The 57,500-nt window shown below is 39.1% G+C and overlaps 4 protein-coding genes and 1 pseudogene across 6 annotated transcripts; 4 read left to right on the forward strand and 1 right to left on the reverse strand.

The window, feature by feature from the left end:
* Nucleotides 1-6,713: 6,713 nt before the first annotated feature.
* LOC144519703 (metalloreductase STEAP4-like) lies at nucleotides 6,714-16,513 on the forward strand. Its single transcript, XM_078253045.1, has 10 exons — nucleotides 6,714-7,282; nucleotides 7,664-7,771; nucleotides 7,865-7,935; nucleotides 8,059-8,146; nucleotides 9,031-9,309; nucleotides 9,434-9,528; nucleotides 9,632-9,742; nucleotides 13,540-13,582; nucleotides 13,744-13,908; nucleotides 15,444-16,513. The coding sequence occupies exons 1-10, from the start codon at nucleotides 7,058-7,060 to the stop codon at nucleotides 15,693-15,695; spliced, it is 1,437 nt and encodes a 478-aa protein (XP_078109171.1). The 5' UTR covers nucleotides 6,714-7,057; the 3' UTR covers nucleotides 15,696-16,513.
* A 1,137-nt stretch (nucleotides 16,514-17,650) lies between these two features.
* LOC144518984 (C-reactive protein-like) lies at nucleotides 17,651-22,178 on the forward strand. Of its 2 annotated transcripts, XM_078251867.1 has the most exons (6): nucleotides 17,651-17,711; nucleotides 17,842-17,896; nucleotides 18,827-18,932; nucleotides 19,025-19,319; nucleotides 19,445-19,551; nucleotides 21,950-22,178. In XM_078251867.1, the coding sequence occupies exons 2-6, from the start codon at nucleotides 17,842-17,844 to the stop codon at nucleotides 21,981-21,983; spliced, it is 597 nt and encodes a 198-aa protein (XP_078107993.1). In that variant the 5' UTR covers nucleotides 17,651-17,711; the 3' UTR covers nucleotides 21,984-22,178. The 2 variants fall into 2 exon arrangements, with proteins under 2 accessions (XP_078107993.1, XP_078107992.1); XM_078251866.1 differs by lacking the exon at nucleotides 21,950-22,178 and having other exon boundaries at nucleotides 19,445-19,811.
* A 1,087-nt stretch (nucleotides 22,179-23,265) lies between these two features.
* On the forward strand, nucleotides 23,266-25,574 carry LOC144519704 (C-reactive protein-like). Of its 2 annotated transcripts, none has more exons than XM_078253049.1 (5): nucleotides 23,266-23,356; nucleotides 23,591-23,645; nucleotides 24,573-24,678; nucleotides 24,771-25,065; nucleotides 25,190-25,574. In XM_078253049.1, the coding sequence occupies exons 2-5, from the start codon at nucleotides 23,591-23,593 to the stop codon at nucleotides 25,406-25,408; spliced, it is 675 nt and encodes a 224-aa protein (XP_078109175.1). In that variant the 5' UTR covers nucleotides 23,266-23,356; the 3' UTR covers nucleotides 25,409-25,574. The 2 variants fall into 2 exon arrangements, with proteins under 2 accessions (XP_078109175.1, XP_078109176.1); XM_078253050.1 differs by lacking the exon at nucleotides 23,266-23,356 and adding an exon at nucleotides 23,368-23,460.
* A 1,835-nt stretch (nucleotides 25,575-27,409) lies between these two features.
* On the forward strand, nucleotides 27,410-30,365 carry LOC144518972 (C-reactive protein-like; annotated as a pseudogene).
* An 11,049-nt stretch (nucleotides 30,366-41,414) lies between these two features.
* LOC144518974 (metalloreductase STEAP4-like) lies at nucleotides 41,415-48,768 on the reverse strand. The gene is made up of 7 exons (XM_078251856.1): nucleotides 48,550-48,768; nucleotides 48,321-48,428; nucleotides 44,712-44,782; nucleotides 44,178-44,262; nucleotides 41,885-42,127; nucleotides 41,687-41,781; nucleotides 41,415-41,586 (listed from the first exon to the last, which is right to left on the reverse strand). The coding sequence occupies exons 1-7, from the start codon at nucleotides 48,766-48,768 to the stop codon at nucleotides 41,415-41,417; spliced, it is 993 nt and encodes a 330-aa protein (XP_078107982.1).
* Between the last annotated feature and the right edge of the window lie 8,732 nt (nucleotides 48,769-57,500).

Below are 57,500 nucleotides of genomic sequence, written 5' to 3' on the forward strand. Positions count from 1 at the left end.
GGGCACTGGACTGACAGCCTGACACAGAGTCAACTATAATTATACATGACTGTCAGAGTGAAATATTCAGCAATGTGTGGTCATGGGGATGAATTATATATTCACTACTGTCTATCGTCACTTCTGTTCCAGAGTGGGATTAGATGTTGTAAGGGCCAAGAGGGAGTGGGATCTGGAGTAAAATGGAGAGAAAAAAACACAGAAAAAAGGAGTGAAAGGAGTGATTAAAGACGAGAAGGGAGGGCAGATTAGGTTAGACATGGATGAAGTGAAGTTTTACTTCTACAGCTCACTGAAGTCTGTGATATCCCCAGGTGCATAGAAGATTATGCCAGACAGGCACTGCTGACTTACATTTAAATACATTTTATTTTTCAGTATGCATTCAATATCCATCCATCCATCCATCTTCATCCGCTTATCCGGGGTCGGGTCGCGTGGGTAGCAGCTCCAGCAGGGGACCCCAAACTTCCCTTTTCCGGGCCATACACCTCAGTCCATTTCAGGATCCCGAGGCGTTCCCAGGCCAGGTTAAAGATATAATCCCTCCACCTAGTCCTGGGTCTCCCCCGAGGCCTCCTCCCAGCTGGACGTGCCTGGAACACCTCCCTAGGGAGGCGCCCAGGGGGCATCCTTACCAGATGCCCGAACCACCTCAACTGGCTCCTTTCAACGCAAAGGAGTAGCGGCTCTACTCTCGAGCTCCTCACGGATAACTGAGCTTCTCACCCTATCTCTAAGGGAGACTAGCCACCTCCTGAGGAAACCCATTTCGGCCGCTTGTACCCTGATCTTGTTCTTCGGTCATGACTCCAGCCTTTCATGACCATAGGTGAGGGTGAGGAACAAAAACTGACCGTAGATTGAGAGCTTTGCCTCTGGCTCAGCTCTTTTCACAACGGTGCGATAAATTGAATGTAATACCGCGACTCCGCTGTGCCGATTCCGACGAATCTCCCGCTCCATTGTCCCCTCACTGCAACAAGACCCCAAGGTACTTGAACTCCTTCACTTGGGGTAAGGACTCATTCCCTACCTGGAGAAGGCACTCCATCGGTTTCCTGCTGAGAACCATGGCCTCCGATTTAGAGGTGCTGATCCTCATCCCAGCCACTTCACACTCAGCTGCGAACCGATCCAGTGAGTGCTGAAGGTCACAGGCCGATGATGCCATCAGGACCACATCATCTGCAAAAAGCAGCGATGAGATCCCCTGCCCAATCGAACTGCAACCTCTCTCCACTCCGACTACTCGACATCCTGTCCATAAATACTACAAACAGGATTGGTGACAAAGCGCAGCCCCTGGCAGAGGCCAACTCTCACCTGAAACGAGTCCGGACTTACTGCCGAACCCGACACAGCTTCGCTTGGTCGTACAGACTGGATGGCCCTGAAAAGGGACCCTCACCCGCACTCCGCAAAGCACCTCCCACAGTATCTCCCGGGGCACCCGGTCATACGCCTTCTCCAGATCCACAAAACACATGTAGACTGGTTGGGCATACTCCCAGGCTCGCTCCAGGATCCTTGCGAGAGTAAAGATCTGGTCCGTTGTTCCACGACCAGGACGGAATCCGCATTGTTCCTCTTCAACCTGAGATGCATTCAATAGTTTTAGTTAATATTTTCTTTCTGGTCATTTCTGGTCACATACAGATGACTCACTAAAATGTGATGATTCGTGCACATCCTCCATGCAAATATGCTGATCTAAGCATGCTGCTTCCAGTTATTTTAGTTCTTGTTTTGGTGTGTTTGGCAAGAGATGTTTTTTATGAAATATAAAAATAATAATTTTGCAATGCAATTTCAGAACAGGTCTGTTGTAATTGTTTCCAGCAGGTATAGTGTAATACAAAGAGTAAATGCTAAATGGCATAATGGAGCAAAGCCTGCAAAGATTATTCAGGCAGACAATTCAAGATGCTGCCACACTCACGTGTTACATACTCTACTAGTGCTGCATGCTTTATGGATCAGTTTGCAACTAGTGCTGTCAGTTACTGCTGCTGCACTCCTGCATTTCCTCAACAACCAGTGCCTGACCCACACAGAAGGTTTTACAAGATAGATATTCCTCTCAGGGGCTTTGAGGTGTCTAGCAGTATAACGGTCATATGGTGACTGACACATAGAAGATCCCAAATAATATACTGTAGCTGATGTGCAGCTCTGTGTGGCTAATATGGCTTTTGGATTTGAAAGCCACATTATTTAAACTGTAATCTTTAAAACCATTTAAACCAACTTAAAATCATAGTACTATAGTCATAACGTTCAATATTTATGACTAAATAAGCAACAATCAAAGTAAAAATATTATTTAATATATTATTTATTAGGAGTTAAAGGGACAGTTCACCCCAAAATCAAAACACATATTTTCCCTTTTACCTGTAGTACTATTTCTAAATCTAGATTGTTTTGGTGTGAGTTGTCCAGTGTTGGAGATATCGGCTGTAGAGATGTCTGCCTTCTCTGGAATATAATGAAACTAAATGGAACATGGCATGTGGTGCTTAAAGCTCCAAAATAATACATTTGAAAAATCATGACACGGTTACTTAAGATAATCCACAGACCTGGTTGTGAGCTGCTTCATGTAGGAATTATTTTCTTTCTACGAAATTACACACACAGCACTGCTAGTCGATTTTGGAGTGAACTGTCTCTTTAAACACTCAGATGCTCTAATCTGGTTCATCAGGACTATGTGTGTGTGTGTGTGTGTGTGTGTGTGTGTGTGTGTGTGTGTGTGTGGTTTGGTAAAATTTGATTGACAGTGACTAAAAAACCGAACAACTTCAGACATCAGATCATGTTGCATAATAGTGACCTTTTCCAAACTGAGCCCTGCTTACTTCAATCCATTGGAGGAAAAAAATTCAGAAATCTATCATGGGAAATAACCGGATTCCATCACTCATACTGAGAAGCTGATTGCAAAAAAACATTTTAGGGCCTTCCAAATCTTTGCAGAGAGTGATGAGGTCAGAGCCATGGCTCAAAATATCAACTCTGCAATATTCTATTTGAGAAGACTATTATATTCAGCAAGAACAGCTAAAACCTCATTCATTTTTACCCATTATATGTTTTAATTTTGAGTTAAGGCTATAGTTAGTGTATGCCTGTGTATAGTAGTGCATTTGTTTGTATTTCAAGTTATTGTTTAAAGGTCTTTTACACCGACACAGGTGTTTTCAATTACTCTTTTGCTGACTGGGCCTCGAGCTGAGGTTGAGTGATGCAATAGAGTTGAAAAGTTAAAGGTGTTGCTTCCCAAGTGTGTTCCTGTTTCAAAATGTTCTTTACATTATGTCTTCAGTGTTAATTAAGAAACATGGGACTCTTTTGAACAATGTAACAATCAAATAGGTTTACGTTATGACCACCAGTTTGAATTATTTCAGTTCCAGTTTTTGAAGAATTATGTTATGTCCATCATTTTGGCTTGGCGGACAGGTCGAGATACTACAATACCTGGAGAGATTTTGGCTGATCCAAGCTGTACAAATTATCCAAATGTCAGTCACATAACAATGTATCTGGGGAAAATGAATGGGAATTTTACTTTTAGGTGCCCAAAATAGCTCCTTCCATTTCTTTGCAACTTTTTTAGAATTACGTGATGTCAAACTATGTGTATATAATAACATGACAATGGGGTAAATTGTCCTGCCTCAACAGTTGCAACAAAACTAACCTAAGGAGGGTAAGGAAGATGTGTGTCTGCACACACCCACACAGTCCTGAGAAGAGGTCTAATCAAGAAACATATGACAACACCTGTGTGGGTGGATTTTGTGTGTTTTTTAACACCACAGTATTTTTGTTTTTGGGGACAGAATTGTCAGTGTCAACTGTGTGCACTAAATGGTGTAAAATAAATACACACAATATCCTATCTCAATTCTTCTGGCTGGTAGTATTGCATATATTAGTGTTACCACATAACTACTGCTCGCTCATTCAGTCAGCTTTTATAACCACTGTCAATAGAGCCCCTATAAAGCTGAGACCATGTCCTGATGCTGCTCTGAATTGTAAGAGACAAAAAGAGCGACAGGAAGATGTGTGTGTATGTGTGTCTGAGGAAGAGAGAAAGTGAGATTGTGTGTTTGAGTGTGTGTGTGTGTGTGTGTGTGTGTGTGTGTTTGTATGTATGTGTGTAAAGTGTGTTACAAGGAAAGATTGGATCTGACCCATTAACTTTACAGGCCACTCATTGAGCACCAGTGCAGTAGGGGTCAGTGGGGAGATTTCACTGTAAATCTCTGCAAGGATCACAATGATAGTTTTGAGGGCGCGAGAGAGAGAGAGAGAGAGAGAGAGAGAGAGAGAGAGGAGGAGGAGGAAAAGGGTTGTTTTTCAGGTTTCTGCCTTAAGAAAAGTTGTTTTTAGATGTGGCCTTTTCTGGCTGTGTCAGGTCACGGCCCGCAAACCCAAAACATAGCCTCAAAAGGATAGCTCATATGAGGACACTTTGTGCCTCAAGGTAAACACAAACAGATGTGTGGTGTGGAGGAGGTGAAGTGAGAAGACGGAAAAGTCAATGTACCAAACATTCTGCCTCACCAGGACGTTTTTCCGTTCCTTTTCTGCCCTGTGGCACAGCAGATCCTTGGCTTGGTCACACCTCAGATCCAGCTACCTCTACCCCCCAAAATCCCTGCTGTACTGTGCAACCATTCTCTAGCAGGACTTCTAACAAACATCCCCCATCTCCCTGCCATCCCCCTCTTTCTTTTTGACATCAAATCACACTCTGCAACAAATCCTTCCACTGTAGGTAGTTAATAATTCATCCCCCCCTGACCATGCTATTCACTGAATAATCGCTTCAGTTATTCATGTATCTGATAATCCATTACCTGGGGAGCATCTGCTTTGATAACCCCACCATTTTAGAAAACCTACATCACTTCTTCTGTCTCTTCAGCTCTCTAGGGTCTAAATTCCACCATAGCCAAATAGCACATAACCCTACACTTTACCAAACACAACACTGCATTCAAAAAATCAATCATTTTGATTATAGTACAATGATCTAGAAAGGAGGATGTTACTGTATCAGTGAGCCTCATTTCATGCATCAGAATTCATTAGCATAGACTTGTGGCTCTAATGCACACTGCATTTTGCTTAGACAATCAGATATTGCGCAGTGTGAAGCCAATCATGGTAATTGCTCTGGCCTGGGAATACTAGACGGTCCAATCATCACCCTTGCCTGGGAGTGCCTTTATTCAGGCTTGCCATTTGATATGTGATTGCTGCTTCCATTCACTTTTGTTTTGATTATCAGAAAACCTCCCACACTGTTCGAGGCTATGATTGTTTGCCGTGTTGCTCACAAGTACTTGAATGCAGCGCTTGTGCTCTCTGAGGTCAAGCTCTGTTCTTGGGCTGTTACTAATTGATCTTTGTACTTGGCTTTAGAGGGCAAGGGACTCTGGGTCAGTTATTATAACTAAAACCCCACACCACAACGCATAAATAACACTGACCTGCCAGATTTACATTAAACTGCAACACTTTCAGATCACTTTCTATCAGACATTTTTTTGTTCTAATTTACAAAAACAAATTATTTTTCTTTGTTAATCAAGTGTGACCCCCCCCCCCACACACACACACACACACACACACACACACACACACACACACATTTCATGAGCATCACTTTAATTTAGGCTTCAGGATTGTGTAGGAGAAAGACGATGGGATTGTTTACCAAACAGCACGCACACACACACACGCACATGCACGCACGCACGCACGCACGCACGCACGCACGCACACACACACACACACACACACACGCACACTGGCCACATAGTGAAGCAGCAGAGCAGAGGGAGTAATTACAGTGGTAGGACAGGTCACTAGGCCCGCGGTTCACCTCAACCTTGAACAGTGAAGCTCTTCTGGACCTCTGGGAAAATAAGAAGGGCTGCACTCAGAGGCCAACTTCAGTTACCAGGCTAAAACTATTAATTACTCATAGGGCCAGCACAAGATTACACTGTAATTGGTGGGTTTGCCTGTTCCCATGAATCAGCAAGCGCCTCTACTGACCACCATATCAGTGACTGATTATAAGGATTGGGTTCTTTCACTTCAAGTGCACGGCAAATAACCTCCTGCTAATACAAAAAATGTGTGCTATTTGTTTTGCACACATGTCAAAGTAATTATGCACTTGGTAGGGCATGTGAATTTTATGGTCATATAATGGAGATCATGCAAGGGAAGAGAGGAGGAGGTTAGGAGCATTCCAGCACATTGTGTTTTCATGCCGTGACCTAGACTCGGCCCAGATAGTGTGTTTGTAGAAAGCCCAGTGTTACTGCTTCCCTGTTGTAATAGTTAAACAGTCAGATAATCATATTCTTGTCTGAACTGCAATTAGGACACTGGTTAAAGATTTGATTTTTTTTAAATTATATTTTAAAGATGTTATAATCGTCTTGGAGCAGCTGAAATTAGAATCTGTCTCACGCCGTGACAAATGAATTGGGACATTCACTTACTACCTTTCTCTGTTTGTGTTTTATAATGTTTGTAGTCAAGGCAGTGATTTGGTAAAACCGGAAAAACCTCTATAATGAATGATGAGAATGATGTTTGCGTTCCAGAAGAAGGCCATGCTTGAAACTTTCCACAAAACTTCCCAGCACAAACAACAGAGACATAGACTGACACCCATGCCAGCAGAGACACACATAACCTCCCACCTTTTGCAATGGAGTTTCCCAGTTTAGACAGACTTCACCCTGAGCCATGGGAGGGGATGGGCCAATACAAAAACTGACTCAAGCCAGAAAATCTATCAGTCTAAAGAGTAATGAGTTAGAAGAGCAGACACATGGACTTCATTGGCCGACACTTTTTTCCACAAGCATCCAGAAGAGCTGTTACTTTGAAGACTATTTTGTTACATTTGCCTTGAATCTGGACACATTACACGTTTTGACAGAAAAGCTGGTGCAGTGTTTTGTTCTGTCAAATCCACAGGAGATATCATTGCTGTTTGTGTCGGACTGTGGCCATGTCGGCTGACAGACTGAGCAGCGTGTCAAAGGAGGTGAAGCCAGAGAGCGTGTCGTTGTATCCTCTGGGCACAGCAGCTGCCCCTGAGCAGGAGCTGCTGTGTATCTTTGGGACGGGAGACTTCGGGCGCTCTCTGGGCCAGCGTCTGCTCCATTCTGGCTACAGGGTGGTGTACGGCAGCCGCAGACCTCACAGCTGTGGCCCCTTGCCTCAGGGAGCTCAGGTACAACACACTGCATGAGGTTGTTTTCTCAAACTCTGGAATTCAACTTTTTTTTGGTAATTGTGGCTGATTTCAGAATGTGTGTTGCATGATGGTCCCGCACCAAAACAAATAACTGTAGATAGAAGTGCATAGATAGTACTGGGGGGAAAATAAACAAAAGTTGTTATCAGGCTTGGAAAGTTGACTGAGCTAAACAAGGTCACTGATAATGTGTGTGTTCATGTGTGTCTACACATGTTGCTGGGTTTTGTTTTCATCTGTCATGCAATATGTACTTAGGACTAGTGAACTATCACTGAACACGTCAAGCCTATTATAAGTGAATGTGTTGCCACTTGTAATGGCCATGCATGACAATAGCGTTTGTGTGTTTTGCAGGCAATGAGCCACGAGGCAGCAGCCCAGTCAGCCAGTCTGGTCTTTCTTTGTATTCACAGAGAACACTATGACTTCCTGGAAACACTCGCACCTCAACTCCAGGGAAAGGTACCTTGTTGCCCAGTCAGAATCCATTCTGTAACATATCAGTTGGTTCATTTCTAACTTTTCATCCACTCTGCTGATTTCATTGATTGGAAGGTGCTGGTGGACGTCAGCAACAACCCCAAGAAGAATCTATACCCAGAGGCCAATGCTGAATGTCTGCAGAGGTAAGAGGAAATCAGGCAATAATGTAATTACCTAAAATATTGGGAGATTTCATGGATCATGTGGTTCAAATCACCAACAACTGGTGGAACATGAAGTGAAACCGTTTGTTGTTTGTTGTCCAGGCTGATCCCTGGAGCTCATGTGGTGAAGGCTTTCAACACCTTGTCTGCGTGGGCCCTGCAGAATGGACCCTCAGATGCCAATAGACAGGTAATAAATGTGTTAGTGATGTTCTGTTTTCAATCAAATATTTTAGTATTTAAGTGTATTTGACACTTGCTAAAATTTAAAAAGTACTACATTTTCTTCTTCTGCTATTTAGGAATGCACCTTTTTTTTTTTCTAATGGTGACAAGTCTCATTTTAGAATTAAACTATTCTGCACTGCTTGTTAAATTATTTGCCTGCTGCAGAACTACAAGCATTTTACAATTCCCTGATGTGTTCGCACAGTGGGGCGTTGACCAACAAGTTAAAAATAATAGTCTCTTTCAGAAAGGAAAGCATTTCAGTCCAAACTTAACTCATTTTGAAGCTTTGATCAAACCAAATCCAAGTAAAAGAAGCCAAATCTGAGGAGTCAGCCTCGTGTCTTTGCTGTGAATGCCATCTCTGATGTATCCTTGAATCAATTAACTCCACAGTGTCTTTTAGATCTAAGATCTCTATCACATGCTTTGCTCTCTCGCTCTGTACTGCAAAGCTGCAGCATATGTGGGGTTTTCTGTTTTATTTTGATCCAGTTGTGCAATCCCAGAAGATGGTAAAAAACACACAGGAGTGTGTGTTGTGAGGGGTGTGTGTTTATGTATGTTGGTGTATTTTGAGCACAATCAGCAACACCACTAGGAGTTGACTGAGAACTGTTTTACCTGCTTTCTTCAACTAAATTAAGTATTTCACACAGAACGACACAGGCATCTCCAGGTACTTTTATGTTCAATCCCTCTGGAGTCAACCATCCTTTTATCATTGTGTGTACAAATGCATAAACATAAATGCATAAATATGAAATAATGTAGACATATACTCCTCACATGGGGCATTTCGATTGCTTTAAAAACTATTGGTGTTGTTGTATTTCCATGCTCCAGGTGTACCTGTGTGGAAACGGTGCTGAGGCAAAGCAGGCAGTAGCAGAGGTGGCCACCAAACTTGGCTTTGGTGCTTTGGATAAAGGTTCTCTGTCAGCAGCCAAAGAGCTAGAGGACTTCCCACTGCAGCTGTTCCCAGAATGGAGGATGCCGCTATACGTGGCCGTCAGCCTCACTGCCTTAATCTTTGTCTATGTGGTCATTAGAGATGTTGTCTATGCGTTTGTTGAACAGGGGAAAGACAACTCCTTTAGAATCATGGTGTCCCTGGCCAACAAGGTGAAGACTGTTTAGTGTTTCTAAAAATGTAGCATTTTTTTTTCTTTTAAAGTAACTAACTTGGATCTGGGGCATGTGTTCCTCACAGTAACCACTTCTGTGTTCACTACCAACCTTCTTGCAGGTGTTTCCCATTGTGTCTCTCATCATGTTGTCTCTGTGTTACCTGCCCGGTGTCATAGCTGGCTTCATTCAGCTCTACAGAGGCACTAAGTACAGGTCCGGCATTAAAACAGGATAGATTGATATTTAGTGTCTGCAGAGACAATTTCCAATATATTTCAAATATTGTATCCTGCAAGTCAAAATATGTTTGTTTCAGGCGTTTTCCTGACTGGTTGGATCGCTGGATGCTGTGCAGGAAACAGCTGGGACTGGTAGCACTTGGCTTTGCTTTTCTACATATGCTCTACACTCTCATCATCCCCATAAGGTATGTAACATACTCCTTCAAAAATGTATTTTAGTAATTTTAACTACAGTCAATTCAGCCAGTTTAGTAGGAACACATATCTTAAACTAATCTAATGTAATAACAGCCCTGGAATAAATCATTCTTTCATGAAAATATAAATACATATAAATATACTTTATGTACATTTTAGACACAATGGTTTGTGCTGAGATCTAATATTTAGTCAACCCTCATTGATATAAATTGAGTTACAGGGCTGTTGCATTTTATTTTATGATAGGTTTCCCAAACCTGGCAACTGAGTGTGTACTGTAACAATACAGAAATAGTAGGGTAATTATATAGCATTATAATAGTTAGACCCAACTGAGATTAAAAGCATACTGTATGTAACCAGAAAATTCTGAGAATTTCCCTTCAGTTTCATAGAAATGCTTAAATAAACTTACAGGGACTCCTGTTATAGAAAAGTGCATTATTAGAAGAAAAAACTGGAAGTCACACCGAAAAGAGTTCTCAAACTCTTTGCAGAGTGTAGCTAGGTGGTTGCTAAGGTGTTTGTAACGGTTGAAAGGATTTTGATTGGCCGTTGTTAAAAATAAGCCTGAATTTATATGAACATTTATATTAGCATTTTCAGCCACATCTCACAGTCCTCCTCAGTGGATGGAGGCTGTTGTCACAGAGGTAACTCAGTTGTTCCGTGACCTGAAGAGTGGAACAACAGTCACATGATAAAAGGATGTTCAGAGTTGTTGCTACTGTTGCTGCACTGTCATACTTCCACCCGCAACCTCAGATCCACAGATGCCAACGTCTTTTCACCTCTCACCCACCCCAAGCACCGAACCTGGGGGGACAGGGCTTTTTCTGTTGCTGTCCCCTCCCTCTGCAACTCTCTCCCCCAACACCTCATACTTTCCACATCACTTACTAACTTCAAAACCACACTCAAAACCCATCTGTTTAAAGCTGACTTTAACCTGTAACCAACTTAGCTGTTTCTATTTGTGAGAGGGGGTTGTAGCCGATTCTGTGGTCTGTCCCGGGACCATGGTCTCTGGCATGGACCAGTGGTCACAACCACTGGGGGCCAAAGACACTGGTCGCGACCAGCTCCTCAGTGGTCTGCTGTGGTCCCTGTGGTCTGTGAAGCCGCTTTAGTATTTTCTCCCCTTTCCTGTCGTTTTGGCAGCACTGTTAGCTGGATAAATGTCAGAGATCATAATCTTTTGTCTATAAAATACACTATATCAGATATATTTTGATTATTATTGTTATTATTATTGATTATGAAGATCCGTGTGGTCAGGACCAGCTGGTCTCTGGCACGGACCAGCTGGTCTCTGGCACAGACCAGTGGTCACAACCACTAGGGGCGCTAAATACACTGGTCGCGACCAGTGGCACAGCGGTCATGACCATCTTCTTACTGGCACAAATAGTCCAGCCAAGTAGCGTTTTACGACAGACTAATTATAAAAGATTTTTTTGCAGCTTAGATCATTTCTATGAGGTGTCCAGAACAACATATTAAAAGTCCTAAAAAATCCTAGTTGAGGAAATATGTTAAATTCTCATCAATCCGAGATGTGTGCCAATAAGGCCAGGCAACAATACACCCCAATGGGGCTATTTTTTTCCTTTACTCAAAGTTTCTTTTGAAATGAATTTGAATATGCACATATAACCCCCGCCGGTATAGTCTTCAGGGTCACGGAGGCACACAAGCCTCCCCACCACAACAAGGTAGCAAAATGTAATCTCACCACGTTACTAATGACTAAGATGGCTATTCTGACTTTCTTCTGATGTTATCTGTGGGGGAATGTCATTAGGTAAGGGTTGTTCGCAAATAAAAATTAGAAGAATTTAGAAAGCAACTGCAGGCAAGATTGTGCAATCAATTCTTGATGTCAATATAAAGATTTTTCCAAGAAACTTGTAAAACAAAAATGTTACTTTTCATGGATACTTTCATTGTATGAAGTTTTATTTTGATTTTGGATTTGGATTTTGGAGGACTTCTTAGGACTTTTAGTATGTTGTTCTGGACACCTTATAGAAATGATCTATGCTGAAAAGAATTATTTTACAATTTCTATGTGTTGCATTTTAAAAGAACGATCATCGAGTGATCAGGTGCTGGATCAATCAAGATGATTCGACTGTTACTTTTGTTACTGTACGGTAGGCTACTTAAGTTGAATTTTTAATTAAACTTTTACAGTTTTGTATTTCATTTGATGTTGCTTTGTCACTCAACTCTACATTGTTTCCTCCACTACATTTATTTGACATTAGTTTCTAGATCAAGATTTGATACAAAGGGTAATGTGACAAGCTTTTAAAATGTAACACATTGGTAAAGTTTAAACCAGTCAGGAAGACATGGAGCTGCATAGTCGATAGTACTACTCATACAACTACGACTAATAATAATAATTTAATCATTGTTATTATGATTTCTATTAATAGGAATGATCAATAATATTTGACAGACAAAAGATAATGATTTTTATTTATTAATTTTTACATTTATTCAGCACAGTGTTGCCAACACAATGAGAAAGGGGAGAAGGTGTATTAAATGTACAATAACTACTCCAAAGACCACTCAGTAACTGGTCAAGACAACAGGCAGATGACAAGGACCACAAGACAGACCAGTGTCTTTAGCGCCCCTAGTGGTAGTGACCACTGGTCCGTGCCAGGTAGGAGCTGGTCGCGAGGAGCTGGTCAGGACTGTGCGGCAGGTCACAAACACACTGACCTGCATAATCGATAGTACTACTCATACAACTACGACTAATAATAATAATAATTTAATCATTGTTATTATGATTTCTATTAATAATAGTGATAAATAACATTGGATAGACAAATGATTATGGCTTCTCACATTAGGCGATTCTGCTAACACAAGTTGTATTAAAAATAAATACAAACAAACACACCACAGATCACTCAATTGGTGCAAACAACAGAACAGATCACAGAGGAGGTGGTCAGTACCAGTAATTTTAGTGCCCTTTGTGCCAGTAAGAAGCTGGTCATGACCGCTGTACCACTGGTCGCGACCAGTGTATTTAGCACCCCTAGTGGTTGTGACCACTAGTCTGTGCCAGAGACCAGCTGGTCCTGACCACACGGATCTTCATAATCAATAATAATAACAATAATAATAATCATAATATATCTGATAGAGTGTATTTTATAGACAAACGATTATGATCTCTGACATGTATCCAGCTAACAGCGCTGCCAAAACGATAGGAAAGGGGAGAAAATACTAAAGCGGCTTCACAGACCACAGGGACCACAGCAGACCACTGAGGAGCTGGTCGCGACCAGTGTCTTTAGCGCCCGTAGTGGTTGTGACCACTGGTCCGTGCCAGAGACCACTAGTCCGTGCCACAGAGCAAATGGTCGCAACCACTGATGAGCTGGTCACGACCAGTGTCTCTAGCACCCCTAGTGGCAGTAACCACTGGTCGCTGCCAGAGACCATGGTCCCGGGACAGACCACGGAATCGGCTACAACCCCTGCTGCTATTTGTTTGCATCCTGTTTCTATGCTGTCTTTTTCATATTTCATATTTCATATTTATTTTTCATATTTCATATTTATTGTTATTGATGTTTTTTTACTGATCTTGCTATTGTTTTTCTTTGTTTTTACCTTGTAACGTGCCTTTGAGTACCTTTTATTTAAAAAAATAAATGTATTATTATTATTATAACTACCTTAGATATGTAAACGAATGAGGCCTGATGTTTTTTTCTCTAAACAGTTTTATAATTTTCTTCCCTAGATATTATGTGAGATTCCGGCTTTCTGCGAATACCATCTCTCAGGTAAGACAAACATGCAGCTGGAAAATAAGCTAAATAATAAGCATTAAAAGTACTGCCTTCATATACAACTATAAATTGAGATGTCTTTGCATAATGCTGTACTGTTTCAGTACAGAAACTGATAATACACATCTCTCTGGCTTGTGTACTGTCACTTTAAGATCAGGGAGAACCGAACGTCAGTGTTTGACACCACCATGGCCTGGCGTGCAGACTCTTACTACTCTATGGGGATTCTGGGATTTGGCCTGTTTCTCCTGTTGGGAATAACCTCTCTCCCCTCTGTCAGCAACGCTCTCAGCTGGAGGGAGTTCAGTTTCATACAGGTACAGATGTTGTGCATCCTGTCAAAATGTATCTGAATCCCTGCATCTTGTTTACACAGTTAAACACTGGCAGTCACAACTGGAAGAATGTGGAGTTTCCAGTGGTGCTGGCTCTATAGTCTCCCAAGAAATCTGTCCAACAGCTTAAGCACATGTTTGTGCATGTGTGTCTTTTTACGGGAAATGTTGCGTAACAGATTGAAACCTTTCCAGGAAACCTAAAACACCAAAAGTTTGTTTGTATTCTGTTCATATCTTGATCAGCCCACAAATTAAGAAAGTACATGTGTGTATACTCTTTGCACTTAAATGCTATACCCTTAAAAAGAATGACAGCAAAGGCTTCACTCCTTTTGTAGCCAACAGATTTGGCACTTGTAGCACACAACAAGAAAACTGAATTGTTGGCAAACACATTGTCGGACATTTTAGAGACATGTTTTATAAAATAATTTGATTAGTAAGCTTCTGATAAAATGAATAGAAACAAGCTCATTGGGAAATATAATTTGGGACAACTGATTATCTCACCTCTACACTGTGGCCTTGAAAAGCTGCAAATGACAACCAGATTGATGATTTAGTTAACACAGAGATACATGCTCACAATATTAAATAGGCTCAGTTGGTATCCACTCACAAGGTGCCCACTGGAAGTATTTTAAAGTGCGTTATGAAATGTTCTGCCACATCTGCATCTGTTTATGCTCTAGGCTTCTGAGGTTCAGTTAGTGTGGACATTTACAGATAACCTACTGGACCTTTAAAGTGTTTGAATACTGGCAGAAAAACTATTTACAACTATTTAAGCTATGACTCATAAGAACGATTCTGTGCTTTAGCCCAGATGAAAAACAGTCATAAGAACGATTCTGTGCTTTAGCCCAGATGGAAAACAGTTACAGGGGCCAGATAGATGTTTCCAACTTCCCGTTGGAAGTAATCTGTTGAAAGTGTGTTGGTGGTATTTCCATCCTTCCCTTGATAAATCTTTCGCTGTGATTGTTTTTACTCGGCAGCCACAAGTATTTACCTTTTTTCCCCCACTTTGACCAATCGAAAATGAAATCGGTCTCACTACAGGGAACAAACTCATTCATAAATGTAATTGGGTCATGTCAAGCTCATTTTCTCATTCCACACCCTCCTCCCCTTTACTCCAGCCCAAATTAGAGCACTGCTTTAAATGTTAAGTTATTCATCACATGTAATTTGGGGGGCATACATTATCCTTCGCCACAGTCTTTAGGTTCAGTTCATGTCTACGGAATGGATCTACATGCCTGTAAATTTGCAAGTGTGTATGGGTGCACATTTCCTATCTACAGTAGTTGAATTATCACTATGTGCATACAGTACTGTATGTGTGTGTGTAAGTAGATGATTGTGTTCACATGTATAGGTTAAAGCTTGTCTCTGTAAAGGTCAGTCTATCACTTACTGAGTCTATTACACAGTAATTAGTTCTGTGTTTATTAGTGCAAATGTAACTATGTGAATCTGCGAATGTCTTACTGTTTTTTTCTCTCTTCCAGTCCAAGCTGGGATACCTGACAGTGTTCTTCTGTACCCTTCACACCTACCTGTACGGCTGGTCCGGGTTCCTTCGTCCCTACAAATGGTACATGCCTCCGGCCTACATGTTCTCTCTGGTGTTGCCTTCTGTGTTGATAGTGCTCAAGCTGCTGCTCCTCCTGCCCTGTGTGGATCGCAGCCTCACCCGCATTCGACAGGGCTGGGATAGGACTGATACGCAGGACGGCAGTGAGAAACCACTGCTAACATAGAGACTATTACAGACACAAAAACAATGGTATGCACTGAAAAAGGCCAACACAAAGACACCACAGTGACTTGCCTTCTAAGAGCTCTATTATTAGGTAACCCCAGCTCATTGTTTTGGATGTCATAGATCCAAGACTATGCAATTTACACTTATTGTTCTGCTCGCTACTTTCAACAAAGTCAACAAAGGCAATTGATTGAAACTCCTTTCAGTCTCTCTTTGTGTGATCATATTTGAATTGTTCCATTTTGTAAACATAGTATATGATACAATGGCACTGTGTAGGCTTTTATCAGTTATACAAATACCTTAGAGCAGTGATCTCAAAGTAGGGTCCGGGGACCCCCTGGGGTCTGTGACACTGCCAGGGGGTCCGTGAAAGGTTTTCAGATTAATTCATTTAAATCACCATGACGTTTTCTTTCGTTTTACAAAAGGCCTCATAGCTCAATGAATACAATTTGGTTCTAAAAAGATTGAGGACCTCTGCCTTAGAGAATCTTAGACACACGCATTAAAGCAGCCGTATAGGATTTTAACACTAGAGTTGAATCATTTCACAATAACCATGTACATCCAGTATTGTTAGAGAGTCTAACTCTGAGGCAGGCAACTCTGTTGTAATTCCCTTAACATCAACGGCAAGAGTTTGACTTTCATTTTTATACACAGTTTCCCATCAACCTGCATAATTTAGTTTAATCAATTCACTTTGTATCCTTTTCTGTAAATTAAGATTTTTGGATCTTTTGTTTGTCCTTATTAATGTTGCTAAATGTCAAGTGTAACCACTGTTAAATAAATGTAATTGTGACTGAACAGTGTTGCCTTTTCTCTCTTTCTCCTTACCATATATACTGTCTTTCATCTTGTCTGAAAGCTCAGTCAAACTGAGAGAGGTTTTCCCTGCTGAGTTGAGTGTGCTCTGTCTAGTCGTCCCGGTCTGATCCCTCTCCAGGGTTCATCCCTCTCCAGGGTTCATCCCTCCGGCTGATCTGATGCCGTTCTCCAGGAAACATTCGCTCTGACCTGCGGGCTTCACCCAGCTGCTACTGGATCTCATCACATCAATGGAGAGAGGAGCGTGCAGACTCCTCCATCACTGAAGTCCTCTGCAGGGAGGATATAATATTTGGATGTGACAGTACAGATAGGCCCTTGATGTTGTGCTGCAGCGAGTCATTTAAGTTGATCATCAAGGGAGTGAAGAAAGCATAGAACTGATAACTGGTAGTTGTTAGTGACACGTGACTTAAGCATTAAACTTGGATAAGTGGGCATGCACACTTGTACATGAGTGCATTCAGAACACAGGGCACAAACTATCACCTGTAGTGTAGGAAGACGAAGAAGGGAAAGAAAGGGAAACATGAGCCAAACAAAATTATTGATCACATGGTTTTAATCACCTTAAAACAAACAATCAAAATTTGAGAGGCTGGATTTTTTCTAGTAAAACAAAGTGGTCTGGGATTGCCTCCACATGGCTCTTAAAGATCGTTCCCCAACTCATCAAGTACCAACACTTTGTCACGGCCCTCGGCGTCTGATACCGATGCACAAGGCTCTCACATGCACTAACATGCACGCATGGACAGACCGCCTATGAAAACAAAGAACAGAGAAGGTTAGATTACAACACACACAGAGGGAGTGTGACTTCATTCCATGCTTAGGACGCCATTACTTCACTAAGCTATAGTGGCACATAGCAAATAGTTGTTTTCTGCTATATTATTGTTGTTTTGAATTCACAGCCCGTTTAAGTAAATGTTTTAGCAGAGAACCATTTGCTATAAACTAACTGTATATGCAACGTATTGTACAGTGTTAAGTCAAGACTTTTAGTTTGATGTGTTATTGCAAAATTGTGACAGGAATCTGAAGCCAAAGAAATATAGAAGTAGATAAAAGAAGGAAACAGAGTAACACAGCGAGAAATAGGGAAGTAGTGGGTGTATTATATGTACTTTTAAAATAACGTTTTCACCTGTATTGTTTATTGTATCAGTCCAAGGTAAATAAGAGTCAATATATTTTTTGTCTTTAGCACACAGAGTATCAGTAAGTGTTGGATTCATTGGATCCAAAACAAAGATCTAATCCCAAAGAGTGTTTTTCATGGTGTCTTTTTGTCTTTGTATTAGATGACATTTTTGCTGCTGTTGGTGACACTGACAGCATGTGCTGCAAGTCCTCAAGGTAAACAACATTTTTATTTTACAAATGGAATACCAAATGGAAATGTAGGAGTTTGTTGAAGTATGTTGCCATTTAGCTTTAAATTTACTTTTCTTAACAAACATGTCATGCAATACTCCTATAGGCACAATACTCTTCACAAGGAAAATCTTTTTGCCTAATATAACATTTTGCAATATATCAATAGCAAACTTATAAATAGGGAAATTATGTAAAATATCTTTACCTACTATACATTAACAATGTTGTCTATAGGCATATCTATTGTATTTGTCAAAAATAATGTTATTCTTTTCCATTTTCATACTCGTATAATTTTCAGCTAACATGTTTCTACAATTACAAAGATAACTAGTAACAAATCTAACATGTCAACAGAAAAGTAAACTACAGAGTATTTGGTTTTAACATCAAACGTGGATGTTTGTAAGATTTCATAACTGAATGTGAATTTGTTTAACATGGGACATTTTCTTGACTTGACAGCCAAAAAACTAGTGCTCATTCCCTTTTCAATCAGGAACTAATCACTCAATTAAAAAAAACCTACACATGAATTTGTGCAAAACAAATAGATACTGGACAAAACAATAAGCAAACCAAAATGCTAAGTGAAGAATCACAAAGGCTTTTATTAACCATAGTGTCTCTCTTTTTAAAAGATCCATAGTTGACATCCTAGCAAGTTCTTCCTTCCTCCAAAGGTTTATTATAATCTTGAATGATGGCGTGTGGAGCAATGCTTATATGTGTGACAATAGTCAATAGTCAGCGCTTCATATGGTGCTGTATGTTCCTAATTTAAAAAAAAATAACATTGATGTTTATAATGTAGTTAGTCAAATGTTAGCTTCAGCTAATGGTTATGTGATAATCTATGATAATAAAAAAAAAAATTGTTATAACAATCCCCCCCCCCTCCTCTTACAGATCTGTCAGGTAAAATGTTCACCTTTCCGCAAGAAACCAACACAGCTCGTGTGATTCTGACACCAACACCAAAACAGGAATTGAATGCTGTAACCGTCTGTCACAGGTAACACTAAATGTGCAAAATGCATAAAACAATTCATTGTATCTCTGACTGTGAAAAGTACATGCATAATAAAGTCTTTGTAATGCCTGCAGGTCCTTTACAGACCTCAAACGAGAACACGCCCTTTTCTCTTTGGCCACACAAACTTATACCAATGCCTTCCTGATTCAATGGGACGAAACAAACAAGGAGATGGAGCCCCATATCAGGGATAAAAAGACAGAATATAGAGGGCAGGACTACAAACCAAACACGTGGCACTCCGTTTGTACCACATGGGACTCTGTGTCTGGACTAGTGCAGCTGTGGTTTGATGGACAACCTTCAATGAGGAAATATGTCAGCTCTGGAGCAATCAGAGGATCCACCATGATTATCTTAGGACAGGTACAGTTGTATTAATAAGCATCATAGTTAATGGTCTCGACTGTGTGTCTAGTGTATATATTTCAATACAAATATTGTACTATTTAGCTTTTAGTTACTGTATCTCAAACCTCTGAAATCTACAGGAGCAGGATACCCATGGTGGGGGGTTTGACCTGAAGCAGTGTTTCGTTGGCATGATGTCTGATGTCCACATGTGGGACTACACCCTCTCCCCATGTGAGATACAGAAGTATGTGGATGATCTAAACTTCACTCCAGGGAATGTGCTCAACTGGCGTGCGATGGAGTTCCAGATTATAGACAGAGTGCTGATAGAAGATAAACTAATGACCTGTCACTAAAATTTAAAACAATACCATTTATATAGTAGAAAGGCAGAAATCCCATTTTCTGTGCTTTTATGTTCAATGTAAAGTATGATATGTTAAATCATTGTTTGTAAAAGGACCTTTTCTGATTTATCTTAATACAACAATTACATGAAAGAATTATTGTAGTCTGATCATTTTACCTGTCCATACCATTTAGAGATCTCTTCTTAACATGACTGGGCTGTAGAAGATGGGGAAAATATCTGCAGTTCTCATTCTGTGCAAAGATCCATTCCAAGGTTGAGCTCAAGCTACAATGAGACTTCTGGCATGCAAAATCCAAACCTTTAGCTTATTCTTTAAATGGTTGTATTAGATTACTTATGTCTTTGGCAATAATGTAGCTTTAAAATAAAAATGAGAAGTGCAAAAGTCAGTGGATTTCTTAGCAGTATTGTATATGTTATTATAGCAGCATGCAGAGATACATACACTGTTAAACTTAAATTAAATACTGTTACTTAAATACAACTTTAAAAAATCAAGTAAAGTCTACAAAAAAAACAAAAAAATTAACTTTACACATTGTCAAAATAGAGAGCATTTTAACCACAACACATAATTAAATTAAGTTACATTTAAATGAAAAATTAAAAATGTAATTTTAACCAAATCCTGCACTTATTTTTTTTAATGTTGACACATTCTTTATATCTGTTTTAAAAGTGCAATTTACTTCAAATAATTTAGCATTGGCATACATTTACCAAAGACAAGAGAGGTATTTGATTCCAGCATTTATTCAACATCTATTAAATCCAGTCATGGAAAAACTAAATGGAAAAAAATTACATGTTTGCTGACCAGCTTATAAAATAAGTGTAGTAGAGCACCTCCACAGTACAGCAACCTTTCTGTGTATAAACAGTAATCTTGAAGGGACATATTTGACCATTTTAAACATCACAGCTTAACAGTCAATGCATCATTTGACTTCATGGTTTTAAATTGGCAGATTTTCCTTTCAAACTTAATAGTGTAAGTTTTTTAACATACACAATAGAACATGTGACCTCAGCTTACCAACTGCAGCTTGGTACAATATCTTCAGTCTATTTCAGTGAGTACATTGGTTAAATCATTTTAAAATAACAGAACAATGTTCATGAACAGAAATGATCATGGAGGTTAGTTTTGGATCCAGTTCAGAGTCCCACAAAGTGCTTGAAAGGCCTTCAGGTACAACTCAAGAATACGCTAATCAGGCCCGGAAAAATGTAACGTCCTTGAACAGAAAAAACTAAACAGTCTTCAGTGCAAGGCCAAAAATCACGTTTCACTGCAAGAAGCATGTTTTTGAGGTTTATGAATTTGGAGGTTGGTTTTGGGCGCAGTGCATCAAGTCCCACAAAAAGTCTTTGAGTCAAAGCTGTTCCCCTCAGAGAACAATTCCAGAGGGACAAACAGGAACATCCTCACACAGAATCAGCCTCACAGCTTGTCTTCCATCTTCAGAATCATTTAAGCTCTATAACGAGATTTGTTGGATTTTTCACTTTGAGTAGCAGGACAACATTTAGTGCAACTCCTGTTTTTTTGGTCATTTCTCAATACATTGTAGCCCATGGATCGTTCCCCAATTTTTAGATATATTCTAAAAATGCAATTATAAATTAATTTATCTATATAATCTACTGTAGCTCTTATTTTGAGCTTTTTACTAGTAACCACACAGCACCACAAAGAAAAAAACAACACAACTTCATATTTCAACATGAGAACATTGAATCCACAGAAATGATGGGATAACCCTTTCACAAGATCCTTACTCAGAAACAGCACCAAAAAGGATACAGAAATACATTGTAAAGATATTTTAATGAGGAAGCACCAAGTTTAGCCTATAATTTATAATCTTATTCCTTGTTTCACACAGAATCCTGAACGACTTCAAGATAAGATCATGGCATGATTTGCACAGCAAAATAAAGACATTTAAATTGACTGTAATTGAATGCAAACTTTTCTTTCCTTTTCTGCCTGACAAATAACAGTACATTCATCTTTAGTCTATTACAAAGCCATCTATCAGCATTTCTATGTTGGCATAGAAACACAAAGTTTTGCAAAATATTAATTACTATTAATTACTAATTACTACTATAACTTATAAACAGGGCAATTATGTAAAATAGCTTTACCTAAATTACCAATATCTCTATAGTTTTACTGCTAAGCACTATTTAATCTACGGAATCTCTAGATTTAAAACATATATTCTACAATATTAATGTTTTTTATCTGCAATTTCTACAGGAGCAGGATTCCCATGGTGGAGGCTTTGACATGAATCAGTCTTTCGTTGACATGATGTCTGATGTCCACATGTGGGACTCCACCCTCTCCCCCTGTGAGAACCAGAGCTACGTGGATAGTGCTCAACTGGAGGGCGCTGGAGTTCCAGATTACAGACAAAGTGTTGAAAGAAAATAAACAAATGACTTGATACTAAACTTTTAAAACTAAGCCATCACTGTCTGCAAAATCAAAATCAATTTCTCTGCGATGTAAAGGATATTTGAGCATGGCAACATTTTGTCTTAATTATAAGGTATTTTATCTCCTTCTCTTCTCTTTTTCACCTATGAGTGTCTTTCCAGCTCTGTTCTAATAATAATGTTTTGTAATAGTCTAGAAATCTAGACGCACCCTAGCGGCAGCAAATGCAATTTGCAGCCAGGGTCAGTCTAGCAACTCTCCGTTGGCTTGCGAGCTGGAAAAACCAAATTCTGGTCAGGCCAATCACGTCGTGTATAGAGTCGGTGGGCGGGCTTAACATAAGGATGGCAGAGTTCCGCGTGAATTCCCTGCTACTTGAAAACAAAGAAGATGGCTGCTGCTGCTGGTGAACAGCAGTCTTTCGATTTGGCTTTGGCCGCGACTCTGGAAGACTTGGAGTTAAGCACTGAAGTCATTTTTAAAAAAGGTGTTCGGAGTTTTGCCGACCGGATACGGCAAAAGTTCAACTAGCGTTGCTCTGGTTGGCTATGAGTGCAGAGGGAATTTGAAGCACAACCGTTTATCCCGCCCCTCGGATTGAGCCCTGCCAATGGTGAGTACCCAGACCCAACATCTTGATGTGGGTCTGGCTTGTCAGGCTAGTTTTGTAACACTAAAAGGTCTGAAAATCCATCCACTGGTTCTCCATTGCCACTGCATACTGCACAAAAAAAGACCCACAATATGTTACAGCAAAGGGAGAGAACAGGTAGGTAATGGATGATGTTGTAGTGCAAGTTAATTAATATGAAGTGAACACAAAAAGCTTTTATGATGTGTTATGTGTGAGTGAGAGTGTTCAACCTTCAATCTCTGCGTTGCAGATTAATAAAGAGTTTCTGAACAAAATTGCAAAATTGTCAAATTTAGGATTCAATTGGGCTTCATAAAGCACTTCATAATAATGTGCATTTGCTATAAAGAACAATGGTGATTTCAACATAGAATGAACTTTCACCTCAAATTCTGTTGATTCAGTGGAAAGTATTGTGTAGGGGATAACGACTTCTTATGTGACAGGAATCTGAAGCCAAAGAAATGTAGAAGTAGATAAAGGAAGGAAACACAGTAACACAGAGAGAAATAGGGAAGCAGTGGGTGTACAAAACTCATTATCCTATTCACTGCTGAGTACAACATTCAGGGACAGACACAGATTTCAAAGTAAGACGTACACATGCAAAACTGCAAAATATAGGAATTTAAAGTGATTGTATGTACTTTTAAAATAACGTTTTCACCTGTATTGTTTATTGTATCAGTCCAAGGTAAATAAGAGTCAATATATTTTTAGTCTTTAGCACACAGAGTATCAGTAAGTGTTGGATTCATTGGATCCAAAACAAAGATCTAATCCCAAAGAGTGTTTTTCATGGTGTCTTTTTGTCTTTGTATTAGATGACATTTTTGCTGCTGTTGGTGACACTGACAGCATGTGCTGCAAGTCCTCAAGGTAAACAACATTTTTATTTTACAAATGGAATACCAAATGGAAATGTAGGAGTTTGTCGAAGTATGTTGCCATTTAGCTTTAAATTTACTTTTCTTAACAAACATGTCATGCAATACTCCTATAGGCACAATACTCTTCACAAGGAAAATCTTTTTGCCTAATATAACATTTTGCAATATATCAATAGCAAAGTTATAAATAGGGAAATTATGTAAAATGTCTTTACCTACTATACATTAACAATGTTGTCTATAGGCATATCTATTGTATTTGTCAAAAATAATGTTATTCTTTTCCATTTTCATACTCGTATAATTTTCAGCTAACATGTTTCTACAATTACAAAGATAACTAGTAACAAATCTAACATGTCAACAGAAAAGTAAACTACAGAGTATTTGGTTTTAACATCAAACGTGGATGTTTGTAGGATTTCATAACTGAATGTGAATTTGTTTAACATGGGACATTTTCTTGACTTGACAGCCAAAAAACTAGTGCTCATTCCCTTTTCAATCAGGAACTAATCACTCAATTAAAAAAAAACCTACACATGAATTTGTGCAAAACAAATAGATACTGGACAAAACAATAAGCAAACCAAAATGCTAAGTGAAGAATCACAAAGGCTTTTATTAACCATAGTGTCTCTCTTTTTAAAAGATCCATAGTTGACATCCTAGCAAGTTCTTCCTTCCTCCAAAGGTTTATTATAATCTTGAATGATGGCGTGTGGAGCAATGCTTATATGTGTGACAATAGTCAATAGTCAGCGCTTCATATGGTGCTGTATGTTCCTAATTTAAAAAAAAATAACATTGATGTTTATAATGTAGTTAGTCAAATGTTAGCTTCAGCTAATGGTTATGTGATAATCTATGATAAAAAAAAAATTGTTATAACAATCCCCCCCCCCTCCTCTTACAGATCTGTCAGGTAAAATGTTCACATTTCCACAAGAAACCAACACAGCTCATGTGATTCTGACACCAACACCAAAACAGGAATTGAATGCTGTAACCGTCTGTCACAGGTAACACTAAATGTGCAAAATGCATAAAACAATTCACTGTATCTCTGACTGTGAAAAGTACATGCATAATAAAGTCTTTGTAATGCCTGCAGGTCCTTTACAGACCTCAAACGAGACCACGTCCTTTTCTCTTTGGCCACACAATCTAATACCAATGCCTTCCTGATTTTCTGGGACGAAACAAACAAGGAGATGGAGCCCCATATCAGGGATAAAAAGACAGAATATAGAGGGCAGGACTACAAACCGAACATGTGGCACTCCGTTTGTACCACATGGGACTCTGTGTCTGGACTAGTGCAGCTGTGGTTTGATGGACAACCTTCAATGAGGAAATATGTCAGCTCTGGAGCAATCAGAGGATCCACCATGATTATCTTAGGACAGGTACAGTTGTATTAATAAGCATCATAGTTAATGGTCTCGACTGTGTGTCTAGTGTATATATTTTATACAAATATTGTACTATTTAGCTTTTAGTTACTGTATCTCAAACCTCTGAAATCTACAGGAGCAGGATACCCATGGTGGGGGGTTTGACCTGAAGCAGTGTTTCGTTGGCATGATGTCTGATGTCCACATGTGGGACTACACCCTCTCCCCATGTGAGATACAGAAGTATGTGGATGATCTAAACTTCACTTCAGGGAATGTGCTCAACTGGCATGCGATAGAATTCCAGATTATAGACAGAGTGCTGATAGAAGATAAACTAATGACCTGTCACTAAAATTTAAAACAATACCATTTATATAGTAGAAAGGCAGAAATCCCATTTTCTGTGCTTTTATGTTCAATGTAAAGTATAAGTTACCAATGTCAGTATGATATGTTAAATCATTGTTTGTAAAAGGACCTTTTCTGATTTATCTTAATACAACAGTTACATGAAAGAATTATTGTAGTCTGATCATTTTACCTGTCCATACAATTTAGAGATCTCTTCTTAACATGACTGGGCTGTAGAAGATGGGGAAAATATCTGCAGTTCTCATTCTGTGCAAAAATCAATTCCAAGGTTGAGCTCAAGCTACAATGAGACTTCTGGCATGCAAAATCCAAACCTTTAGCTTATTGTAAGGACATTTGTCTTCATTGGTTGTATTAGAGTACTTATATTATTAGCAATAATATAATATAATAATATAATAACATAAAACTGAGAAGTGCAAAAGTCAGTGGATTTCTTAGCAGTATTTTATGTTATTATAGCAGCATGCAGAGATACATAGTTCTTCAATACGTGCCAGCCTACAATCTGTGTGTGCATAGTTTTACTCACTTACATTATTCCCTGATGTTTTCATTTCACAGCTTTTTTTAAAATATAAAAATGATGATCAGAGAAGTAATTAAGAAAAACTGAATCAAATGACCATGTAATACTTGTTTTGTTTATCAGACAGAAAATGATCACTCTGCATCTTTACCCAGATATTTACCCCATCTATCACATTGTCTGGGGTTGGCCGACAACACATTTTCTGTGTGGCTCATTCTTACTGCCCAAATACTATTTTTAAACTAAAATTGAAAGGTGGTGATGTTGCTCCATGCCTGCTGATTGTGTAAGTAGCTTTTTAAAGTGTCTGCCCCCTACTGGCCAACATTTAATAAATGCAACTTTGACTGAGTTTTTATGTTTCTATGAATTGCAGTGATCTTGCCACTGCTCTTTTTTAAACACTGAAATAAACAATATCTTCATTCAATGGGACAGCACTACTCCCTATACTACTACCACTACTTATATATAGTATTGGCAGAGAGCTAAAGTTTCTTCATGTTTCATCACTTCTCCAAGTTCTTTGATAGTATATCACACACACACTCCCACATGGACTTTTGATTGTTCATGACAGTCATTCTGTGCAGACAGATGCTGGCAGTCTCTCAATCAGTAAAACTACTGGTAAAACTTTATAATAATGGTACATGAATTATCATGAATTCACTTCATGCATGAAAAAACATGAAATCATTCATGTAGTATTTCATGAACTATCAATAATGTACAATGATTAATAGTATCTCATGCATGACTTAATGCAGGAACAATACGTTAATGCATCAATTAAGCTATTTCAATCATCATGATTTCTGATTTATTGATGATTTTCATGTTTTCTTCATTGGTAAATCAGTAGTTAAAGTGACATGCTAAAAAAGTGTAGTGTTGTAATGATTAAGTAAACATTACTTCTTTATTACTTCACTTAGTGGGCCTTCAAATAAAGTGCTGACCTGGTCCATCTTTAACATTCATAAATAAGATATGATTTATGGTGGCATATGCAGCAATCATCTTTGTGATTGCTCCAAGGAAAAATGTTGTCGAGAAAGTTCATGTGTACAGACACTTAAAAGTTAGTAAAAAGTCAAATTCATAAATATCCTACTTGGGTGAGCATTGTTCTCAGGCCATACTGTTTAAGTGCCTTATGTTGTTGTCATAACCTGGCTCAAGGGCCATGACAAAAGAGGGAGCGAAGCATCGTAAATTATCAAAAGTGATTTATTTAACAAAAGAATAAACTAAACATATCTTTTGTAATGTGCAAAGTGTGTCTCTGTAACTTAAATAAACTCAAAACAAGATGTGGCAGGCAGGATGATCAGGCCATGGTTGATGTCTGGATTGCAGTGAAGAGAGCCTGTAGTCTGACCAGGTGGAGCTTTATCAGCTCACAGCTCCCAGGTGCACTAGATCTGCAATCAACTCAAAGCAAAGATGGGTAAGACCAGAGAGGTATCACTCCTACAGAGAGGCCCCACCAGATCACACAGGGGCTGTCATGTTGTTGTGAATAAAACAACTATAAAATGCCTCTGCAGTATACTGTATTTTGTGTAAATGTACTGTAGTGACCTTAGTATCACTTTGCCAATCCACTCCTTAAATTCTTAATACGTAAAATGTTATGCCACCACCAGTGCAAAATGAGTTCGCAATTAACTAGTAAATTCCTCTTCTTAGTGACTGTATCTCTACATGAATTGTCAGTGGCTATTAGCTATTAAACCAAACATGAGTCTGTGAACTGTAAAAGGGTAGTGATCATGGTAGTTGAAAGCAACCTGGCCCGGTGCTCTCATACTATAAAACCCCTTCAGATAAAGATTATTCTCCCATGTGCATTGTTTGTTTTCAGCCCATGCAACAACTCTTCATCACAACATCACACTACACACTCAAGCATACATGCACCCTGACCACTGACTTAGCACCCTCAACACTGACTTGACAACAAGCACACAGCATGCCTGGCTCAATTTGAATGTAACAAGACAAAGAGTATACAGCCATGCTAGCGGCTCTTTTAGGCTGTTCTTTGGCACAGTGGTGCTTAATGCTAAATGCTAATGTCACCATGCTAACTTGATCACAATGCTAACATGCTGATGCTACGCAGGCACAATGTTTACCATGTTCCCCTAAGAAATTTTGCACAAACATTTATGGTCTCTAGACGATGCATCCCATAACTTGATGACTACCTGACTTACTTGCCTACTGTAGTGCCACCAGCAGGTTCAAATTTGTGGTTTTGATTGAAATAATATGGATAGATTGCCATGAAATCTGGCACAGACAGTCCCAACGAGATGATTTGTAATCTTTAGGTTCCATTATCAGTGGTCTCCTCTGGCAGTAAAGCTTTATCTCACTTTATCTCACTTCATCGTACAAGAAGGACAGACGGCTCATGTGGACTTCTACATTAATTTATTTAGCCCATTTATTCATCATATTTCTTTTGCATTTCATATCCTCAATATAACCATCTGTATATACCATAGTGTAGATTATTCATATCTTTATACATGTATATTACTGATAGGCTATATTCAATTTTCATTTTAACGGCTTGGTCTTATCTTGTTTTTAATTTTGTATAGTGACTAAGCAGCTTAAAGTCTATTTTGATAAGTGTAATATGCCTTATAAGACAGTTTAGGAGCCCTCAGTTAATATTCTACATTTGCAAATTACTGGAATCTGAAGCCATAAATTGCGTACAAGGAAGAAGACCAGAAAGAAAGAAACAGCTAATAACTGCAATGAGGAAGCAGCCAAAGTATAAAACACACAATCCCATACACTGGTGCAAACAAGATTCTGACAGGATTCAAGGTAAGATCAAGGCATGATATACATAGCAAAATAAAGGAATTTAACATGGCCTAGGAAACAGTAAACTTATTTGCAGTCTATGACACACTGGTAGTGAATGTATTATTGTTATTATTGTTGTTCCATTTGTCTTTGTATTAGATGGTGTTGTTTATTTTAATGGTGATGCTGACAGCATGTGCTGCCTCTCCTCAAGGTAAAAAATACCTTAATAATTTAACAAAAGGGAATGTCACATCACAAGAAAGATACAGGTGTATCTGGCTTACAAAAGCTTGTTTTCTTTTGATTTTTGCCTTTATGCTCACTGTTTTTGGTTATGTACAAATTCCTTTTCTCCTCATCTAATAGGATGAAACAAATATAAGCTTTATAGTAACAGCAGCAATTGGGCAAAACAGGTCGAATGTATGAGTAAATTAAATGTGTGTGTGTGGCTCTACAGATGGCAAAGTATCCAGCAAATTCACCATGCTCCAAAGTGAATCACAATTGATCTAGTGATTGGATTTTTAGCTTCAGCTTATGTCCTATGTCAAAACATCTGAATCCAGTGAATACATATTTTGGCTATTGTGTAATTCACTTGTTTATTATATAATTTACTTTTCACATACAGGTTTTGAATTTCAATATTTTTTTTATTTTTTATTTTTTAAGATTTGTCAGGTAAAATGTTCACCTTTCCGCAACAAACTAACTCAGCTCATGTGAGGCTGACAACATCAAGACATCAAGGTTCTGAGTGCTGTAACCGTCTGTTTCAGGTAGTGTTGATGATGCAAAATGATTCACCCAACCCACTGTATCTCTGACAGTAAAAATAATCATGTATGATAATGTCTTTATAATTCCTACAGGTCCTTCACAGACCTCCTCCGAGATCATAGCCTTTTCTCTTTGGCCACACCTGCTTTTGACAATGAAATGCTGATTTTCAACAGTGCTTCAAACAATAAGTATGATTTTTCGATCAATAATAAAAATGTAGACCTTATAGGGCACGACTACAAAGTGAACACGTGGCAATCAATTTGTTCCACATGGGATTCTGTGTCTGGACTGGGCCAGCTGTGGTTAGATGGAAAGCCCTCAAGTAGGAAGTTCATCAGCTCTGGATCCAACATCAGCGGGCCCATTATAATTGTTTTAGGACAGGTACAGTTTTTAACCATTTTTCTCAGAGAGTTAGATGAGGAGCTCAATACCAGTCTTGAGTCTGTACGGTAAATATGTAGCAAGAGTCAGCAGCCCGTTAGCTAAGCACAAAGACTGAAAGCTCTCCAAAGGTAACATACTCAGCCTACCAGCATCTCTGAAGCTCAGTAATTATCACCTTGTATATTGTTTGTTTGGTCTATACAAAAATTGAAGCGTAAAAACATTTCCCTGTTTTAAGGCTGATTGTGTGCTCATCCCCTGTGAGATCCAGAACTACATGCATCATCTAAACTTCGCACCAGGGAATGTGCTCAACCGGAGGGCACTGGAGTTCCAGACCACAGGAAGAGTGCTGATAGAAGACAAACAAGAGATTAATACCTGTTATTAAACTTTTGAAAAGTGAAAAAACAGGTTAAAAAAATATGAATCAAAATAAAAAAAATATTGATACATAAATGAAAAAAATATATATATTTTTTGCATCTTTTAAAGATTGTTTTTCAGTTTTTTGTATTTTTTTTAATTAACTTTTGCTTTTTTTGTTTGTCGGATCAATGAAAAACTAAAATTATTTCTTTTACTTTTCTAATGAGTGTTTTTTTTTTAACCTTTTGTTGTTTTGTTGTTTGTTGCCAGAATTAATTGTTTAATGTGTTCAATTGCATACATTAGGTGAAACAATCAATAATCACGTCAGAGCTAACTATTTTAAGTTAATTCATGACTTGTCACTGAACCAAAGCTCGTGATATTAAATCGAGCTGAAGATGAAAACAAGATTGTATCGCATAATTTGCATAATTATTTTTTCCAAAGATATTACTTTTATAGATAGTGTGTGTTCTTCAGCATATGTTGTGAGTACTGTATGCATGGGTCCTCTTTTGATGCATGGCTACACCTTCTGTATCATTTCTAGTTTCTGTGATTTCAACAACTGTGACTAGTTGTATGTATTGTGTGTATTGTGTTTAATAACTCGTTAGCTCAATAATGCATTTTACATCATGAAAACACTTCACTTATTTTGTTTTTTAAACAATTAAATAACAACTTGCTACAAAAAGCAAAAGCTATTCTGTAAGTGGTTATCTTAAATGAAATACAACTTTGCTATTAAAGGTTTCTTGCCAAGAATTAGATGAGAAGATCGCTACCACTTTAATGTGTGTACGGTAAATATAAAGCTGCAGCCAGTTCAATCAGGAGAGACTTAATTTAAGAGTGAAATAAGTTTAGTGAACATGGTGCAAAATAGGTTGATATGTTAGAGTCTTTGGCCATTAGACTCTATCGCAATGTTAAATTATAAGGGGTATAGAGGCCGTGGATATATAGGAATATCCCCCTAATGGAGGGATAAAGGTAGCCTGAAGATCTGGATGGATGGTAATGTGAAGCGGGGCTTCTGATGCAGGAACCCTGAGTGCTGGGAATGATGAGAACTGGAGGTGAATGGGGTGGAAGAGGGTTGCATGGATTTTGCCTGAAATAGCTTAGCATGACTGGAAAAAGGGGGAAGCAGCTAGCCTCTAAAGATCATACTGTACATACAATACATTATATCTTGTTCGTTCTTCTCTTGGGCAGCCACTTTGATTCTTCTAACATTTTCATCTGTACATTGCTATATTTGACTTCTTTCCCAGGGCAATTGACACACACACACACACACACACACACACACACACACACACACACACACACACACACACACACACACACACACACACACACACACACACACCAGCAGCAGCAGGAAATAGGCTAAATCAACAGCAGTTATTTAGTAATAGGAGAATACTACAATGCGAGAGGGTGTAACAGATTGCAGATTGTGTGTGCAGATAATGCTGTTAGATGCTAGATAGCAGAATGCCTCTGACTAAATGTTCTGCTTTAGGCAAAAAAGGCGCTGCATATTTTTCTTATAGCACCAGACTCTGTCATGGCGACAGCTGCTGCATCCTCCTACTATGCATCTCGATCATCTGATTAATTTCTGTGTTGCACATGCTAACTTCTCCTGCAGCCTTTCCCAATTCCCAAATTAGTACCTCCTCGACTCCTCGATCCACAATTCTCTGGCTTGTGACCCATGAATCATTCTCATTGGCCATGTTGAAGGATGTCCCATTTCCTAAAATGCACATCAAGGAGTGAGGAGGCTCCTCCGAGGAGCTATAACCAAAGATACACCGATGTATCCTCTGCGGAAATCTTTTCACCCGTGGCATGTAAATAAAGAAGTGTGGCAGAGAGAGAGAGAGAGAGAGAGAGAGAGAGAGAGAGAGAGAGAGAGAGAAAGCGAGAGAGAGAGAGAGAGAGAGAGAGAGAGAGAGAGAGAGAGAAAGAGAGAGAGAGAGAGAGAGAGAGCGAGAGAGAGAGAGAGAGAGAGAGAGAGAGAGAGAGAGAGAGAGAGAGAGAGAGAGAGAGAGAGAGAGAGAGAGAGAGAGAGAGAGAGAGGAAATGAAGAAGAAAGTTAAAGTGACTGGCTAAAGAAACTGAATTGTAGTGTTGTAATCATAATTAACTAAACATTACTTCTTCATTACTTCACCATGTTTGTGGGCCTTTAAATAAAGTGCTGACCTGGTCCATATTTAACATTGATATATAAGATATGATTAATGGTGGCCTATGTAACAATCATCTTTGTGATCCCTCAAAAAAAAAAAAAACATTCATACATATCCTACCTGGGTGATTGTTCTTGACAGCCCTTTGCTGCATGTCGTTCCCTCCCTCTCTCCCCTTTCACATCTTCAACTATCCTATATAATAAAGGCCTAAAATGCCTAAACACAAAGAAAAAAAACCTACCAAAAACAACAACCCTTATTTCTGATCACCATCTTCAATGTAATGTGTGTTGTTATATGTAATTATGCAACATATTCTCATGAATGGGCTCGTGCAATATCTTACAAATGTATGCACACCGATACTTGTGATATTTTACGAAAATAGGCGAACGCCGGCTGGTCATGTGACGCCGGCTACAGAGCTCCGTGAGATGTCGCCGAATCAGCAGCAGTTGCTAGTTGAGTTTACCAGAGAATAAGTTACTGGTAGGCGGCTACAGAGCTTCATGATATGTCGCCGTATCAGCGGCAGTTGCTAGTTGAGTTTACCTGATAAAAGATGACTTTGAACTGGGTACAGGGCACCGCAAGCTGCCGGTCGTTTCGGCGGACATTACAGTTAAGTTTAGGCACCAAAACGACTAGTTAAGTTGAGGAAAAAGATCGTGATTTGGATTAAAACACTCCAAAAGAACTCGCATTTCCTGGGTGAAAGTCTTTTATTTTCCCTGGGAAGCGAACTCCTCGGCTTGAAAGCGCTGTTCTTTACATTTTAAATATATATCTTGGGTTTGCCAACTATGTCTACTGCTTTTGTGTGATCTTCTTCTTCATTAAAAATTGTGCATTTTGTAGTCCTGTCTCATGTCCGTCATTCTGACATAAATAATGTAATAATACGCAGCACATCATAGAAGCCAGAGGTGCCCTGGAAATGTTAGGCCCCTTGATAACTGCTCAACAGGCCTTGATGCAACACATTTCTTTTAATCTCTTGCATGTTTCACAGGCCCAATCCAGCTCTGGGTCCCCGAGATGCTACAAGAGCTCTACTTTGTACATCTGTCTACTTTAGCCTATAGACAATCATGACGTTAGCCCATGAAGATATGGGTATTGGTTGGGTTGCTGTATCAGTGTCTTCAAGAGAATAATTTCCACTGGGGATAGGGGTGGGAGCATTCTTTTCAAAATCCTATTTTTGCATGCCTTATTTTATTGTTTCAGATTGATTTTTGTTTATGTTTTATTATCTTGAACCCTGAAACAAATAACAAAGTAGCCAAACTATGAATAAGTGTATAAACATGTTTTTCAATTAAAATGGAATTTTACAAACACCTCTTCTAATTTTCTCTATAAGATTTCAAAGGTTGTTTTTTTTGTTTCAGATTGTTTTTGTATTTTTTTCATAGACACCTATATATCTATGATACATATTTTTTTTGATACATTTTACAATGTCCATTTGTGGTACAGTAGCATTTACTTTACGATTCAATGGTTTATATCATAACCAATGTGACTAGGGAAGTTGCCTGGATCTGAAGAGTCCTGGCCTGTAACTGCATATTCCTCCTCATTTTGTGACTTTTTCACCCTAAATTTTATGACTCCACCGCTTTTATAGCAAAATGGTTTCATTCATGAATGCTCAGTATAATTGTGCTTCTCCTTTAGACAAGCAACACAGGACACCTCACTAATTTCTGTACGTCTGCTGTACATGTACTCAACAATAAAAACAGCAAATAGATCAGACATAGTAAGAACAACTGAAAGCTCTTTGAGAGACCTGTATATTATTGAAAATGTTTTAAATCATTCATCGTTGCTCTCACGGATCCGTTTCCTCATTTAGGCCGTTTGAAGATGCCCTCTCACTGACATTGTAGACATGACCTTGTGGTTTGCGTTGATCTTGTTGTTACTGATCTATGTTCTGTTTTCTCACAGCATGCTGCTGTAAAATTTGGAACAAGGGACTACATAATGGATCTGCAGGTTTGATAAACTGTGTAGTAACTTATCAGTCATCAAGATGTGGGGTGGATTGTTTGATTCAGTAGCGAGATAATCAGTCTTTCTTCATTTTTCTGAGTTGCTTGACCAAGTTTTCTTCTCTGAATGAATTGTAGCATTTGCTCCAACTATATGGCACTAGTGATGCTGCAGGCTACTTGCAAACGTCCAGGGACTTCCACAATAAATTAGGCTGCACACTGTAGCAGTACACTACTCACCTTAAACGCCTCTCTTTTGACTTTCCTGCTGATTCAATTAAGCATTTTGTGCTGCGTGACAACTCAGAAAAAGCCCCTTGTGGTATGCTAGCTGTTCACTGATGTAATGGAGGGTAACTTTACCTCAACAGATTGAGAGTTTGGGCATGTTGTAAAGGTTCAATTCACCGGACAATGAGGTACACTGTCGTTTGGGATGCCATTTGCCCCCTTCATGTCCTGGGCCATGCTGCATGTGCCCTATGCTGTGCTGAGTTATACAGTCTTAAATGCAAACCTGAAGTGATACAGAGTTTTCTGATCCGCATGAAAAAACAGTCAGGATTTACCATGTGGGTAAAGACTTTTATTTAATCTATTTCAGGTAACAAGAAATGTTCTCTGAACCTGCAGAGCTCACAGAAAAACAGAAAAAAATGTAATTCAAAACTCCATTCAACAATGGATGAAATGGTAAAAGCCTTTCATTTTGAGTATTGAATCCTTTCGAAACAGTGTATTTAGGTTTTTATACACATACACACATACAACAGTTTGCAATGCACTATTCTGTGAACGTTGAATACATGCACAGCTTGGAACACAATTGAGACAAGATAAAACAAGAAAAAAGTTTCTATGGACATACTGTATGTTTTCAGCTTTACTTGACAGAAAAAGTTGCATTATTACAATGTTAGATATATTCAATGTTCAAAACTTAGTTCTACAACAAGATTTTCTTTAACTTCACAAACATACAGCACTTAGACAAGACGTGTCAAGTGATTTACTGTCAAGATCATGTTACAAAAGTAAATGTGCAAAAACTCAAGCTGCGTCCAAACAAAGTGTACATTTCATAGATCAATCCTGGGTAACCTTTAAATGAAATGCGGTTCATGATGCGGTCCATAATTTCAGCTGTTTATTTTTATCTATATATAACTGACACTTCATGCCTGGACAAACAGAATCTTATTATGGGTTCTTGCCTAGGTGTGTGAAATTAAACACAATTGGAAAGTGTGTTTCACAGCTTACATCTTAATTCTTTCCCAGAGTACACACACACACACACACACACACACACACACACACACACACACACACACACACACACACACACACACACACACACACACACACACACACACAGCAAGAAATATGCTAAAATCAACAGCCTTTCTTTGGTAATAGGAGAATAATACAATGCGAGAGGGTGTAACAGATTGCAGATTGTGTGTGCAGATAATGCTGTTAGATGCTAGATAACAGGATGCCTCTGACTAAATGTTCTGCTTTAGGCAAAAAAGGCGCTGCATAATTCTCTTGCAGTACCAGACTCCGTCATGGGGACAGCTGCTCCATCCTCCTCCCTTCCCTCTTCTGCATCTCGATCATCTGATTAATGTTGTACATACTAACATTATTGTGTTGTTCCACACCTGACATTCTGCACCAGCCGTCACTATTGACTTTGCCACCTCTGCTCATCACCTGATCAAGTCACCTGCCTATCCAGCTGCCCATTTATCTGCTATTACTGTAGTATACAGAATATTGAGGGTAGCTCATAGACAGTCTTCCCCAAACTGTCTATGTTGCCTTCGTTCTACAGCCTACATTCTGCTCTGATGACTATTAACTACCTGCCTTAGCCCTCTGTAACACTATTTTTAAAACACTGTTTTTGTAACACCTGTTTTTCCTCCTGAGTCTGCGTGTGTGTGTGTGCCTCAACTCTGCATTGAGTAATATAACTAGCTTAACTTTACTCTTCTTTACACTGTGCATGTGTATATTTAAGCATAGTGTGCATGTTTGCATGCCCTTAGTAAGAGGCAGGCCGGTTTGGGCAGTGAGTTTTGTCTGTTAGAAAACTGCGAGATCAACAACATTCTGAAAGGAGTGCAACCTCAGGGATACAATCGCACAACATGAAGCGAGAGGAGAAAGGAAAGTGGAAGCTGTTGGCTATGTTTATCAAAACAATGGAGGTCAGCGGGGGATATCAATCTATTTTTTACCACATACTGTGAAAAAGATACAGCTCAAACATGAAATCTTTTTTTTTTTTTTCAAAGCTCAAAGGACATTAAAAACATTTAAATCCACAGAGACCCATCCATTTGCCTGGAATAGATTGTATATAGGATTGTAATAGAATACAAACAATGGTTTTGTTTGGCAATTTCAAAATTAAGACTAGGCAGTGCCCATTGATCAAAGGACACAATCACACACAAACTGAGCATGGACAAAATCAGTGGCGCAAAAAGTGGGTATGCGCTATATGCAGCGCATAGGGGCGCAGCACCATAGGGGGCGTCAAAGCGATGGTAAAAAAAATAAAAATAAAAGTAATTCTTTTTTTGGCATTTTATATATGTAGCTGCTGTTGTGCTGTTCTAAATCATTTCTGCATTTCCTCAATGTTATATAACATTTTAGAGGACTAACAGGATAGACTAGGCGCCCTGTCTCATAAGATTCCATCATAGAATGTTGACATAGAAGGGGGGGGTGAGAGCAGAGCAAGCAGGTACGAGTAGTGAAGTAGAGTAGTATGGAAAATGAAAAAGAACAAAGCAAAACAGCTGTTGGGGCTAAAAATAGAAAAAGAAAGAGGGAAAAGGAGATGACATGTCAAGGGATGTGACAGCAGTTAAATAAGTGGATGGTGAGAGGCAACAGGTAGGATTTAAAGTGTGACGTCTGTGCTTGGAGGCTGCAAATATTCATGTTAACAGACTAGCTAGCGTTTGCTAACACTGGGAATGTAGCAACCAAAGGGGGGATTTACAGCTAGCTTAGAATATGCAAAACCGAGGTTGCTGAGCTGAAAACTGGTAAATATAAGGTAGCATGTACAATAAATGACAATAATCTGGAAAACATAACTAATGCAATAACTCTGGTTTACCATGGAATCATGCATAGATTTGCTACCAAACTTGGATGCTTGCAAATATCCATGTTAACAGACTGGCTAGTGTTTGCTAACTTAATGCAAACCAATGTTGCTGATAGCTACATTTAGATTTTGGTTAAACCCTATGGTACCAATCCCATGCATGACATATCTCAATTTTATTAAGGTCAAAGAGCATGTAGCCAGGAGGAGTGTACCATTTGTAGGTAGAGGGACGAAGAAATTAGTTCCAACCGTAAATGTAGCAATGTGACGTGCATATGAAAAGGGTCAGGTGGCCCAGCAGACTGAGAAAAAAAATCACATAAAATTAAAATGTTGAAAGAATAGTGAAATATTTTAGGAAATTATTGGCTTTCTTGTTGAGAGTCAGAGGGCAAGATCGATACCATATCAGTGTTTGTATGGTAAATATACAGTTGGGGCCAGCAGCCGGCTAGCTTAGGTTAGCACAAAGGAGAAAGGTGGACAGCTGGTCTCTGGCCTAAGCTAACAAAATCCACCTACCAGCACCTACAACACGTTATCTCAGTCAAGAAGTTACCACACTTGACCAAAAAATAGTGCAGTACATATTGTATATATTGCATGATACAAATCTGGCTTTTTCCCCAATAGAAAAAAAATGTTTTAGTTACAGTTTTTCTCAATTGCTAAAACACAATTTCTGAAACCTTGCTCTATTTTCTGAAAACATTAAACACAAAACCTCATCTTCAAGCACTATTTACAAAACCTCTGACTCCTCTCGCAAAATGAAACTTTCGCCTCAAAACAGTTTTACCTGTGTTCAAAATCAAACACTGCTCTCAAATCATAAACAAAGTGATCAAAATGATATACACTATCAAGCAGTCAGTAAACAATACACCAAAAAGTAGAAAACACATTGTTCAAAACATATAGTTCTCAGGGAGAAGTACATTTTTAATCTTAAAACAAATTTCATATTTTTCCGTCACTGTCTTTTGATGACCGAAAACATGTTCTATCATAGTAGCTCAAAATTGATCAGAAATGACTACTCTGCTTTGCTCTTTGCAATTTTTTGTTCTTCCTCCTCCTTGTACCCCTATTTTTGCAGTACTGTACCCTGCATCTCACAAACTGGTCCTTTGTCTCTGTGATACTGTAATTCTTGTTCTTTGTTGATATGAACCTGCAACCAGTCAAAATCTATTGAGCAGTCAGTACTGTTACAGTTTTTTTTACGATCACTATGACAAGTTTTTCAATACTTTTAACAACTTTCCTAAACTCTTAACGCACCAACACACCAACAAAACACAATTGGCAAAACAGTCAATTTCATGCTCAAGATCACACATTGAAAACTAAACTCCAACACTGATTTTCAAAATACAATAATTCACTAACACAATACAATATGTCCACCAAAACAATGCAATCATGTCTCAAAATCTAACACTATCACATGTTCTCTCCCAACAGGAACATTTAGTCAATCATATAACAATATCATATAAAACACTAAGATCACATGGAATTACAGAAACTGCATTATTTGATATGTGTCAGGTCTGCCCTTATACAATAATAATAGGCAATAGTATATTGTATTGATCATAGATTGTGTTTTGCACTGCAGTTTCTTTTGAAGCGTCTCTACATTTTTTTTGGGCTTTTCTGCCTTTATTTGACAGGACAGCTAGGTGAGAAAGGGGAGGGGGGGGGGGAAGACATGCAGGAAATTGTCACAGTTCAGATTTGAACCCTGGACCTCTGTGTTGAGGCATAAACCTCCAAGTATATGTGCGCCAGCTCTACCTGCTGAGCCAACCCAGCCACCATTTTGTTTCTTTTGCTGCAGAGATTCAATACAAAAAATGAATGACCCATCTCATAGTAGTTTTATAGAATGTACAGTTTATGAAAAACAGGAGACAGAGACAGAATTGTCCTGGTACTCCTCTTCCTCTCCCTTGTGAAGGCATTTTTCTTATTTTCTGTGTTCATCTACAGTATATTGTTCAAAGGTCCTCTTTTACTGTACTACCATATGATCACGCAATTGAAAGAAACTCAACACCTGAGTGTGTTTCCTTGAAGGGAATCAGCTGTGATTGATCTATTTGCATAACTTCAATCAGCTGTTTCTCAATAAATGCATGTGTAAAATGCAGGGGATATATTTGTGTTTCAATTTACAATATGAACAGCTGTTCACTTTGACTTCAGCCTATAAGTTAGGTTTAGAACATGTTCTGACATACAGTGTGAAAGCATTTGCAAATTGGTCAGTAAAAATCCATTGTTTTGGTCTTGGTTGAGCTTGTGTGTAAAAGAAGTTCAAGCATTTTAAATTTGTGTTAACTGTATGCATTTTGTGTCAAAGCAACAAGAAATGTGTGAATTGTATACCCTACACAGACGGAGTTGTGCTAACTGTGTTAGGAAAGTTGTTAAAAGTATTGAAAAAAGTGTCATAGCGATCGTAAAAAACTGTAAATCTACTGTACAACAACATTTTAATATGAACCTGTCAAACATTGACATTTTCTGTGGTCATTTTCTGATAGATTTGAAGATGACTGTCTGGCTAGTTTCTGTGCTTGTTGAATCCACAAGTTATTCAATAAGCTAAAAATACAATTACATTCACAGCTATTCCAAAGTAATTGGTTTTGTAGCACCAGTGGCCTTTGAGGCTCAGTTATTGTTAATTACTTGGATAATGTGCTTTCATTTACATTTTTAACATTTGGATGCTGATGTTCTCATCCACAGTGACTTTGAATAAACAGCACAATAAGGAAACATTCATATCAATGTTCATGTAATGAACGGTGCCCCTAAAATGATCATCAGGAATCTTATTTAGCTCATTTAGAACAGCAAATCCGTCTGCTGTAAGCATTAACATTCAATAATTTACATTCTTTTGTTGACAACCCCTGAAAAAAAGCAATTTATGTATATTGATACCTGTTATTACTGTATATGTTTTTCAGAACTCTTTTCACCAGATCATAAGGATTATCTTGACCTAGACCTTATCTTTAAGTCTCATTCCCTATCTGAGGTCTACCTATGGACCTGACCTTTACACAAACGGACCTGTGACCTGTATCAGCAATCTCCTCCCTGAGGATTATACCAGGTATCATAATTCTATTTAATGAATAACTTAACATTTAAGATCCTGAGCTAAAGTCAGCCAGGCTTTCACTCTGTGTGCCTGTGTTAGGCAGTTAGTTAACTAGGCTCCGGGGATATGACTGCCAGTGACATATTGCTTTTACAACACTTTAATAACTCTGATGAAAACTTGGAAACTCTGAATATAGATTATCACGACCCTAAAAGACCAATTCTACTGATAGTACGCACATGACTAATGACGTCAAGCACCCATGCCCACACTCTAACACATGCACATAAACTGTAGATTGTTGACTGTAGATTTCTAAATGTGCTCTTACCTGAATGAAGCTGAACTCTCTCCAGCTGAGAGAGCCTCCCGCAGAGGGCAGGGATGTTAGTCCTAGCAGGACATAAAGAAAGAATCCCAGGATTCCCAGCACAAAGAAAGAGTCTTGGCCCCATGCTTATGTGTTGTCAAAGTAAAACGGGTTTTTTTTTATTGTTTTTCATCTAAGGAAGACGGAGAGACAGTACTGTAAGTTTTAAGCCATGCTTTTCTATGTACAGGATTGTAGAGACACTGCAAGATTTCAACCAGCCTGCTTTACCTCGTCCACCACAAGCGAGATGAGTTTGTGTCTGACAGAATAACGAAGAGAAGTCATGAATGTATAGATGACATGGAGAAAAGCGAAGCCCAGTGCGATCAGACCCATCTGCTTCCTGCACAGCATCCAGCGGTCCAGCCAATCAGGGAAGCGCCTGGAACGCGCAAAAGTGAGCTAGGCTTTCAAAAATGAGACACATTTTTACAACAAAATGCACAGGTAGTGGACATTTGTATCCTGGTTTGATGTCTGACCTGTACTTGGTGCCTCTGTAGAGCTGAAGGAAGGCAGCTATGACACCAGGCAGGTAACACAGCGACAACATGATGAGAGACACAATGGGAAACACCTGAAAGATGGGGGTTGTGGGGGTGAACACAGAACACATCCCTTAAAGGGAACACTAAATACCATCTATAGAGGACACTAAACCAGAGAGTGACATACTTCACCTTGTTGGCCAGGGACACCATGATTCTGAAGGAGATGTCTTTCCTCTGTTCAACAAACGCATAGACAACATCTCTAATGAGGAGATAGAAGAAGAAGAAGGCAGTGAGGCCGATGGTCACGTGTAGCGGCAGCCTCCACTCTGTGAACAGCTGCAGGGGGAAGTCCTCCAGCTCTCTGGCTGCTGACAGAGACCCTTTATCCAGAACAGTGAGGCCCAGCTTGGTGGCCACCTCTGCTACTGCCTACTTTGCTTCTGCACTGTTCCCACACAGGTACACCTGGAGCATGGAGGTGTGGGTTATATTTAAAATGGGCAGCAGTATAAATATTTTTGTTATTGTCAACAAATACCATGAAATAACCAAAACCAACAATGAGTTAGTCCATCTCTCATCTCATTTTCCAACTTCGGTTCCTGCTAAAGACATGAATCTATAAAAAATGTCACAAATATATACCTTAATAAATAAATAAAATACTCAAAAGACAAGAGTAAACAGTGTAATTTGCTTGGGATACACTCATTGTAGGTTTTGTTATTTTAATGGGACTTGGAACAATAGAAAGTATTGCCAGACTTTTCCTTATGACCAGTATTAATCATTAGTAAAATAGTTCCTACTAATGCAATGTAGGTAAATACTTTAGTACTATAATATAGTAATTACCTGGAAAGTACTGTTTAAAAGATAAATCAGAAAAGTTTAAGCATAGGCCTACAAGTGCGTCTTACTATATCTTCATCTCCAATTACAGTCTATCAGTTTCAGTTTCTATAATTTCAAAAACCAAGTGCATCTTGTCTTCAAAAATGCTTCAGAAAAACAATACAAATATAAACATTTTCCTCTTCAGCTCAGCTTTTGTTTTTTAGTTGCTAATAATTACTCTATGATTATTGTTAGATGATACACCAGCCCTGTTTGGAATATCTAGTGCATGACTGCAGGGTGTACATCTACAGTGTCTGTCTACAGAATTACCCGTCTTTTGTTGATCTTCACTGTGCTGTTCCAGTCATTTTGAGATGAAGCCCCTGGAAGTGTATGACTATGTAAAGATGCATGCATACTATATATACATGTGCTGCTCAATATGTAATCCCATTTCTAGATCTTCACCATGCTGAAGGTTATTACCACACTCACAGCTTTGTGATAAGAAGATTAAGTTGTTTGTAAAGGGGAGGGGGAGGAGGGGATATCATACAAAGGGAGAGAGAGAGAGAGAGAGAGAGAGAGAGAGAGAGAGAGAGAGAGAGAGAGAGAGCAGTTTGACAGGCATAGTGGAGTCAGTGGGATTGAGCAGTTTTCCCCCAGGTGTGTGTATAAGTGGACCGGGCAGCCAGCCATGTCTCCCTACATCACTGCACCAGTAACAGCAGGGGACGGCCGACAGACTAAATCTCCATCTCAATGTAAATGTGACAGAGCCACAGCCCCACTGTGGATCTAATCAAATAGCTGGCCGAGAAATAGCACACATTATAAGCATCTGCATGTGGGTATATACTGTACCTACACATGCACTGATAAAGACACACACATTAAAATACTCCTGTTCTCTCACAGCTACCTGTTTTCAAAGAAAATAGAGCACTGCAGCGGTATCTGTGTGTGTGTGTGTGTGTGTGTGTGTGTGTGTGTGTGTGTGTGTGTGTGTGTGTGTGTGTGTGTGTGTGTGTGTGTGTGTGTGTGTGTGTGTGTGTGTTGTGTGTTATGTATGGGGAGGTTGTTTGTGTTGAAGAGGATTCCAGGCAGATTCAGGTTTGGTCTCCAGAGGTTCCAACATCATGTTTGTGTTTCTCTTTGTAGCTGTGAAACGGAAGCTGCAATAAACAGTGGTCTTCCTACTTTGTAACATCATTAAATGTTCAAGTTTGTTTGTTTATGTATACAAGCACAGCACTGTTCTCGCTTTCTCTTGCATTTTTATGTCAAGATGGCAAGATCAATCATCTGCATCAACACAATTGAAATAAATTTCTTTCCTAGATTTTGAGTTGTGTATGGTGAGGCATTCATCTTCTATTATTAACAAACTCTGAGAGCCACTTATCCCATTGTATTCCAGGAAATGTTGAAAGCAGTTATTGTGGCCTTGTTTGAAGTCAGACATGTCTCATCATGAAAAGATCAAGTTGGTAATCTCCCCTTCTGTTACTGCTCTGTGTTTATGTCTTTACTCCAGTCAACCAAAGCCTTCCTTAAGGCTCGTAAGCTTCCTGGCTCTGTTTAGCCTTGATCCCACTGACATATTTTAACAGATTCCTTACTTCCACTCATCTCTCACCTGTTTTCCTGCCAGAAGTCCATTCTGCAGGGCCCAGGCAGACAGTGCGTTAAGGCCTTTCACCACAGCAGCTCCAGGGACCAGCCTGAGGAACACACAGCAAGGACTTTAGCTGCTATTGTTTCTACAAATACACAGACAGGAAAGGAAGGGCCTTTAAAAAGAATCCAACCGTTTCCACTTCAACTGAATAGACACACAGCAGGCCGTCCTGCCAAGGGAGCTGCAACCCTGCACATTTTTTTTTTCATTTCTTTTTGATTCAGAGAGTTTTGATGTCTCATGCTCTAAGTGTTTTTTAAGAGCACTTTTTCCAAAAAGACATCACGTCTTTGAAAAAAAAATGGCACCTACTGTTGCAAAATGATTGTTGACATTAAACCTAGATCTGTCTGCAGAAAAGTTGGCTCCATTTTTTTGAGATCATGGCAAGAATAAAGCATTACATGATGGATAGAAGCGTTTAAATGCACAATATATTTATGGCTGAGACATCTTTCATTTCCTCTCCACACTTTCACAGGAGTCTGTTACCTCTGCAGGAGGGCGGCATTGGCTTCTGGGTACATGTCTTTCTTTAGGTTATTACTGAGGTCCACCAGCACCTTGTAACCAAGCCACCAGCATCCACAGAGGGGAGAAAACAAAAGAAAAAATAAGTTCAATCAATTCAATTAACTGCCGACATACTGTTCCACTGTCAGTAATTACAAATATAATGATTTTTGGTTCTGATCAGATTTTCATTTTCTAAAACTTTATTTATTTTTCCAGTTCAAATTTGCCTTCTCTGCATTCTATTTGCATATCTTATTTTTTAATTTTATTTCTCCACCTCAAATTCATAGATTTTTGTAGTGATGAACTTAAATCTTAATTTTTGCATGTAAAGGACATCTTTCTCTGGAAATTTGCTGTGTTTATTTGGCTGTGTATATGGCTGTATATGTGTATTGTTTTTTTTGATCATGATAAGTTGTAGCTTGAGCTACATTCTTTGTCTTTAACCTTTTCATTCTGCCTTCAAGATATATCAGGTATCACAAATAGAAGTGACCACAGTTGTACAACCGTTTGAAGTGAAAACAGTGTAAAGCTTGTGCTACAGGAACATTTGTTTAGTTATTTTATGATTAGTGTTTAACAGTAATGGCCCTAACACTAAAAGATGAGAACGCAATACTCTATGTCAAAACTGCACACACAAAATGCAATATGCCTCACATCTCCTTCAAAATGAAACACTGCATTCAAAATACTATAAACACATTTCAAAATGAAGCATTTGCATCAAGTGGCAAAAACTTTTTTCATAATAGTAAATTTTTGGATAAACCATGTACACACTGTTGTTCTAAATCTAAAGCTCTTTTATCTTTCATAGACTTATATCTACATTTACAATGTTCTAGAGAGAAAGTATTTTGCTGAGAGGGGTTGAAAAGTGTAAACAACAATGCAATGTTGCAAGTAAAACAGAAAATATTTATTGGACAAAACATCATGTTTGTAAGATTAGCACAGTGTTGTATACAGTAGAATCAAACAAGAAAACAAAACTACAAACATATGTAAACCAAAGGTATCATTTTTAGAATAAAGAATATGTGTATGTGTGTGTGTGTGTGTGTGTGAGTGTGTTGTGTGTGTTTGTGCGTGCTTGTGTGTCGTGGCGGGGGGGGGTTGTATGAACAAATAAAGTCTGATTGATTTGTAATGCTGAAATATACATTAGATAGTTGCATGCAGTATGGACGCAATTGTAAAGCTACTCAAGATGGGCTTCCTTGGTAAATAAGTGTAGCATTTTTATTGGTTGAGTTTAGAAAAGGAACAGAAGTCACTTCCTGTTAGATTTTTGTGTCTGAGGTAGAGAATTGTGTGTAGTGTTTTGAAAAAAGTGTTTTATGCGATAGAAAACTGAGTGAAAGGCTGAGAAATAGCTTATCGTTTTGGAGATTTGCTGTGCAGTTTTGCACTTTGAGTGAGAGGTTTCAAAAATCATGTGACATGAAAAGATTTTGTGTGTAAGCAGTTGAAAAAAACTGTAAATGGGCATGAATTAATAGCTAACACGTTTCAATAACTCTGAATTATGGAATATAATGTGGCTAATGATAACTTACTCGAGAACAAATACAATGTTAGTTCCTCCCTGTGAATCTGCATTCTGATCACTTACTTCAGTCGTTCCAAAATTGGGGAGTCCGAACCCCTCCAAGGTGCCTTGAGATAATTTAGAGGCAAAACATGCTTCCCTAACACAAAATAAGTTATATTTTCTTACTAGTCGTGGCTTGTTTCTTGTGAAAAACAGGATTCTTGAACCTCTAAACGCCTCTAAAAAATATTTAAATGAAACAGTCTGAGAGAAAATTATTATTCTTTGGTGAAACTTTTCAAAAGTCAATGTTTTAAGGGGCACTCTGTGTCTCCTCAAATAAAGTAGTGCATCACTGTGAGTTGTTACGAAGACACCATCATCATTATTCCATCTTTACATTCAGTGCCGGAATTGGACCAGAAAGGTGCCAGTACCTTAATTCATCAGTTCCATAACATGATCATCGCATGTGTTGTGTCTTGTATTTATATTCGTGCATATTCGTATCTTGTAGGGGTGACCCCGAAAAGTTGATGATTCGACGATTCAATCAAAGGAGCCTGATTCGACCGCAATTTTTTTCACAGTCGAATCGTTGCAGTGTCTGAAAATGTGGTTATTAAACGGGATCATTCCATTCAGGCTTTACAGTTTTTTACGATTGCTATGACAATTTTTTCAATACTTTTAACAACTTTCTTAAACTCTTAACGCACCAACACACCTACAAAACACAATTGGCAAAACTAATTTCATGCTCAAAATCACACATTGAAAACTAAACTCCAACACTGATTTTCAAAATACAATAATTCACTAACACAACACACAATGTCCACCTAAACAATGCAAACATGTCTCAAAATCAAATAATTCTTCAACATTTAGTCAATCATAGAACAATGTCATACAAAACACTAAGATCACATGGAATTACAGAAACTGCATTATTTGATATGTGTCAGGTCTGCCCTTATACAATAATAATAGACAATAGTATATTGTATTGATCATAGATTGTGTTTTACACTGCAGTTTCTCTTGAAGCCTCTCATTTTTTGTAGAATTGTCCTGGTACTCCTCTTCCTCTTCCTTGTGAAGGCATTTTTCTTATTTTCTGTGTTCATCTACAGTATATTGTTCACCTGAGTGTGTTTCCTTGAAGGGAATCAGCTGTGATCGTAAAAAACTGTAATGGGGGTGCTGAACGTCTGATTTTACATAGAATGAATACTGGCCCATTTTGGGCGCTGATTACCTTACTTTAACTTACATTATGTACCGTTATGTAACTACTACTACTACTACTACTACTACTACTACTTTCAGAAGGGGCATACAAATAGTAACTGATATTATGTACATAACAACGCAGAACCGGTTAATCATTGTTTACATCCAACTCATCACCTGATTCAGAGATACTTGGAGCAATATATTGATTGTCCATATGCACTGTAGATTCACAGATTTGAAGGGACTTAAAAATATATTAAATATAGTATTATGATTTGGTCAGCTATAAGCTGTTTTTGACTTATAGTATAGTCGTTGATTTAGTAACAGGAACTACCTTTTACAGGTTTTTTTCAATTGCTATATGACAGTGGTCACAACTGAGGATATATATATATATATATGTATATGTATATATATATGTCCCTATACATATACAGTATGTGTTCACTAACAAGTCTAAAACAAGACACCTGCTTAGTCTTTCATCTGAAATTGCAATCAGCAGTGTTTGAAATGCACAAGGCTGAATCCATTCTGTTTTGAATGCGTGGGATAACTGTGCAGACTTTTGAAAACTGTGTTAAAGCAATGAAAAACAAACTAGAGCTTGGTCCACATGAACTGCTGCTATCAAGACTGTGGTAAGAGTTTTGCACATGTGGCTCCAGTTGTGCCACTCGTTTAGCAATTGAAAGAAATTCTAATTTGCTATTTGTAATTAACTAATACTTCCTGATTTGTTCTACTAGTAACTACAAAGGAGTGTGTGTTATAGATTCTAAAATCAAACCTTAATTCACCTTTCCTTCAAGATGTGAAGCCATTGTCTCCAGGAATTCATAGTGTTCTCTGTGAACACAAATAAAGATCAGGCTGCCTGATTGGGTCGCTGCTGCGTGGTTCATCACCTGTCCAAAACACACAAATCAGAACATTAAGACAAATGTTTGAGCTGCATCCAGTAGGCTGCACACACCTTTTTATACATTGCGACAGACTAAAAGTGCAATGTTATGCCATGTGTTGTACCTGAGCTCCCTGAGGCAAGGGGCCACAGCTGTGAGGTCTGCGGCTGCCGTACACCACCCTGTAGCCAGACTGCAACAGACGCTGGCCCAGAGAGTGCCCTAAATCCCCCATCCTGAAGATACACAGCATCTCTGGCACAGGGGCAGCTGCTGTGCCCAGAGGATGCACCAAAACACTCTCTAGCTTCATCATCTCTGACATACCATTCCCCACTGTCATGTTCACACTCTGAGACTGGATGGTCAGTGTTCTCTGCTGTGTATTTATATTTCTGTGGAATCTGACCTGTACACTGCCTCTCCTTCTTTGAGTGTGCACAACAACATGGCATTTTTAACCCCTTTCTGTCCGCCATAAGAGTAGGTCTCTGTGTGTGTGTGTGTGTGTGTGTGTGTGTGTGTGTGTGTGTGTGTGTGTGTGTGCGTGTGTGTGTGTGTGCTTGTTTATTACACTTACAATCAACACATGAAATCACATGTTTCAAGTCATATGATTGTGTATGTCACTGTGAGTCCTCACACATTACAGAGAGATTAATACAACAGGATTATAAACTGTAAATCAGTTATATGTGCTCTAAACTTTAGATTACTTTTTTTAACATGTTATTGCTTCTTAGAAACACAGACCACCATTTGACTTTAAAGGGGTGATAGAATGCAAAACCGATTTTACCTTGTCATATAAAGACAGTTTGGTGGGTAAATAGGACATACATAGAACCTCAAAATTCCATTGACACCTCTTTCCTCTCTCACAATTTGAAACTGCCTCTGAAAATGGGAAAATCTCAACCTCCTTCTTTGGCTCTAGTCTCTACCTTTGTCACGCCCCAACATTTACATAGGCTACACCACTGATCTGAGATCAGGTAGTCTTCTGAATAGGTCGCACAGATCTCAGAAATTGTACACAACGCCACTGCCCTGACAGAGCTCCAGGGCCTGCAGCTTGCTGCTCTCCCTCCCCTCTTCGTGCTAAATGGCCAGTGTGTGTGAGTGAGAGCACGGTCAGCGAGCTTGTCACGCCCGCAATCTCTTACCACAGGTTCCAGTTAATCTTATAATGGATATGTGTGTTGAGTTATTTAAACAAACAATCGGGGAAATAAACGCCTCTTGTCCATGAGTCTCATTGATAGAGCCCACGGTGAGCTGGATGGAGCTCTATCAATGAGAGCCAGCTAGCCTCCTCCTAACGAGACCTCTGAAATTCACAAAAATGCATTAAATTGAAATCGGACAAAAGTGTTAGCTAAGCTTTGTAAGACCTTAGCGTAACTGTGATATACATGCCGTGACGAAATTTAAAGTGTAAATATACTTTAGTTTTGCCAAAAGTGTAGCGGCGATAGATCTTTTCCCATAGGATTGCAGCTCCTCCTAACGAGACCCCTCAAATTCACAAAAATGCCTTAAATTGAAATCGGACAAAAGCGTTTGTAAGACCTTAGGGTAGCCGTGACGACATGCCGTGACGAAATTCAAACTGTAAATATACTATAGTTATGCCGAAAGTGTACCCGGGGTCTGTGAAAGGACAGGCCGGGCGGCCAGGAAGCACCGGCCGCTGTCACGGAGCTCATGAACTCCGACACACAATCGGACAAAATTTGCAGTTAGCCATCAATTTTCGTAAAACGGCACATATTTGACCTTTACATAGTTGATTTCTCGCGTAAAAAGTCTCAGAAGTGAATTTAGTAAAAATAGCAGACGAACAATGTATAACATTGCAGTTTCTGAAATATGAGACCTGCTGTCTTGTCTCCACTGTATGTGTATGTGGTTCGCTCAACCAATCAGCGCGCAGCTCATCTAAATAGTCATGAGCATACCATATTTGGAAGAAAAGCTCTTGTTCCAAATAGGGCCAAAACACAGGGATGCATTAGGACCCATAGAATAGCACCCGGGCCATTTTCAGCCCAACCTATAAGAAGACCTTAAGGAACAGTGTGAAATACCCTATATAATCATTCTATCACCCCTTTAACATTTGTCAGAAAAGAAATATTATTCTGCTGCTTTCCAGGGCTGCCTCATTCTATTTCTTCTGTTTCCAGACTAGACATGATGCCTTATGTGAGATCCTGGCCCGTAGATTCCTTATCATTTCAAAACTAACTGTTCCAACCAAACGACTGGGAAGAGAGTTTGTGCAAATTTAGTGTTCATGTCCCGTGGCTAAAACATCTGCAATGTTGTGACACGAACAGACCCAACAGAGCAGAAGCTTGGCACATATGTAAGTGTTTTGTGTGTGGCTGCTTTACTTTGTATGGCTTGCTTGCCAGTGTTGTTGGTGTATGTGTGTGTACCCATGCATGTGTGTGTGTGTGTGTGTGTGTGTGTGTGTGTGTGTGTGTGTGTGTGTGTGTGTGTGTGTGTGTGTGTGTGTGTGTGTGTGTGTGTGTGTGTGTGTGTGTGTGTAGGTGTGTGTGTGTGTGTGTGTATGTGTGTGCTGAAATGGGTCAAGATGATCAGAGCTGAATAGAGTCTCAGCTGTGATCGACAGCACCTGGGGATTTGGCTCTGCAGACAGGGTGACTACCTGGCTATAGAAATGACACACAGCATCACATCAACTTTACTGACTATTTGCACAAAAATACGCCCCTCACCATAAATGCAGCCTCATTGAAATCACAATGTGCATAGATAGCCGGTGATATTTATAGCAGACAAGCAGCACGTTACCTCAGGAGCTTTTACAGTCAAGTCCATAACTAAAGCATTAATGTCTACCTTGGGGGATGTCGCAGCAAAATGAGAAATCATTTTATGCCTAACCTTTAAGGCATCCATTCACTTGTAGCGCTGTTGGAATAGACCTGATAGCAGATCCACTCCGATGACTCATTTACTCGCTCTGCCTCCGGGACATCTCTTTTCTTTCTTTCTTTCTCCTCTTCCTTCTCTATCTGCCCAAAAGTCTCTCTCTCTCTCTCTCTCTCTCTCTCTCTCTCTCTCTCTCTCTCTCTCTCTCTCTCTCTCTCTCTGCATTTCTTTCTTTCTTTCTTTTGTTCTTGACACAAAGGAAAAAATCCCGCACTCTGATCTTGCTATAGCATCACCTTTTATTTACAAAAACTAACGTTTCGGTCCCTCTGGACCTTCATCAAGAGTATCTCAAATAACAAACAAAAACGAGTTTAACTACATTTCTCCCCTCCCATTCTGTGTCTTTTAGTCAAGACAAGACACGTGTCATTTTGCACTCCTACCGGCAAACACCATCTCAATTAAATTGCAATACTGCATAAATGAATTACATACATACAGTGGTGTGAAAAAAGTGTTTGCCCCCTTCCTCATTTCCTGTTCCTTTGCATGTTTGTCACACTTAAGTGTTTCGAACATCAAACCAATTTAAACAAAAGTCAAGGACAACACAAGTAAACACAAAATGCAATTTGTAAATGAAGGTGTTTATTATTAAAGGAGAAAAAAAATCCAAACCATCATGGCCCTGTGTGAAAAAAGTGATTGCCCCCATTGTTAAAACATACTATAACTGTGGTTGTCCACACCTGAGTTCAATTTCTCTAGCCACACCCAGGCCTGATTATTGCCACACCTGTTCACAATCAAGGCATCACTTAAATAGGAGCTGCTTGACACAGTAAGGTCCACCAGAAGATCCTTAAAAGCTACACATCATGCCGAGACCCAAAGAAATTCAGGAACAATTGAGAAAGAAAGTAATTGAGATCTATCAGTCTGGAAAGGGTTATAAAGCCATTTCCAAAGCTTTGGGAATCCAGCGAACCACAGTGAGAGCCATTATCCACAAATGGCGAAGACATGGAACAGTGGTGAACCTTCCCAGGAGTGGCCGGCTGCCCAAAATTACCCCAAGAGCGCAGCGACGACTCATCCAAGAGGTCACAAAAGACCCCACAATAACGTCCAAAGAACTGCAGGCCTCACTTGCCTCAGTTAAGGTCAGCGTTCATGCCTCCACCATCAGGAAAAGACTGGGCAAAAATGGCCTGCATGGCAGAGTTCCAAGGAGAAAACCACTGCTGAGCAAAAAGAACATCAAAGCTTGTCTCAATTTCTCCAGAACACATCTTGATGATCCCCAAGACTTTTGGGACAACATTCTGTGGACCGATGAGACAAAAAGTGGAACTCTTTGGAAGGTGTGTGTCCAAGTATATCTGGCGTAGAAGGAACACTGCATTTCATAAAAGAACATTATACCAACTGTAAAATATGGTGGTGGTAGTGTGATGGTCTGGGGCTGTTTTGCTGCTTCAGGACCTGGAAGACTTGCCGTGATAAAAGGAACTATGAATTCTGCTGTCTACCAAGAGATCCTGAAGGAGAATGTCCGACCATCTGTTCGTGTACTCAAGCTGAAACGAACTTGGGTTCTGCAGCAGGACAATGATCCTAAACACACCAGCAAGTCCACCACCGAATGGCTGAAGAAAAAACTAAATGAAGACTTTGGAGTGGCCTAGCCAAAGTCCTGACCTGAATCCTATTGAGATGTTGTGGTATGACCTTAAAAAGGCCGTTCATGCTCGAAAACCCTCTAATGTAACTGAATTAGGACAATTCTGCAAAGATGAGTGGGCCAAAATTCCTCCAGGGACGCTGTAAAAAGCCTCATTGCACGTTATCGCAAACGCTTGGTTGCAGTTGTTGCTGCTAAGGGTGGCCCAACCAGTTATTAGGTTTAGGGGGCAATCACTTTTTCACACAGGGCCATGATGGTTTGGATTTTTTTTCACCTTTAATAATTAACACCTTCATTTACAAATTGCATTTTGTGTTTACTTGTGTTGTCCTTGACTATTGTTTAAATTGGTTTTGATGTTCGAAACACTTAAGTGTGACAAACATGCAAAAGGAACAGGAAATGAGGAAGGGGCAAACACTTTTTCACACCACTGTACATCAGGAATGTGACTCAAACATGTTTTGACTTGTTACCCCTAAATATTTCGATTCACGTTTCCATGTGTGCCAATATATACACCCATTCCGTTGTCACTGCTATAATATATATCCATTTCTTTTCTACATGCTGACATTCGTTCGACACAAATAGATTAGCCTACATAATCTGGAGAGACAGAATGGGAGGGGAGAAATGTATTCAAACCTGTTTTGTTTGTTTTTTTGAGATACTCTTGATGAAGGGTAAATACAACATTTAAATATTACTACCTTATGTTGTTATGGCAAACATGTTAGGAAACACATTGAAGAAGAAATTCAGAAGAAAACCTTTACCAGTCCTTCCCTGTTTGACAGGCTGTCCCTAATCAGCTATGTGGCAAGAAAAAAACACTCTTGTGGACACACACTTAGACACTCTCAAGACCTGAGTCCTTGAAGGTTTCCACAGAAGTCCAGAGAGGATTTGAAAGTTTGTGAGTGTTTTGTGCTTATCTGAAAACAAGTTGCGACATTTAACAGTGATGCGCTCTGGGACATGTTTACATCAAACACATGCTGAACCGCCATTTTATAAATGTCAGGGTGGAGTTGCAGTGTTACAGCTCATGTGAAAAACTGAGCTTAAATTGTGTCATTGTTGTGTTGGATCAGCCAGCAGTGCATTACTGAAAGAACATGGAATGCTGCAACATGGAACATTAAAAATGTATTCTGCAAGTTTAACGGACAAAACATTCTTATTTGCAACTCCCACTGACAACACTGCACTGCATGCACTGCAAGCAAGAGTGACCTGCTGTGGTGCTTATGTTCAATTCCCGAGGGGGATTATTTGGAAGTTTCCAGCTGTCAGAAAGCACACAGAATATCATGAAGCACAGTTTTAAAGACAGTTTTGAGTTACAGTGTGCATATTGTATGTAGTTCCATGCTGCTACAATGGACAAGGAAAAGCCAGCAGGAGAGATGAGTTCTGTTGGATTTCTGTTATATGATACTACTGTAATGCATTAGGTATGAGGTTCAGATTGAGGTTCTGTCTTAGCTCATGGTTTTGAAGTTGTTTTAAATAGCAGACAGCAAAAGAGGTAGGAAGGCACAGAGAAAGATACTGTATATACAATGAGACAAAGACAGAAACAGAGAGAGAATAGCAGAGAGAGTGGGACACAGAAAGAGAGACAAAAGAAGAGATGTAACTTAGGAAAGCTGAAATTGTGCCTCACTAGAACAAAGATGCTTGAGTTTCTCACAAGTATTCCCAGAAATATTCTATAAATATTCCATTATCAGCTTTCCAGACAGACACGCCTGGGATGTTCAATATGAACCAGAATAGGTTTAAGGAGAATCAGAAACTGTTGGATGAAAGTGTAACCTATTTCTGCAGATGTTTGCCTGTGATGAAATTGCTGCTTTAGAGCTGATGAGATACATTAATAGTTTAATAGGCAAATATGTGCACATGTGTTTCAGAATGTTCTGGGATTTGTTATGTGTCTGTGAGTTTCCGTGTGTGTCATTGTGTATGCTTGGTGTAAAGCAACTTTTTGTGTGTGTAAGTTTATACTCATTGTTACATTATTGCCATCTCCACAGCCTGCCTACATACCACATAGAAACATTTCCGAACTCAGAGAGCCTCATCCTCTATCTCGGCTTTAACAGGATGAGCATTGACTGCATGTTTGAAGTTCAGAATCTTATCTGGCAAGCCAAGCAGCAAAAATCAGAGGCTGGGAGGAGCTGCATGAAACTGCAGATTTAGAGATGTTCCTCTTTTGTCCGACACACATCGCTGCTGAATTATATGGCCTTGCTTATTTCAGAGTCCAGCTTTTTCAACAACACAGGGGACTGTGACGCTTTGAAAATATCTCCACAAAGACAATGCTTGCATGGGATTGTCATATGCTCTCCTTGGAAAGCAAGCTTTGACAACCTTTTTTGCCTCATCTAATTTCTTCCTTCTCCCCTTCCACTCTACGTCACTCTTTGTGTGATCTAAGATAGATGAAACTGAACAGAACCATTTTGGTTGCCATGCTGTGAGAGTTGAGATGGAAATCTCTGATGTATCTGTGTCATTCTATATAATCATATCTTTGACGAACAGCTGTGGTCTGCAAATAGCATGCATCCACACAGCTCCTCCCTCGTGGCTGCAGGGAAATCAGCAGCCCATTATAAGACTGAAATAGGCCTAAAGAATTTCTCGCCTCATCTCCTCAGCCTTACCTCCAGTCGAGTGAAAAAGCTGACAAGGTAGGAAAAAGCTGACACAGAAGTCTAATTCTATAAGGATGAAAACCTCATACTCATCAGAGGTGCAATTTCCTTGCTCTGTATTTTTACAGCACGGAGGTTGAGGGAAGAAAAGAGCGGGTTAGGCAGCATTCAATTTGCACAAATTTAATGAGCAGTAGTGATTAATGGTGATTAGGTAAATTGTTGTTTCTATGTACATTTTCACCAAATCTATAGCTAACAAGGAGAAAAAATTCTAACAAGGGAGGATGCCATTTGTTCTCATTCCCCTTCAAATTGCCTTCTGGGATACAATGCCACAATGAGGTGACTCACAAACACCCATGATTGGTGAAAAATAATTACGAGCCTGCAGCAGGCCTGTTGGATCAGTAGCATGGTTACTAAGTTGAATTGAGGCCTTGTCTGTCGTGTCAGTCTAGTTGTCTCACTGCCTGCCTGTCCTATATCTGCTTACTGTTTAGTGGCGGAGTCCGATATTCCCAGACTGGATTTAAATTGCCTTCATACCCACATCACAGAAGGTACAGCATATACTCCCGTAATAACAGCCTCACTGTTTTCTCTCTTTATACCGTGTTAGAGCCGTATTAAGATAGCAAAAAAGACATCATACTGCTGCTTGTTCATTCATTAAAAGTGTTCAAATTGGGAAACACAGTGTCGATTTTATTGTGAAGATGCCACAGCAGGGCTCGACAGTAACGTTAAAGCTATGAGCTTAAAGACACAAACCAAACTAGCACTGGTCACTGCTTTTGTCGGAAAAATAACACAGATGTGACTAAAGGTTGCGTTTACTTAAAACTGGTAAACCTCGTGGTGCATTCATAATTATTTTAAAATACCCTTTTCTCATCTGTTTTTGTCATTCAACAGCATCTTACTGGTGAAAGTAGTAATTATTGTTAAAAGTTATTGTTATTACATTTTTAATAATCATTTAAATTCCCCCCTTTTTTGTGTTGATCCAAAAACTGATCTGATCCGTGACTCAAAACCGTGATCCGATCCATGAGTTTTGTTATCCGTTGCACCCCTATTTGAGAGAGATGGGAAATTATATTGCATGCCATTCTCTCATTGTTTCATTATTCCATTTTGTGTGGTATAGTTACATATGAAATTAGTTGCTCCAAATATAGCCAGTTTAAAACACAGCAACCGTATTGTCAATTTCGGCAACCAAAAGCTGATGCCTGGTTGCCAAGCCTAGCAACCACTTTAAAAAGTTAGCGTTGAGCCCTGCACAGGAAATACAATGTATTTGTCATGTGTTTAGCACTGACCACAGTAACCCTGGATGTCGCTAAATCAAGCAGGATTTTAAACTTTAGGGTTACAACATTAAACTGTAAAGGATTGATTGATTAACATTAATTAATAACCATTTTAGTTACAACGTTCAAATACTAATACATTTACAAAGTATGTTTTGTTCGAATGTGGTAGCAGAAATTTTTACTAAATCTGAATTCAGTGCTTGTGTAACTGTAAAAAAATGCAATTTACCTTTGGCTTTAAGAAGTAATATGAATATATGAAATATGCATGTGAATAGCAGTTCAGACTGTGGGCTGTTTCATATGAGTAACTGTCAGTTGGGTGTTGATAATATCTGAGCAGAAATATCTGTGTTTTGTGGTGATTTCTAACGTTACATAAAATTGGCTTTGAAGAAGTTGGCGTCCTGGAATTTCTGCATGTGGTTATTTGGTGCTACAGTTTGAATACAAACCAAACTAAGAGAGTAAACCACATGGAATT

Source organism: Sander vitreus, chromosome 6, assembly GCF_031162955.1.
Source record: "Sander vitreus isolate 19-12246 chromosome 6, sanVit1, whole genome shotgun sequence".
NCBI lineage: Eukaryota > Metazoa > Chordata > Actinopteri > Perciformes > Percidae > Sander > Sander vitreus.

Excerpts from the sequence above, each read along its gene's own strand:
- LOC144518974 (XM_078251856.1), bottom strand. The coding sequence starts at position 48,768 with ATGACAGTGGGGAATGGTATGTCAGAGATGATGAAGCTAGAGAGTGTT. Across the intron at positions 41,782-41,884 it reads TGGTGTCCCTGGCCAACAAG|GTGTTTCCCATTGTGTCTCT; the intron begins GTGAAGTATGTC and ends CCCATCTTTCAG. Across the intron at positions 41,587-41,686 it reads TACAGAGGCACCAAGTACAG|GCGCTTCCCTGATTGGCTGG; the intron begins GTCAGACATCAA and ends TGCGCGTTCCAG.
- LOC144519703 (XM_078253045.1), top strand. The coding sequence starts at position 7,058 with ATGTCGGCTGACAGACTGAGCAGCGTGTCAAAGGAGGTGAAGCCAGAG. Across the intron at positions 7,936-8,058 it reads AATGCTGAATGTCTGCAGAG|GCTGATCCCTGGAGCTCATG; the intron begins GTAAGAGGAAAT and ends TTTGTTGTCCAG. Across the intron at positions 8,147-9,030 it reads CCTCAGATGCCAATAGACAG|GTGTACCTGTGTGGAAACGG; the intron begins GTAATAAATGTG and ends TCCATGCTCCAG.
- LOC144519704 (XM_078253049.1), top strand. The coding sequence starts at position 23,591 with ATGACATTTTTGCTGCTGTTGGTGACACTGACAGCATGTGCTGCAAGT. Across the intron at positions 23,646-24,572 it reads ATGTGCTGCAAGTCCTCAAG|ATCTGTCAGGTAAAATGTTC; the intron begins GTAAACAACATT and ends CTCCTCTTACAG. Across the intron at positions 24,679-24,770 it reads GCTGTAACCGTCTGTCACAG|GTCCTTTACAGACCTCAAAC; the intron begins GTAACACTAAAT and ends TAATGCCTGCAG.
- LOC144518984 (XM_078251866.1), top strand. The coding sequence starts at position 17,842 with ATGACATTTTTGCTGCTGTTGGTGACACTGACAGCATGTGCTGCAAGT. Across the intron at positions 17,897-18,826 it reads ATGTGCTGCAAGTCCTCAAG|ATCTGTCAGGTAAAATGTTC; the intron begins GTAAACAACATT and ends CTCCTCTTACAG. Across the intron at positions 18,933-19,024 it reads GCTGTAACCGTCTGTCACAG|GTCCTTTACAGACCTCAAAC; the intron begins GTAACACTAAAT and ends TAATGCCTGCAG.